At 45.5% G+C, this 72,089-nt stretch overlaps 7 non-coding genes across 7 annotated transcripts in view; 3 read left to right on the top strand and 4 right to left on the bottom strand.

The window, feature by feature from the left end:
- Window positions 1-18,885: 18,885 nt before the first annotated feature.
- Window positions 18,886-18,958, bottom strand: trnaf-gaa (transfer RNA phenylalanine (anticodon GAA)). Its single transcript has one exon. It is a non-coding gene; the product is annotated as a tRNA-Phe (tRNA).
- A 5,157-nt stretch (window positions 18,959-24,115) lies between these two features.
- trnaf-gaa (transfer RNA phenylalanine (anticodon GAA)) lies at window positions 24,116-24,188 on the bottom strand. Its single transcript has one exon. It is a non-coding gene; the product is annotated as a tRNA-Phe (tRNA).
- Window positions 24,189-29,358: 5,170 nt separating this feature from the next.
- On the bottom strand, window positions 29,359-29,431 carry trnaf-gaa (transfer RNA phenylalanine (anticodon GAA)). Its single transcript has one exon. It is a non-coding gene; the product is annotated as a tRNA-Phe (tRNA).
- An 8,891-nt stretch (window positions 29,432-38,322) lies between these two features.
- On the bottom strand, window positions 38,323-38,395 carry trnaf-gaa (transfer RNA phenylalanine (anticodon GAA)). Its single transcript has one exon. It is a non-coding gene; the product is annotated as a tRNA-Phe (tRNA).
- Window positions 38,396-44,745: 6,350 nt separating this feature from the next.
- trnar-ucu (transfer RNA arginine (anticodon UCU)) lies at window positions 44,746-44,836 on the top strand. The gene is given in 2 exon segments: window positions 44,746-44,782; window positions 44,801-44,836. It is a non-coding gene; the product is annotated as a tRNA-Arg (tRNA).
- A 23,381-nt stretch (window positions 44,837-68,217) lies between these two features.
- Window positions 68,218-68,300, top strand: trnal-uaa (transfer RNA leucine (anticodon UAA)). Its single transcript has one exon. It is a non-coding gene; the product is annotated as a tRNA-Leu (tRNA).
- Window positions 68,301-72,038: 3,738 nt separating this feature from the next.
- Window positions 72,039-72,089, top strand: part of trnal-cag (transfer RNA leucine (anticodon CAG)) — an 83-nt gene continuing 32 nt past the window's right edge. Inside the window, exon 1 of the tRNA in view lies at window positions 72,039-72,089. This exon is cut by the window's right edge and continues 32 nt beyond it. This is a non-coding gene — a tRNA (tRNA-Leu).

The following is a 72,089-nucleotide window of genomic DNA, read 5'->3' as shown; positions in this document are numbered from 1 at the left end:
CATCTTTTCACATTTAATCACAATAATATCCACAGTCAGGAGCTCAAAATGTTGAAAAACCGAATAGCAAGAGCAAAATTAAGAAATGTAAGTAATTATCGATTAGCTGATCAGCTTTCACTGTGTTACCTGGTAGTCTACTGTTTTATATTCAATGCTGTCTCCACTGTGGCCAGGGAATGATTTCTTCTCAAAGGCTGAACATTAACAAAACTGCTTGTAATTTAAAATCTTTTAAAAGTAATTCCATGGAGCGAATGGGGCAAAGTCAAATAACTGCACCAATTATAGGAGAGCTGGTTGGTGATGACGTGGTTGTGTCTGCAGTGTGCAGGACCAGACTCTTTCTATAGATTCACAATGAATGTTCCATCTTTATTTATAACAGTAAAACTGATAGTGGACAATGGCTATTCTGGTTGCAGCAACCTGAAGCTTTAACTCACTAACACCCTACTTTAGGGTAATTTAGAAAGCACAACATGCAGCTCTGTCAGTTAGTATGTTTGTTTGTTAACCCACAATTTGATGGTTCAAGCACATAAATGGATGAGGCTTTATTAACTTAAACTCTTCTACATCTGTTATATAACTCTTGCTGTTGATTTTTCAAAGATAAGGTTCATCAAGTCTTTCTTTGTGAAATCCATGCTGACTGTTTTATTATTTTTCATTTCCATCTGTATTTTCTACTTTGAAGGATTACAGGATATTATCATTTTTTTAATTCATTCATGGGAGGTGGGTGTCGCTGGCTAGGCCAGCATTTATTATCCATCCCTAATTGCCTTGAGAAGGTGGTGCTGAGCTGCCTTCTTGAACCACTGCAGTCCATGTGCTGCTGTTATGAAGAGAGTTCCAGGATTTTGACCCAGCAACAGTGAAGGAACGGTGATACAGTTACAATTCAGGATGGTGTGTGGCTTGGAGGGGAACTTGCAGGTTGTGGTGTTCCCATGCATCTGCTGCCCTTGTCCTTCTAGGTGATAAAGGTCGCGGGTTTGGAAGGTGCTGTCTCAGGAGCCTTGGCACATTGCTGCAGTGCATCTTGTGGATGGTACACACTGCTGCCACTGTGTGCCTTTGATGGAGGGCATGAATGTTGTAAATGGGGTGCCAATCAAGCGGGCTGCTTTGTCCTGTTGTGTTTCTTGAGTATTGTTGGAGCTGCACCCAGCCAGACAAGTGGAGAGTATTCCATCATACCCCTGACTAATGTCCAGGCTTTGGGGAGTCAGGAGGTGAGTTACTTGCCGCAGGATCCCAAGTCTCTGACCTGCTCTTGTAGCCATAATATTTATATGGCTACTGCAGTTCAGTTTCTGCTCAATGGTAACCCCCAGGTTGTTGAGAGTGGGGGATTCAGCGATGGTAATGCCATTGAATGTCAAAGGGAGATGGTTAGATTCTCTCTTGTTTGGGATGGTCATTGTCTGGCAGTTGTGTGGTGAGAATCTTATACATCTTTATTGTAGGGTACTCTATTGTACTGTTGAGTGACTACACTTTAAAAGTCCTTCCTTCATTGGCTGTAAAAGGGTTTGCAATGTCCTGTGGTCGTGAAATGCAAGTCTTGCTTTTTACATTGTTATCAGTGTCATTGTGATCAAAAGATAGGATTCATGAGCACAACGTTTAAATCAATTTTGATTAAAATAATGTAAAAGCATCTATATTTTTGCACTGTACTTAATAATCTCCATCTTCCTATCCTTACCAAGTACAATGTCTTTGACCCTGAAATTGATTCCACAATCGCAGTCCCTCAGACAATTTCAGCTCAGTTCTGATGAAAGGTCACAGATCTGAAAAGTTAACTCTGTCTCTCTCTCCACAGATGCTGCCAGACCTGCTGAGTATTTCCAGCATTTTCTGTTTTTATTTCAGATTTCCAGTATCAGCAGTATTTTGCTTCTGTGTTACTTTGAAAGTTAAAACTGACCCACCTGTCTACAATTCACACTGGGGTCTCCCATGAAATGATTCTGCATAATGTTGATGTAATGAATACAGACTCCGAGCACAGAGCTTCCTGTGGGGAATTGGGGATATGAAAACCAGCAGACTCTGCAGGAATTTCCACTGGGAGCACAAATTCACAAAATCTACCTTTTATATATCGATTCATTTTGATTGTCCTTCTGGAAAATTATTTTGAAGCAATTTAAACATCAACCCACAGCTCCATGACTGGGTCAATTATGAGGTCATCCTCTGACAGGTCATGTGACAGCTGGAGCCACAAGACATCAGAACCAGATTTGTGACTGGATTAAAACCCGGAATCCTGTCCCAATGGCTTTTAAAATAAAGCTGTTGCTGTTTGAAAACACAGCAGTTAAACTTTCTGCCTGACCATGAGGGGAGCGAGGGAGAAATTTACAAAACTAAATCCTTTTACAAAATAGTTCAAAAACCATTCACTGAAAAATCATGTGAGGATTCATCTGCAGTAGAGAAACAAGCAGAATACAGAAAGTACAGAGGAGAGCTGAAAAAGGAAATGAGATCAGCAAGAGAATGTATGAGAAAAGATTAGCAGGTCACATAACTGGGAACACTGAAGTCTTTTACCAACATATGGACAGTCAATGAAAGGGTGGGTCAATTAGGAGATCCTGTGGAGGCAGAGGGTGTGGCTGAGGTACTAATTAAGTACATTTCATCTGTCATCACAAAACAAACGGCTGCTGCAAATGTCACAGTAAAGGAGGAGGAAGTGGAGAATTTGGAGGGGATGAAAATAGATAAAGAGGAGACAATTACAAGGTTTGCAGTGCTCACAGTAGAAAAGTCACCCGGTCTGGATGGGCTGCATCCTGGGTTGCTGAGGGAAGTCAGGGTGGAAATAGCAGAGACTCGAACCACAATCTTTCAATCCTCCTTGAATATGGGAATGATGCCAGAGGACTGGAGGATGGAGGTAAGCTTGGGTAGTTTGATCTCAGTTTAACTTGACCATTTTTATCATGTATCCATTGTCATAACTAACAACGTTAAGAAAGCCATTTTATAATGAACACATGACCAAAGGAACCATTTTGTGTTCAGTACTAACGTTTATATCCTGTATAATTAATGAGTAGCTACCCATCCTGAAACAGATGATTGTAAAAGTAATGAACCTTGATTGAGTTATAATTAATGAATCAATAAACATTTTAGAGAGAATGGGTTTTCATTTAAAGTTAGTTCAATCTAATTACTGTGAGTTTCTGTGTCTGTGTGGGAAAGGACAGTTTCAGCTCAATGTATTCAAACAATGGACCTTTCTCGGACCCCTGATAAAACCCATGGTATGGTACATCGTGACATTCAAGAGTCTAGATTTAATGAACAGGAAACTTGTTTCAGATCAGATTGGGAGACAGTGTGAAACCACTCCATTGTACTCATGTCTGAGATTCTGAGGACAGGTGACTGTTAGTGGAAGACATTATTAAGAACCAATTAAATGTACCTAGCAACAGCTAGGACCAATTATTATTTTACATGGTGGTGTGATGGCCATCCAGGGGTTAAAAGTAGGGATCTTGTAAGGTTTCAGTGTGCAGGAACACTAGAAGATCTCAGGGGTAAAGACTCAGATCATCAACCAAGTTCTCCATCTGACGAGGGATCTAGACTGGACAAAGAGGACCGTGACACTCTGAGACCAAGCTCGACCAGTCCCCAGAGCTGTAAAGTTATATTCCCCAAGTTTGTTAAGTATAATTTTACTTTCAATTATTAAGTACTATTTTACTCTCAATAAAAGTTCTGGACTTATTAATCAAGTATCCTGTTGCTTTAATTGGTTAAAGTCATTCCCAAAGTGATTGTCTACAATAGACTTTCCAGAATTAAAAGATAAGTCTGCAAGGGTTGTGAATATTACAGCCCTGTTTAAAAAGAGAGATAAATCCAGGAACTACAGACCAATTAGTCTAATGTCGGTGGTGGGGAAACTTTTAGAGACAATTATCCAGGAGGAAATTAACTGTCACTTGATAGAACATGGGCTGATAAATGACAGCCAGTACAGATTGGTTAACAGAAGATTGTGTCTGAAATAATTAATGAATTAATTTCTTTGATGAAGTTTCAGAGAGAGTTGACGAGGGTGGTGAGGTTAATGGTACGTGTCTGGACGTCAAAATTGTGTTTGAAAAGGTACAATAAACTAGACTTGGGGCAGCACAATGGCACAGTGGTTGGCACTGCAACCTCACCGCTCTCGCAACCCAGGTTCAGTTCTGGGTACTGCCTGTGCAGAGTTTGCAAGTTCTCCCTGTGACTGTGTGTGTTTCTGCTGGGTGCTCCGGTTTCCTCCCACAAGCAAAGACTGCAGGTTGATAGGTAAATTGGCTGTTGGAAATTGCTCCTCGTGTAGGTAAGAGAATGGTGGGGATGTGGTAGGGAATATGGGATTATGGTGTAGGATTACTATAAATGGGTGGTGGTTGGTCAGCACAGACTCAGTGGGCCGGATGGCCTGTTTCAGTTTTGCATCTCTCTATGACTTGTTAACAAAATTCAAGCAGATGGGATTAAAGGGGCAGTGGCAGTGTGGATCCAAAATTGGCTGCAGGGTAAAAAGTAGGGTGAATGCTTGTTTTTCAGAATGGAGGGAGTAATACAGTAATGTCCTTGTTGTTGCAATATGTTCAATGTCAGACCCCGAGCTGTCCGAGGGATGGGGCAATTTGTGATGTTCCTGTGGTTGCAATATTTGCAGTGTCTGACCTTGATCTGTCACAGGGACGTGGCATTTATGAGGTCCCTGTGGGGTGCTGTTTGTTTGGTGTATCACACTGACCTGTCCCAGAGAGCGGGAAGGTTGTGATGTTTTTGTGGGTTGCAATATGTTCAGTGTCTGACTCTGATCTGTACCAGAGATGGGGCAGTGTGTGATATCCTTGTGCATGTCATACAGGCCCACTGGTGTGTGGTTCCATCCTGATGCCAAGAAACAGAGCCCCATCTCTGGGCAAAAAGTCTCACTTCTCAAGAGGTGTCTCGAGAAGACACAGTGGCGCAGTGGTTAGCACCGCAGCCTCACACCTCTAGTGACCCGCGTTCGATTCTGGGTACTGCCTGTGCAGAGTTTACAAGTTCTCCCTGTGACTGCGTGGGTTTCTGCCGGGTGCTCTGGTTTCTTCCCACAGCCAAAGACTTACAGGTTGACAGGTAAATTGGCCATTGTAAATTGCCTCTAGTGTAGGTAGGTGGTAGGGGAATTGAGGGGATGTGGTAGGAATATGGGATTAATGTAGGATTAGTATAAATGGGTGGTTGATGGTTGGTACAGACGCGGTGGGCTGGAAGGACCTGTTTCAGTACTGTATCTCCAAATAAATAAATAAGAAGGCTGAGGCAGTAAACCTGGACAGTAAATCCGGAGTGGAGTCCTGGGGGCGGTTACCTGTGACTTATCAGGCAGTTTTCCAGCAACTCCTACAACAGAACTGGTAACAAACAGTACTGGTTTTTCCTTTCCTTTGGACAATACGAGCAATGCTGAGAGGGGGTCCTGATGCTCAGGGTCTCCATACTGTTTGCCCAGGCCTGTGCCCCAGAGAGGACACTCCAGCTTCGTGGTTAAACATGAGCACAACCCGGGAATAAACAGTTACTGATTATAAGCTCTCATTGAATTGGTGTAGAGTATGAACGCCAGGGGTTACTTCGGACAGTGGGAGAGCTCTTAGTGTCTCATTGGATAGCTACCATTCACTCCAAGCTGGGCAGCCCCCAGTCAGTTAGGTGCTGTGAAGCCACGACCTGCTTGCTTCAATGGGTGCTTGGAGCTCGGAGAGTCATCTCTCAACAGACGGATTGATAATCTATGCACCAAGAAAAACAAACTCAACAAAGAAGACACCAGTCCTTCGCATCACAAGCTGGAATGTGAGGACCATGTGTCCTGGCCTTACCGACAACCTTCTGCAGGTTGATGACACACACAAGACAGCTGTGATCGACAAGGAACTCACAATGCTCAATGTGGACATTGCTGTGCTGCAAGAAACTAGACTCGTTCAAAGTGGATCCCTCAAAGAGAAACACTACACCTTCTTCTGGCAGGGGAAAGCCCAAGAGGCAACTCGTGAGCATGGAGTGGGTTTCACAGTAAAATACACGCCACTTCAAATGAGTGAACCACCCACAGTCGGCTCAGAGAGACTTCTTACTCTTCACTTGTCAACAAGTGTGGGCCCAGTTAATCTCATGTGCATCTATGTCCCGACACTCACCTCCACCCCAGATGTCAAGGATCAATTCTATGTGACACTTGACACTGCCATCAGTAGAATTCCCAGCACTGAGGGACTGTACCTTCTAGGAGACTTCAACACAAGCTTGGGTACTGACTACACAGCTTTGCCAATGTGCATAGAGCACCAGGCGATTGGCAAGATGAATGAAAATGGACAGAGGTTGCTGGAGCTATGCTGTCACCATGGATTCTGTGTGATGAACAGCTACTTCCAGGTCAAGCTGTGCTACAAGGTGTCCTGGAGACATCCGAGATCATGCCATTGGCACCAGCTAGACCTTATCTTCACCAGACATACCACCCTCAGCAGTGTCCTCATCACTCACAGCTATCACAGCGCTGACTGTGACACTGATCACTCCCTGGTGTGTAACAAGGTCAGGCTTCAGCCAAGGAAGCTTCATCCATCCATGATAAAAGCTCGTCTTCTGATTAACACTTGCCGAACCACTGATCCAGAAAGGACCCAGGAGTTCCTCAACATCCTCGATCAGGCTCTTTCAGACAACAATGCTCAAGGCCTCAGTGCAGTGTCAAAGTGGAATCATCTGCACACCACCATCTGTAACTCTGCACTCACTGTGTATAGGAAAAGAGATGGGAGGAATGCTGACTGGTTTGAGGCTTATTGGACTGAAATGGAGTCAGTTACTGCAACTAAGAGGAGAGCCCTCATAAACTACAAACAAGTCCCCAGCAAACAACATCTAAATGCTCTCAGAGCTGCCAGAAACAAGTCTCTGCAGACTGCTCGGCACTGCACCAATCAATACTGGTTAAAACTCTGCTGATGAATCCGGGGATGCTATGTTTGAAGGAATTAAGAAAGCAATGGGCCCAGTAGTAACTAAATCAGCACCTTTTGAAGACAAAGAGAGGGGTGATCATCACTGAACCTAACAAGCAGATGGAAAGGTGAGTGGAGCATTATCTTGAACTCTCCATAACGGAGAACATTGTCATTGAAGTAGTTCTCAGTGCCATTCCAGACTTCCCTGTCATGGAGGAACTGGACATTGAGCCCACCATAGTCCAGCTCAACAAGGGCTCAAAACATGCGTGATGCAAACATTGTCACCTTGTACAAAATTAAGGGGGATCGCAGTGACTGCAGCAATTATCGGAGCCAGCTACTCAGTTCCACTCACCTGCTCGATCCCTTTCCTCCTGCAAGTTCCTTTGCTTCAGGTATCCATCCAATTTCTTTTTCAAATCATTGATTGTCTCTACTTCCACCACACTCGTGGGTCAGGATTTACCACTCACAGCATAAAAAAATTCCACCTCACCCAAGGATGGGAAATATTTATATCTTCTATATTTAGCTTATTCCCTATCTCTACGAGAATAGAATGGCATTCAACATGAAAGGGAACCCAAAAATCTTCGAGCAGTATATAAATAATAAGCAGGTAGTCAGCGGTGAAGTGGGCCCCATTAGGGACAAAGAGGGTAATATATACTTACGTGGATGAGCTTTCCGGACGTCGATGGTGGGCACTGAGGAAATGGCTTATTACCTGCACCAGATTCCACCCCCCCCTTTACCCCCCTTCCACCCCCCCACCCCCGTCCCCTTCCCTGCTCCACCCTCTCAGCTCACCCCCTCACAACCCCGTCCCAGCCCGCCCCCCCCTCGCACCATCTTCACCCCGCACCCCCTTCCCCTGCATCCCCCCCACCCCCTCCCTCTACCCCTCCCCCTTGCATCCCCTCCTCCCACCGGCACCATCCTACACCTGTGTAGGGGCCCCAACAACCCCACTGCCTTGTGGGCGTCTCGGGAGAGACCAAGGCTAAGGGAGTAAACCCTAACAGAAAATCCGGAGCGGAACCCCGTAGGCGGTCATGTGTCACCTTTGGCATGTTTCCGGCAGTTCCTGCAGCCATACTGGTGCCAAACGTCGTGTCCTGCACTCCTTTGGACCCCACCAGAAAGGCCGAGAGGGGGGTTTTGACGACTGGGCAACTCTCAACCTCCATAAATTTGCCCAGGCATGCGCCATGGAGAGGTCACTCCATAGTTGCCTCACAGCGACTAAAACAACACGGAAGGCAGCAGTTACGGGTTATAAGTCCAGATAAATTGGCGTAGAAACTGGGCGCCACGGGTTGCCTTTGTCGGTGGGAGAGGTCATTGCACCTCACTGGACAGCTACCGCCCGCCTCAAACCGGGCAGCCCCCGGTCAATAAGGTTCTGTCCCGCCACAGTCTGCCTGCTTCAATGGGTGCTTGGAGCTCAGGGTCACTGCCCGAAAGGTGGACTGATACACCGCACCAAACAACATGAAAAAAGGAAAGAAGGTACCAGCCCTTCGCTTTGCAAGCTGGAACGTCAGAACTATGTGTCCTGGCCTGTCGGAAGACCTTACACAAATCAACGATTCTCGGAAGACCGCCATCATTAACAACGAGCTCAGTAGATTCAATGTGGACATTGCAGCACTTCAGGAGACTCGCCTCCCCGCGAGTGGCTCTCTAGCAGAGCAAGACTACACCTTCTTCTGGCAGGGCAGGGATCCTGAAGAACCAAGACAGCATGGAGTGGGCTTCGCCATCAGAAACTCCTTGCTCAGCATGATAGAGCCTCCTTCAAATGGCTCGGAACGCATACTGTCCATCCGACTGCTCACCACCTCTGGTCCAGTACACCTACTCAGCATCTATGCTCCAACACTCTGCTCCGCACCTGAAGCTAAAGACCAGTTCTATGAACAACTCCATAACATCATTAGCAGCATCCCCAACACCGAACACCTATTCCTGCTGGGGGACTTTAATGCCAGGGTTGGGGCCGACCATGACTCATGGCCCTCCTGCCTTGGGCGCTATGACGTTGGAAGGATGAATGAGAACGGGCAGAGACTGCTTGAGTTGTGTACCTATCATAACCTCTGCATCACCAACTCGTTCTTTCACACTAAACCCTGTCACCAGGTTTCATGGAGGCACCCAAGATCACGTCGTTGGCACCAGCTAGACCTCATTGTCACAAGGCGAGCCGCCTTAAACAGTGTTCAAATCACACGCAGCTTCCACAGTGCGGACTGCGACACCGACCGCTCCCTGGTGTGCAGCAAGGTTAGACTCAGACCAAAGAAGTTGCATCATTCCAAGCAGAAGGGCCACCCGCGCATCAACACGAGCAGAATTTCTCACCCACAGCTGTTACAAAAATTTCTAAATTCACTTGTAACAGCCCTTCAAAACACTCCCACAGGGGATGCTGAGACCAAGTGGGCCCACATCAGAGACGCCATCTATGAGTCAGCTTTGACCACCTACGGCAAAAGTGCGAAGAGAAATGCAGACTGGTTTCAATCTCATAATGAAGAGCTGGAACCTGTCATAGCCGCTAAGCGCATTGCACTTTTGAACTACAAGAAAGCCCCCAGCGATTTAACATCCGCAGCACTTAAAGCAGCCAGAAGTACTGCACAAAGAACAGCTAGGCGTTGCGCAAACGACTACTGGCAACACCTATGCAGTCATATTCAGCTGGCCTCAGACACCGGAAACATCAGAGGAATGTATGATGGCATGAAGAGAGCTCTTGGGCCAACCATCAAGAAGATCACCCCCCTCAAATCTAAATCGGGGGCCATAATCACTGACCAACGCAAACAGATGGACCGCTGGGTTGAGCACTACCTAGAACTGTACTCCAGGGAGAATGCTGTCACTGAGACTGCCCTCAATGCAGCTCAGCTTCTACCAGTCATGGATGAGCTGGACATACAGCCAACCAAATCGGAACTCAGTGATGCCATTGATTCCCTAGCCAGCGGAAAAGCCCCTGGGAAGGACAGCATTACCCTTGAAATAATCAAGAGTGCCAAGCCTGCTATACTCTCAGCACTACATGAACTGCTATGCCTGTGCTGGGACGAGGGAGTAGTACCCCAGGACATGCGCGATGCCAACATCATCACCCTCTATAAAAACAAAGGTGACCGCGGTGACTGCAACAACTACCGTGGAATCTCCCTGCTCAGCATAGTGGGGAAAGTCTTTGCTCGAGTCGCTCTGAACAGGCTCCAGAAGCTGGCCGAGCGCGTCTACCCTGAGGCACAGTGTGGCTTTCGTGCAGAGAGATCGACTATTGACATGCTGTTCTCCCTTCGTCAGATACAGGAGAAATGCCGTGAACAACAGATGCCCCTCTACATTGCTTTCATTGATCTCACCAAAGCCTTTGACCTCGTCAGCAGACGTGGTCTCTTCAGACTACTAGAGAAGATCGGATGTCCACCAAAGCTACTAAGTATCATCACCTCATTCCATGACAATATGAAAGGCACAATTCAACATGGTGGCTCCTCATCAGAGCCCTTTCCTATCCTGAGTGGTGTGAAACAGGGCTGTGTTCTCGCACCCACACTTTTTGGGATTTTCTTCTCCCTGCTGCTTTCACATGCGTTCAAATCCTCTGAAGAAGGAATTTTCCTCCACACAAGATCAGGGGGCAGGTTGTTCAACCTTGCCCGTCTAAGAGCGAAGTCCAAAGTACGGAAAGTCCTCATCAGAGAACTCCTCTTTGCTGACGATGCTGCTTTAACATCTCACACTGAAGAATGCCTGCAGAGTCTCATCGACAGGTTTGCGTCTGCCTGCAATGAATTTGGCCTAACCATCAGCCTCAAGAAAACGAACATCATGGGGCAGGATGTCAGAAATGCTCCATCCATCAATATTGGCGACCACGCTCTGGAAGTGGTTCAAGAGTTCACCTACCTAGGCTCAACTATCACCAGTAACCTGTCTCTAGATGCAGAAATCATCAAGCGCATGGGTAAGGCTTCCACTGCTATGTCCAGACTGGCCAAGAGAGTGTGGGAAAATGGCGCACTGACACGGAACACAAAAGTCCGAGTGTATCAGGCCTGTGTCCTCAGTACCTTGCTCTACGGCAGCGAGGCCTGGACAACCTATGCCAGCCAAGAGCGACGTCTCAATTCATTCCATCTTCGCTGCCTTCGGAGAATACTTGGCATCAGGTGGCAGGACTATATCTCCAACACAGAAGTCCTTGAAGCGGCCAACACCCCCAGCTTATACACACTACTGAGTCAGCGGCGCTTGAGATGGCTTGGCCATGTGAGCCGCATGGAAGATGGCAGGATCCCCAAAGACACATTGTACAGCGAGCTCGCCACTGGTATCAGACCCACCGGCCGTCCATGTCTCCGTTATAAAGACGTCTGCAAACGCGACATGAAATCGTGTGACATTGATCACAAGTCGTGGGAGTCAGTTGCCAGCATTCGCCAGAGCTGGCGGGCAGCCATAAAGACAGGGCTAAATTGTGGCGAGTCGAAGAGACTTAGTAGTTGGCAGGAAAAAAGACAGAGGCGCAAGGGGAGAGCCAACTGTGCAACAGCCCCAACAAACAAATTTCTCTGCAGCACCTGTGGAAGAGCCTGTCACTCCAGAATTGGCCTTTATAGCCACTCCAGGCGCTGCTTCACAAACCACTGACCACCTCCAGGCGCGTATCCATTGTCTCTCGAGATAAGGAGGCCCAAAAGAAAAGAAAAGAAAAGAATACTTAGAGCTGCAGGGCAATGTTAATCTAGTTAATAAGTACCTTGTATCAATGATCACTAAGGAAGTGGAATTTGACAAAATATCAGGAGAAGTGGAGAGTGTAGAGGCAATGGAGAGAGTACAAATTGAGAGAGGGAGGTACTGAAAAGGCTGGTTATGCTTCAGGAAGATAAATTACCTGGTCCGGATGGCTTTCATCCCAGATTGCGAAAGGAAATGTGGATGCAGATAACAGAAAGGCTTGCTATAATCTTCCAATCTTCCCTGGATACGGGGGAGGTGTCAGAGGATTAAACAGTTGCAAATGTGACACCATTATTCAAGAAAGGGTGTAAGGAGAGTCCGGCTAACTACAGGCCAGTTAGATTAACAGCAGTGGTGGGTAAGGTTTTAGAAAGAACAATCAGGGAAAAAATCAACAGTCACTTGTAGAGGTTTGAGTTAATTAAGGAGAGTGAGCATGGATTTATAAATGGGAGTTCATGCTTGACTAATCTAACTGCATTTTTTGATGAACTAACAGAGCAGGTTTATGAAGGGAATGCAGTGGATGTTGTTTATATGGATTTTAAGAAACGACACATAAAAGGGTGATTAACAACATTGAGGTTCATGGAATAGGAGGGTCAGTGTCCAATTGGATAGAAAATTGGCTTAAGGACAGAAAACAGCAAGTCGTAATAAATGATTCATTCTCAGACTGGAAGGTTGTCGACAGTGCTGTTCCCCAAGGGTCACGTTTGGAACCACTGCTTTTTACTTGCGACAGATAAATGACTTGGATCTTGGAATATAGAGTAGAATCTCAAAATATGCCGATAACACCAAACTTGGAGAAGTGGCAAACAGTGAGGATGAAATGAACCACCTGCAACAAGACAGTGATAGGCTCGCAGAATGGGCAGACAGGTGCAGATGGATTTTAATAGTGACTAGTGTGAGGTGATGCATTTTAGCAGAAGGAATAGGGAGAGGCAATATATACTTAATGGCACAGTTCTAAAGAGTGTGCAGGAATAGAGGGACCTGTTCACTGAACAATGAACAACGTGAACAATTACTTCTTGTTGTGTGCTCTCAGATTTGTCACCTTCACTGCACTGGAGTGAGGTGACATCTACTGGCAGGAAGCAAGAACTGCAATCAAGCAGCAGAAATTCCATCGTCTGTCAGGGTGAAAGAAACATTGCAATGTGAGGAAATAGTGAATGGGTTTGATTGGGTTGGTGGAGACATGATTCCACTTGTGGTGGAGTCCAAAGCAAAGGCCAGAAATATAAAATTGTCATTATTAAAAGATATGAGGAATTCATGATAAATGTATTTAGGTAGTGAGTGGGTGGAATCTAGATAAAATAGAAAGTGAGATTGGGTGGACAGAAGCAGTGTGAAAGGATGGCTCAAACAAAAGGTAAACGCCCTGAAAGGTGAGCTCGGTTTCTCTCTCCACAGATGCTGCCAGAGTTTCTGAACATTTCCAACACATTCTGTTTTTATTTCAGAATTTGCAAGAAGTTGCTTTGCTCTGAAAAAAAAATGGATGGTCGGCTTTGGCTGCCAGTGAAATTCCACAGGAGCTAAAAGGAAGTTCTGATATCAGTGGCATGTTGATCTAGGGGTATGATCCTTGCTTAGGTTGAGTGATTAATTAATGTGTGAGAGATCCTGGGTTCAAATCCTGGACAAGTCCTTCTTCTTTGGCATTTTTAGTTTAAGGTCATTGATTGGTTTCAGCCTTGCAGAAGGCGGAATTGATTTCCATATGGAGCCTGCTTGAGGACCAGAGAGCTGGATTCAAAGAGCTTGATTAACTAAATGAACAGATAGCCAAGTGGGAATATAAAGTTGTTGCAGTAATTGTGACCTGACTCCAAAAACAACAGGACTGGGTTCTGGACTGGAATGGAATGGAATTCTTCAGTGTTTCTGTTGTTTGGCTTGCATTGACTCATCGATTTTCTTGTTTTTCACTTTGTCGATGCCTTTGAATAATTGTGGATCCTTCTTCAGATTGTCATCTTTCACCAGGTAGTTCTGACCTCTGATGATGATGATCGTAATGAGCTTCAACTCACTGATAGTTTTGGAACTGAACAGATTTCCTTTGCTTGAGTCTACAACATGGAACTCAGTCTGACATGTGGACCCATGGGAGGATTTGAATGCCACCCCTGCGTTGGAGAATACAGTTGCATCCATCCAATAAGATACCGAGTAGAAGTGACAGTTCAGTCAGTCAAACATTAAACTTTTAATTTCAGGGTGGTGAGTTTGAGTGCCATTTTGTTTTTCCCTTTTTTAAGGCTTCATTAGCAGAGAGTACAAGGAGTGTTTGAAATGAAATTCAGCAAAAGTATGAGAAAGTCTCTCTTTGATTCGGGACTCATCTCTCTGCAGCATCTCGCTGTGTAAGATTGAACTTCATCTCATTTCATTCCCAGCTCGGGGTCAGTGCGGCTCAGTGGGACTTCTGGCTGTCTCCTGCTTCACAATCCATCAGTGCTGAGAAAGCAATGGGGAATATTATTCACGGCTCAGTAACCTGAGGACACCGATTTAAGGTGAATGGCAAAGGAACCAAAGGCAACATGAGGAAAAACTTCTTTTGCACAGCGAGTGGTTAAGATCTGATATGCACTGCTTGAGAGTGTGATGGAGGCTGATTCAACCATGGCTTTCAAAATGGTATAAGATAATTATCTGAAGTGGAAAAATTGCATGTTTTCATGGAATACATGAGTCTGTGGCATGAGCTGAGTTGCTCGTGCATAGAAGCAGCACAAGCACAATGAGCTGAATGGCTTCCTTTTGTTCTGTAACTATTCTATGATCTATGATTCTTTTCAGAGTGAAATCAACACTCACATGCAAGAAACTGACAGGTACACTGTAAACTTCGCATTACCAGACAAGAAATTGACAGATACAGTGTGAAACCCACAGTCACGTAGCAGCAGTTGGCAGGTAACGTGTAAAAATCTTTCTTTCATATCCCAACTGCAAGGTACAAAGGAAATTAGGTACAAACCCAGGCTCACACTTCAAAGACTGAGAGATACAAAGCAAAACACATACTCACCTACAAGTGCAGAGACGAAGACACACTCAGAGGAGGTGCAGATTAAAGACACATGCATGTAACAGAAACTAATAGGGATAGAATCAAACCCTTTCTCACTTCTCAGAAACTGATAGATATAGACAAAAGCTGATGCTCACATACAAGTTGTTGAAAGATATGTGGTGAAACTCACAGAGCAATAGCAGAAACAAACAAGAACTGAATAATACCCACAGTCACAGACCAAAAACTGAAATATACTGAGTTAAACACCACTTTCTCACACCAGAAACTCATGGCTGCAAAGTGAAGCTGACTCTATCCTCCCAGGCACTGACAGGTGCAAAAGAAAACACTCACGACGATTCCAGGTCATGAAATATACGTAATAAAACCTTTCAGCTGAAAGAATAGCATTAATGACAGGTGTGATACCCAGAATGCTCAGCGGCCTAGAATCCGCCCTATCTGTGACAGGAGCGGGGCGCGCAGGCGCGGTAGGGAGCTTTGTAAGCAGCTCGAGCTGCGGGTTCGGAGTTGGAGCGGGATATTCACAAAGTGCAAGAAGACTTTGCGGGCTCACACAGCTGGAGCAGGGCCTCAGGGCCACAATAAGATGGAACAATCCCATCTGTATCCCTGCGGATGGCGGTGGTGAAGCTTTTCCCGGTGAGGCATCCCGAAACGGCGTCCATAAATGGATAAGATTTGGGGACTTGTCAGGGAGCGTCTCTAAATGAATAAAATTTGGGTACTGGTCAGGGAGCGTCTGTAAATGGATAAGAATTGAGAACTGGGCAGGGAGCGTCTGCAAATGGATAAGAATTGGGGGACTGGGCAGGGAGCGTCTCTAAATGAATAAGATTTGGGTACTGGTCAGGAAGCGTCTGTAAATGGATAAGAATTGGGGACTGGGCAGGGAGTGTCGATAATTGAATAAGAGTTGGAGACTGGGCAGGGAGCGTTTCTAAATGAATAAGATTTGGGGACTGGGCAGGGAGCGTCGATAAATGCTTAAGAATTGGGGACTGGTTCGGGAGCGTTTTTTTATTCGTTCGTGGGATGTGGGCGTCGCTGGCTCGATCTCAGCTCGAGTAATGTGTCCAGTTCTGGGCACCAGGCTTTAGAAAGGACATCAAAGCTTCTGAGACAGTTCAGAGGAGATTTACTAGAATGATACCAGAGATGAGGGGTGTCAGTTCTCTGGACAGGCTGGTGAAGCTGGGATTGTTCTCCTCAGAGTAGAGAAGGTTAAGGGAAGATTTAATAGAGGTGTTCAGAATCATGAAGGATTTTCATAGGGTAGAGAGGGAGAAACTGTTTCCACTGTCCTGGGGGTCAGTAACCAGAGGACACAGATTTAAAATAATTGGCCAGAAATGTCAAGGGGAGGTGAGGAGAGATCTTTTTACCCAGTAACTGATTCGGATTTGGAATGAATTGTCTGACAGGGTGGTGGAAACAGATTCAATTATAACTTTCATAAAGGAATTGGACAAATATTTCAAAGTGAAATTCTCCAGGATTATGGGGAAATAGGCAGGGGGTTGGACTAATTGCATCTTTTTGTCAGAGAGTCAGCAGAGGCACAATGGGGCCGAATGGCCTCCTTCTGTGCTGCATGATTCTATGAACATAAGAACGAGGAGCCGGAGTCGGCAAGTCAGCCACTCGAGCCTGCTCTGCCGTTCAATACAATCATGGCTGATCTCATCACGGCAGTTCTTGTTTCTTGCCAGTAGATGTCACTTCACTCCAATACAGTGAAGTTTACAAATCTGAGAGAGACACAACAGGAAAGAATTGTTCACATTATAGTGAATGTGCGGGATTTAGAAATACTAGGAGTGGAGACGAGTTATTACTTGTCTGCTCGATCCCATAGCCCTGTAAAATTATTTCCTTCAAGTGCCCATTCAAATTCCTTTTGTAATCCTCGATTGTCTCCATTTCCACCGCCCTCTTGGGCAGCGAGTTACAGATCATCACCAATCAGTGCAAACTCGTTCTTGCGCACATTCCCCCTGTATCTCCTGTCCAAAACCTTCAATCTGTGTCCCCTAGTCCTTGTACCAATAGTTAACGGGAACAATGTTTCCTTGCCAATTTATTTAAAACTGTCATAGCCAAAAACACATCTATCAATTCTCCCCTCACTCTCCTTTGATGCAGGTAGAACAACCCTAGCTTTTCCAACCTAACCTTGTAACTAAAATCCTCCATCCCTGGATCCATTCTGGTGAATTTCCTCTGCATCCTCTCAAGGACGCTCACATTCTTTCTTAAGTGTGGTAAGCAAAACTGGAAGCAACACTCCAACTGGGGCCTAACCAGAGCTTTATAATGGTTCAGCATAACTTCCCTGCTTTGTACTCAATGCCTCTTTTTTTCAAGCCCAAGATCCCATATGCTTTGCTAACCACTCTCGCAATATGTCTTGCCACCTTCAAAGATTGATGCACATGAACCCCAAGTCCCTCTATTCCAACACACACTTTAGAACTGTGCCATTAAGTAAATATTGCCTCTCCCTATTCCTTATGCCAAAATACATCACCTCACACTTGTCACTATTAAATTCCATCTGCCACCTGTCTGCCCATTCTGCTAGCCTATCATTGTCCTGTTGCAGGCAGTTCATATCATCCTCACTGTTTGCCACTCCTCCAAGTTTGTTGTCATCGGGATATTTTGAGATTCGACTCAATATTCCAAGATCCAAGTCATTTATCTTTAGCAAAAAAAGCAGTGGTTCTAGCACTGACCCTTGGGGAACACCTCTGTCGACTATCCTCCAGTCTGACAAAGAATCATTTCTTTAGACTCCCTGTTTTCTGTCCTTAAACCAATTTTCTATCCAATTGGACACTGACCCTCCGATATCACGAACCTCAATTTTGTAAACCCCACTTTTATGTGGTACCTTGTCAAACGCTTCCTTAAAATCCATATAAACAACATCCACTGCATTCCCTTCATCAAGCTGCTCTGTTAGTTCATCAAAAAATGCAGTTAGATTAGTCAAGCATGAACTCCCATTTATAAATCCATGCTCACTCTACTTAATTAACTCAAACCTCTCCAAGTGACTGTTGATTTTTTACCCTGATTATTCTTTCTAAAACCTTACCCACCGCTGCTGTTAATCTAACTAGCCTGTAGTTAGCCGGACTGTCCTTACACCCTTTCTTGAATAAGGGCGTCGCATTTGCCACTGTTTACTCCTGGCACCTCCCCCGTATCCAGGGAAGATTGGAAGATTATGGCAAACTCTTCCATTATCTGCATCCGCATTTCCTTTCGCAACCTGGGATGCCAGCCATCCAGACCAGGTGATTTATCTACCCTAAGCACAGCCAGCCTTTTTAGTAGCTCCCTCTCTCAATTTGTACCCTCTCCATTGACTCTACTCTCTTCACTTCGACTGATATTTTGTCAAATTCCACTTCCTTAGTGATCACTGATACAAAGTACTCATTAAGTAGATTAACATTGCCCTGCACCTCTAAGCTTATATTATCCTTTTTGTCCCGAATAGGCCCGACTCAACCTCTTACTACCCACTTATCATTTACATGCTGCTCGAAGATTTTTGGGTTTCCTTTCATGTTGACTGCCAGTCTATTCTCATAGAAATAGAGAATAAGCAAATATAGAAGATGTAAGTATTTCCCATCCTTGATGAGGTGGAACTTTCTTATGTTGTGGGTGGTAATGACTTGGCCCACGAGTGTGGTGGAAGCAGAGACAATCGATGATTTGAAAAGGAAATTAGATGGATACTTGAAGGAAAGAAACTTGCAGGAGGAAAGGGATCGAGCTGGTGAGTGGAACTGACTAGATTGCTCCGGGGAGAGCCAGCATGGATGTGATAGGCCAAACGACCACCTTCTGTGCTGTAAATGACTCTGTGTTGTTTCTCAAATTCAATCCACTGGTGCTTGGTAAATAATTTCAAAGTAAATTGTGCAACTGGAAAATCACAACCAAGGCAAGGGACGCATAAGGAAGCAAAATTGCTGAAACCCGGGATTGAACCAGGAACCTTTAGATCTTCAGTTTAACGCTCTCCCTACTGAGCTATTTCAGCCGTACATTAACAGTGGCTTGGTGTCCTTGTTTTGGAAGAAAATACATACATTCAAGTTTTCCAAAAAATTAAAGAACACAACATGTGAGTAATATTCCCCATTGCTTTCGCAGTACTGATGGATTGTGAAGCGGGAGACAGCCAGAAGTGCCACTGAGCCGCACAGACCCCGAGCTGAGAATGAAATGAGATCAAATTCAATCTTTCATAGTGAGATGCTGCTGAGAGATAAGAGTCCTGAATCAAAGCGAGACTTGCTCATTTCAAACACTCCCTGTACTCTCTGCTCATGAAGCCTTAAAAAAGGGAAAAACAGAATGGCACTCAAACTCACAACCCTGCCATTAAAAGTCTCATATTCGACTGACATAACTGTCACTTCTACTCGGTCTCTTATTGGATGGATGCAACTCCAACGCAGGGATGGCATTCAAATCCTCCCATGGGTCCACATGTCAGACTGAGTTCCATGTTGTAGACTCAAGCAAAGGAAATCTGCTCACTTCCAAAACTATCAGCGAGTTGAAGCTGATTACAATCAACATCATCAGAGGTCAGAACTACCTGGTGAAAGGAGACACCCTGAAGAAGGATCCACAATTATTCAAAGGCATCAACAATGTGAAAAACAAGAAAATCGATGAGTCAATGCAAGCCAAACAACAGAAACACTGAAGAATTCCATTCCATTCCAGTCCAGATGTTTTTGGAGTCAGGTCACAATTCCAGCAACAACTTTATATTCCCACTTGGCTATCTGTACATTTAGTTAATTACAATTTTGTCGACAAGCTCTTTGAATCCAGTTGTCTTGTCCTCAAGCCAGCTCCGGATGGAAGTCAATTCCGCCTTCTGCAAGGCTGAAACCAATAGATAACCTTAATCTAAAAATGCCAGCAGACCAGGGCTCGTCCGGGACTTGAACCCGGGATCTCTCGCATGTTAATTAACCATACTCCCTAAGCGAGGATCATACCCCTACACCAACGAGCCGCTGACAGTGCAGGCTGTATTAGCTGCTGTGGAATTTCACTGGAACCCCCCCAGCCAATCATCCATTTTTTTCAGATCAAAGCAACATCCTGCAAATGCTGAAATAAAAACAGAAAGTGCTGGAAATGTTCAGCAGCTCTGGCAGCATCTGTGCTGTGAGAAACACAGTTAACGTTTCAGGGCACTCACCTTTTGTTTAGCCATCCTTTCAGGCTGCTTCTGTCCATCCAATCTCACTTTCTATTCTATCCACATTCTAACCATTCACTACGTTACTACATTTTTCATGAATTCCTCATTTCTTTTATTAATGACAATTTTGTATTTCTGGCCTTTGCTTCAGACACCACTACAAGTGGAATCATGTCTCCATCTACCCAATCAAACCACTTCGCTGTATCCTCACATTGCAATGTTTCTTTTACCCTGACAGACTGTGGAGTTTCTGCAGCTGGATTGCAGTTCTTGCTTCCCGCCAGTAGATGTCACCTCACTCCAATACAGTGAAGTTTACAAATCTGAGAGAGACACAACAGGAAATAATTGTTCACATTATAGTGAATGTGTGGGATTTAGAAATACTAGGAGTGGAGACGAGTTATTATTGCACTCTGCTATAACATCTTTTATAATGGACTCCAGCATTTTCCCCACGACTGATGTCAGGCTTCTTTTGGGCCCCCTTATCTCGAGAGACAATGGATACGCGCATGGAGGTGGTCAATGGTTTGTGAAGCAGCGCCTGGAGTGGCAAAAAAGGCCAATTCTGGAGTGACAGGCTCTTCCACAGGTGCTGCAGAGAAAATTGTTTGTCGGGGCTGTTGCACAGTTGGCTCTCCCCTTGCGCCTCTGTCTTTTTTCCTGCCAACTACTAAGTCTCTTCGACTCGCCACAATTTAGCCCTGTCTTTATGGCTGCCCGCCAGCTCTGGCGAATGCTGGCAACTGACTCCCACGACTTGTGATCAATGTCACACGATTTCATGTCGCGTTTGCAGACGTCTTTATAGCGGAGACATGGACGGCCGGTGGGTCTGATACCAGTGGCGAGCTCGCTGTACAATGTGTCTTTGGGGATCCTGCCATCTTCCATGCGGCTCACATGGCCAAGCCATCTCAAGCGCCGCTGACTCAGTAGTGTGTATAAGCTGGGGGTGTTGGCCGCTTCAAGGACTTCTGTGTTGGAGATATAGTCCTGCCACCTGATGCCAAGTATTCTCCGAAGGCAGCGAAGTTGGAATGAATTGAGACGTCGCTCTTGGCTGGCATACCTTGTCCAGGCCTCGCTAACCGGTATATAAATCGCTGTTTTCTTTCTGCCTCTTTTTTTAAACAGTGGAGTTACATTAACAACCGTCCAATCCATTGGAACTGTTCCAGAGTCGATAGAATTTTGAAAAAAGACCAGAAATGCATCTGCTATTTCAAGGGCCACTTCCTTAAGTACTCTGGGATGTAGATTATCAGGCCCAGGGGGATTTATCGGCCATCAATCCCATCAATTTCCCAAACATTCCCTACTTATACTGATTTCATACAGTTCCTCCTTCTCACTAGACCCTATGTTCCCCAACATTTCTGGGAGATAATTTGTATCCTCCTTTGTGAAGACAGATCCAAAGTATGTATTTAATTGGTCTGCCATTTCTTTGTTCCCCATTATAAATTCCCCCGTTTCTGACTGTAAGGGGCCCACATTTATCTTCACTAATCTTTTTCTCTACACATATCCATAGAAGCTTTTACAGTCAGTTTTTATGTTCTCTGCTAGCTTACTCTCATACTCAATTTCCCCCTTCTTAATCAATCCTTTTGTCCTCCTCTGCTAAATTCCAAACTGCTCACAATCTTCAGGTTTGCTGCTTGTTCTGGCCATTTTATATTTCTCCTCCTTGGATCTAATACTTTCCTTCATTTATTTTGTAAGCCACAGTTGAGCCACCCTTCCTGTTTTACTTTTGCACAGACAGGAATGAACAATTGTTGTAATTCATCCATGCGCTCTTTAAATGCTAGCCATTGCCTATCCACTGTCAACCCTTCAAGTAACGTTCCCCAATCTATCAAAACCAACTCCCGCCTCATACCTTCATAGTTTTCTTTGTTTAGATATAGGACCCGAGTCTCGGAATCAACTCTCTCACTCTCCATCTTAATGAAGAATTTTATCATATTATGGGCGCACTTCCCCAAGGGACCGCACACAACAAGATTGTTAACTAATCCTTTCTCATTACACAATACCCAGTCCAGGATGGCCTGTTCTCTAGAGGTGTTATACACCTCTATCAATTCTCCACTCAATCTCTTTGAGAAAGGCAGAATAATCCTGGCTTTTCCAACCTAACCTTGTAACTAAAATCCCCCATCCCTGGATCCATTCTGGTAAATCGCCTCTGCGTCCTCTCAAGGACCCTCACATTCTTTCTAAAGTCTGCTGAGCAGAACTGGAAGCAACACTCCAATTGGGGCCTAACCAGAGTTTTATAATGGTTCAGCATAACTTCCCTGCTTTTGTACTCAATGCCTCTACTTATAAAGCCCAAGATCCCATATGCTTTGCGAACCACTCTCGCAATATGACTTGCCTCCTTCAAATATTGATGCACATGAACCCCAAGTCCCTCTATTCCAGTACACTCTTTAGAACTGTGCCATTAAGTATATATTGCCTCTCCCTATTCCTTATGCCAAAATACATCACCTCACACATGTCACTATTAAATTCCATCTGCCACCTGTCTGCCCATTCTGCTAGCCTATCACTGTCCTGTTGCAGGCAGTTCATATCATCTTCACTGTTTGCCGCTCCTCCAGGTTTGGTGTCATCGTCATATTTTGAGATTCTACTCTGTATTCCAAGATCCAAGTCAATTACCTTGAGCAAAAAAAGTAGTGGTTCTAGCACTAACCCTTGGGGAACACCACTGTCGACTATCCTCCAGTCTGACAAAGAACCATTTAATAAGACTCGCTGTTTTCTGTCCTTAAACCAATTTTCTATCCAATTGGACACTGACCCTCCTTTTCCACGAACCTTAATTTTGTTAACCGCCCTTTTATGTGGTACCTTGTCAAACGCTTCCTTAAAATCAATATAAACAACATCCACTGCATTCCCTTCATCAACCTGCTCTGTTAGTTCATCAAAAAATGCAGTTAGATTAGTCAAGCATGAACTCCCTTTTATAAATCCATGCTCACTCTCCTTAATTAACTCAAACCTTTCCAAGTGACTGTTGATTTTTTACCCTGATTATTCTTTCCAAAACCTTACCCACCGCTGCTGTTAATCTAACTAGCCTGTAGTTACCCGGACTGTCCTTACACCCTTTCTTGAATAAGGGTGTCGCATTTGCCACTGTTTAATCCTCTGGCACCTCCCCCGTATCCAGGGAAGATTGGAAGATTATAGCAAGCCCTTCCGTTGTCTGCATCCGCATTTCTTTTCGCAACCTGGGATGTGAGCCATCCGGACCAGGTGATTTATCTTCCCTAAGCACAGCCAGCCTTTTTAGTACCTCCCTCTCCTAATTTGTACTCTCTCCATTGCCTCTACTCTCTTCACTTCGACTGATATTTTGTCAAATTCCACTTCCTTAGTGATCACTGATACAAAGTACTCATTAAGTAGATTAACATTGCCCTGCACCTCTCAGCTTATATTATCCTTTTTGTCCCTCATAGGCCCGACTCAACCTCTTACTACCCAGTTGTCATTTACATGCTGCTCGAAGATTTTTGGGTTTCCTTTCATGTTGACTGTCAGTCTATTCTCATAGAAATAGAGAATAAGCAAATATAGAAGATGTAAGTATTTCCCATCCTTGATGAGGTGCAATTTTTTATGCTGTGGGTAGTAATGTCTTGGCCCACGAGTGTGGTGGAAGCAGAGACAATCAATGATTTGAAAAGGAAATTAGATGGATACTTGAAGGAAAGAAACTTGCAGGAGGAAAGGGACCGAGCTGGTGAGTGGAACTGACTAGATTGCTCCGGGGAGAGCCAGCATGGACGTGATAGGCCAAACGACCACCTTCTGTGCTGTAAATGACACTGTGTTGTTTCTCAAATTCAATCCACTGGTGCTTGGTAAATAATTTCAAAGTAAATTGTGCCACCGGAAAATCAGAACCAAGGCAAGGGACGCATAAGGAAGCAAAATTGCTGAAACCCGGGATTGAACCAGGGACCTTTAGATCTTCAGTCTAACGCTCTCCCAACTGAGCTATTTCAACCCTACATAAACAGTGGCTTGGTGTCCTTGTTTTGGAAGAAAATACATACATTCAAGTTTTCCAAAAAATTAAAGAACACAACATGTGAGTAATATTCCCCATTGCTTTCGCAGTACTGATGGATTGTGAAGCGGGAGACAGCCAGAAGTGCCACTGAGCCGCACAGACCCCGAGCTGAGAATGAAATGAGATCAAATTCAATCTTTCATAGTGAGATGCTGCTGAGAGGTAAGAGTCCTGAATCAAAGCGAGACTTGCTCATTTCAAACACTCCCTGTACCAGCTGCTCATGAAGCCTGACAAAAGGGAAAAACAGAATGGCACTCAAACTCACAACCCTGCCATTAAAAGTCTCATATTCGACTGACAGAACTGTCACTTCTACTCGGTCTCTTATTGGATGGATGCAACTCCAACGCAGGGATGGCATTCAAATCCTCCCATGGGTCCACATGTCAGACTGAGTTCCATGTTGTAGACTCAAGCAAAGGAAATCTGCTCACTTCCAAAACTATCAGCGAATTGAAGCTGATTACAATCAACATCATCAGAGGTCAGAACTACCTGGTGAAAGAAGACACCCTGAAGAAGGATCCACAATTATTCAAAGGCATCGACAAAGTGAAAAACAAGAAAATCGATGAGTCAATGCAAGCCAAACAACAGAAACACTGAAGAATTCCATTCCATTCCAGTCCAGAACCCAGTCCTGTTGTTTTTGGAGTCAGGTCTCAATTACAGCAACAACTTAATATTCCCACTTGGCTTTCTGTACATTTAGTTAATTGCAATTTTGTCGACAAGCTCTTTGAATCCAGTTGTCTGGTCCTCATGCCAGCTCTGTTTGGAAGTCAATTCCACCTTCTGCAAGGCTGAAACCAATAGATAACCTTAATGTAAAAATGCCAGCAGACCAGGCTCGTCCGGGACTTGAACCCGGGATCTCTCGCATGTTAATTAACTATTCTCCCTAAGCGAGAATCATACCCCTACACCAACGAGCCACTGACAAGTCAGGGTTTATTAGCTGCTGTGGAATTTCACTGGAACCCCCCAGCCTATCATCCATTTTTTTTTCAGATCAAAGCAACATCCTGCAAATGCTGAAATAAAAACAGAAAGTGCTGGAAATGTTCAGCAGCTCTGGCAGCATCTGTGCTGTGAGAAACACAGTTAACGTTTCAGGGCACTCACCTTTTGTTTCAGCCATCCTTTCAGACTGCTTCTGTCCATCCAATCTCACTTTCTATTCTATCCACATTCTAACCATTCACTACGTTACTACATTTTTCATGAATTCCTCATTTCTTTTATTAATGACAATTTTGTATTTCTGGCCTTTGCTTCAGACACCACCACAAGTGGAATCATGTCTCCATCTACCCAATCAAACCACTTCGCTGTATCCTCACATTGCAATGTTTCTTTTACCCTGACAGACTGTGGAGTTTCTGCAGCTGGATTGCAGTTCTTGCTTCCCGCCAGTAGATGTCACCTCACTCCAATACAGTGAAGTTTACAAATCTGAGAGAGACACAACAGGAAATAATTGTTCACATTATAGTGAATGTGTGGGATTTAGAAATACTAGGAGTGGAGACGAGTTATTATTGCACTCTGCTATAACATCTTTTATAATGGACTCCAGCATTTTCCCCACGACTGATGTCAGGCTTCTTTTGGGCCCCCTTATCTCGAGAGACAATGGATACGCGCATGGAGGTGGTCAATGGTTTGTGAAGCAGCGCCTGGAGTGGCAAAAAAGGCCAATTCTGGAGTGACAGGCTCTTCCACAGGTGCTGCAGAGAAAATTGTTTGTCGGGGCTGTTGCACAGTTGGCTCTCCCCTTGCGCCTCTGTCTTTTTTCCTGCCAACTACTAAGTCTCTTCGACTCGCCACAATTTAGCCCTGTCTTTATGGCTGCCCGCCAGCTCTGGCGAATGCTGGCAACTGACTCCCACGACTTGTGATCAATGTCACACGATTTCATGTCGCGTTTGCAGACGTCTTTATAGCGGAGACATGGACGGCCGGTGGGTCTGATACCAGTGGCGAGCTCGCTGTACAATGTGTCTTTGGGGATCCTGCCATCTTCCATGCGGCTCACATGGCCAAGCCATCTCAAGCGCCGCTGACTCAGTAGTGTGTATAAGCTGGGGGTGTTGGCCGCTTCAAGGACTTCTGTGTTGGAGATATAGTCCTGCCACCTGATGCCAAGTATTCTCCGAAGGCAGCGAAGTTGGAATGAATTGAGACGTCGCTCTTGGCTGGCATACCTTGTCCAGGCCTCGCTAACCGGTATATAAATCGCTGTTTTCTTTCTGCCTCTTTTTTTAAACAGTGGAGTTACATTAACAACCGTCCAATCCATTGGAACTGTTCCAGAGTCGATAGAATTTTGAAAAAAGACCAGAAATGCATCTGCTATTTCAAGGGCCACTTCCTTAAGTACTCTGGGATGTAGATTATCAGGCCCAGGGGGATTTATCGGCCATCAATCCCATCAATTTCCCAAACATTCCCTACTTATACTGATTTCATACAGTTCCTCCTTCTCACTAGACCCTATGTTCCCCAACATTTCTGGGAGATAATTTGTATCCTCCTTTGTGAAGACAGATCCAAAGTATGTATTTAATTGGTCTGCCATTTCTTTGTTCTCCATTATAAATTCCCCCGTTTCTGACTGTAAGGGGCCCACATTTATCTTCACTAATCTTTTTCTCTACACATATCCATAGAAGCTTTTACAGTCAGTTTTTATGTTCTCTGCTAGCTTACTCTCATACTCAATTTCCCCCTTCTTAATCAATCCTTTTGTCCTCCTCTGCTAAATTCCAAACTGCTCACAATCTTTAGGTTTGCTGCTTGTTCTGGCCATTTTATATTTCTCCTCCTTGGATCTAATACTTTCCTTCATTTATTTTGTAAGCCACAGTTGAGCCACCCTTCCTGTTTTACTTTTGCACAGACAGGAATGAACAATTGTTGTAATTCATCCATGCGCTCTTTAAATGCTAGCCATTGCCTATCCACTGTCAACCCTTCAAGTAACGTTCCCCAATCTATCAAAACCAACTCCCGCCTCATACCTTCATAGTTTTCTTTGTTTAGATATAGGACCCGAGTCTCGGAATCAACTCTCTCACTCTCCATCTTAATGAAGAATTTTATCATATTATGGGCGCACTTCCCCAAGGGACCGCACACAACAAGATTGTTAACTAATCCTTTCTCATTACACAATACCCAGTCCAGGATGGCCTGTTCTCTAGAGGTGTTATACACCTCTATCAATTCTCCACTCAATCTCTTTGAGAAAGGCAGAATAATCCTGGCTTTTCCAACCTAACCTTGTAACTAAAATCCCCCATCCCTGGATCCATTCTGGTAAATCGCCTCTGCGTCCTCTCAAGGACCCTCACATTCTTTCTAAAGTCTGCTGAGCAGAACTGGAAGCAACACTCCAATTGGGGCCTAACCAGAGTTTTATAATGGTTCAGCATAACTTCCCTGCTTTTGTACTCAATGCCTCTACTTATAAAGCCCAAGATCCCATATGCTTTGCGAACCACCCTCGCAATATGACTTGCCTCCTTCAAATATTGATGCACATGAACCCCAAGTCCCTCTATTCCAGTACACTCTTTAGAACTGTGCCATTAAGTATATATTGCCTCTCCCTATTCCTTATGCCAAAATACATCACCTCACACATGTCACTATTAAATTCCATCTGCCACCTGTCTGCCCATTCTGCTAGCCTATCACTGTCCTGTTGCAGGCAGTTCATATCATCTTCACTGTTTGCCGCTCCTCCAGGTTTGGTGTCATCGTCATATTTTGAGATTCTACTCTGTATTCCAAGATCCAAGTCAATTACCTTGAGCAAAAAAAGTAGTGGTTCTAGCACTAACCCTTGGGGAACACCACTGTCGACTATCCTCCAGTCTGACAAAGAACCATTTAATAAGACTCGCTGTTTTCTGTCCTTAAACCAATTTTCTATCCAATTGGACACTGACCCTCCTTTTCCACGAACCTTAATTTTGTTAACCGCCCTTTTATGTGGTACCTTGTCAAACGCTTCCTTAAAATCAATATAAACAACATCCACTGCATTCCCTTCATCAACCTGCTCTGTTAGTTCATCAAAAAATGCAGTTAGATTAGTCAAGCATGAACTCCCTTTTATAAATCCATGCTCACTCTCCTTAATTAACTCAAACCTTTCCAAGTGACTGTTGATTTTTTACCCTGATTATTCTTTCCAAAACCTTACCCACTGCTGCTGTTAATCTAACTAGCCTGTAGTTACCCGGACTGTCCTTACACCCTTTCTTGAATAAGGGTGTCGCATTTGCCACTGTTTAATCCTCTGGCACCTCCCCCGTATCCAGGGAAGATTGGAAGATTATAGCAAGCCCTTCCGTTGTCTGCATCCGCATTTCTTTTCGCAACCTGGGATGTGAGCCATCCGGACCAGGTGATTTATCTTCCCTAAGCACAGCCAGCCTTTTTAGTACCTCCCTCTCCTAATTTGTACTCTCTCCATTGCCTCTACTCTCTTCACTTCGACTGATATTTTGTCAAATTCCACTTCCTTAGTGATCACTGATACAAAGTACTCATTAAGTAGATTAACATTGCCCTGCACCTCTCAGCTTATATTATCCTTTTTGTCCCTCATAGGCCCGACTCAACCTCTTACTACCCAGTTGTCATTTACATGCTGCTCGAAGATTTTTGGGTTTCCTTTCATGTTGACTGTCAGTCTATTCTCATAGAAATAGAGAATAAGCAAATATAGAAGATGTAAGTATTTCCCATCCTTGATGAGGTGCAATTTTTTATGCTGTGGGTAGTAATGTCTTGGCCCACGAGTGTGGTGGAAGCAGAGACAATCAATGATTTGAAAAGGAAATTAGATGGATACTTGAAGGAAAGAAACTTGCAGGAGGAAAGGGACCGAGCTGGTGAGTGGAACTGACTAGATTGCTCCGGGGAGAGCCAGCATGGACGTGATAGGCCAAACGACCACCTTCTGTGCTGTAAATGACACTGTGTTGTTTCTCAAATTCAATCCACTGGTGCTTGGTAAATAATTTCAAAGTAAATTGTGCCACCGGAAAATCAGAACCAAGGCAAGGGACGCATAAGGAAGCAAAATTGCTGAAACCCGGGATTGAACCAGGGACCTTTAGATCTTCAGTCTAACGCTCTCCCAACTGAGCTATTTCAACCCTACATAAACAGTGGCTTGGTGTCCTTGTTTTGGAAGAAAATACATACATTCAAGTTTTCCAAAAAATTAAAGAACACAACATGTGAGTAATATTCCCCATTGCTTTCGCAGTACTGATGGATTGTGAAGCGGGAGACAGCCAGAAGTGCCACTGAGCCGCACAGACCCCGAGCTGAGAATGAAATGAGATCAAATTCAATCTTTCATAGTGAGATGCTGCTGAGAGGTAAGAGTCCTGAATCAAAGCGAGACTTGCTCATTTCAAACACTCCCTGTACCAGCTGCTCATGAAGCCTGACAAAAGGGAAAAACAGAATGGCACTCAAACTCACAACCCTGCCATTAAAAGTCTCATATTCGACTGACAGAACTGTCACTTCTACTCGGTCTCTTATTGGATGGATGCAACTCCAACGCAGGGATGGCATTCAAATCCTCCCATGGGTCCACATGTCAGACTGAGTTCCATGTTGTAGACTCAAGCAAAGGAAATCTGCTCACTTCCAAAACTATCAGCGAATTGAAGCTGATTACAATCAACATCATCAGAGGTCAGAACTACCTGGTGAAAGAAGACACCCTGAAGAAGGATCCACAATTATTCAAAGGCATCGACAAAGTGAAAAACAAGAAAATCGATGAGTCAATGCAAGCCAAACAACAGAAACACTGAAGAATTCCATTCCATTCCAGTCCAGAACCCAGTCCTGTTGTTTTTGGAGTCAGGTCTCAATTACAGCAACAACTTAATATTCCCACTTGGCTTTCTGTACATTTAGTTAATTGCAATTTTGTCGACAAGCTCTTTGAATCCAGTTGTCTGGTCCTCATGCCAGCTCTGTTTGGAAGTCAATTCCACCTTCTGCAAGGCTGAAACCAATAGATAACCTTAATGTAAAAATGCCAGCAGACCAGGCTCGTCCGGGACTTGAACCCAGGATCTCTCGCATGTTAATTAACTATTCTCCCTAAGCGAGAATCATACCCCTACACCAACGAGCCACTGACAAGTCAGGGTTTATTAGCTGCTGTGGAATTTCACTGGAACCCCCCAGCCTATCATCCATTTTTTTTTCAGATCAAAGCAACATCCTGCAAATGCTGAAATAAAAACAGAAAGTGCTGGAAATGTTCAGCAGCTCTGGCAGCATTTGTGCTGTGAGAAACACAGTTAACGTTTCAGGGCACTCACCTTTTGTTTCAGCCATCCTTTCAGACTGCTTCTGTCCATCCAATCTCACTTTCTATTCTATCCACATTCTAACCATTCACTACGTTACTACATTTTTCATGAATTCCTCATTTCTTTTATTAATGACAATTTTGTATTTCTGGCCTTTGCTTCAGACACCACCACAAGTGGAATCATGTCTCCATCTACCCAATCAAACCACTTCGCTGTATCCTCACATTGCAATGTTTCTTTAACCCTGACAGACTGTGGAGTTTCTGCTGCTTGATTGCAGTTCTTGCTTCCCGCCAGTAGATGTCACCTCACACCAATACAGTGAAGTTTACAAATCTGAGAGAGACACAACAGGAAATAATTGTTCACATTATAGTGAATGTGTGGGATTTAGAAATACTAGGAGTGGAGACGAGTTATTATTGCGCTCTGCTATTACATCTTTTATAATGGACTCCAGCATTTTCCCCACGACTGATGTCAGGCTAACCGGTATGTAATTCGCTGTTTTCTTTCTGCCTCTTTTTTTAAATAGTGGAGTTACATTAACTACCGTCCAATCCATTGGAACTGTTCCAGAGTCGAGCGAAGTTTGAAAAAAGACCAGAAATGCATCTGCTATTTCAAGGGCCACTTCCTTAAGTACTCTGGGATGTAGATTATCAGGCCCTGGGGATTTATCGGCCTTCAATCCCATCAATTTCCCAAACATTCCCTACCAATACTGATTTCATACAGTTCCTAGAACAAGAACAAAGAACAAAGATAATTACAGCACAGGAACAGGCCCTTCGGCCCTCCAAGCCTGCGCCGATCCAGATACTCTCTCTAAACATGTCGCCTATTTTCTAAGGTTCTGTATCTCTTTTCTTCCTGCCCATTCATGTATCTGTCTAGATACATCTTTAAAGACTCCATCGTGCCCGCATCTACCACCTCCGCTGGCAATGCGTTCCAGGTGCCCACCACCCTCTGTGTAAAGAACTTTCCACGCATATCCCCCCTAAACTTTTCCCCTTTCACTTTGAACTCGTGTCCTCTAGTAATTGAAACCCCCACTCTGGGAAAAAGCCTCTTGCGATCCACCCTGTCGATACCTCTCATGACTTTGTACACCTCAATCAGGTCCCCCCTCAACCTCCGTCTTTCTAATGAAAATAATCCTAATCTGCTCAACCTCTCTTCATAGCTAGCGCCCTCCATACCAGGCAACATCCTGGTGAACCTCCTCTGCACCCTCTCCAAAGCATCCACATTCTTTTGATAATGTGGCGACCAGAACTGTACGCAGTATTCCAAATGTGGCCGAACCAACGTCCTATACAACTGTAACATGACCTGCCAACTCTTGTACTCAATGCCCCGTCCGATGAAGGAAAGCATGCCGTATGCCTTCTTGACCACTCTATTTACCTGCGTTGCCACCTTCAGGGAACAGTGGACCTGAACACCCAAATCTCTCTGGACATCAACTTTCCCCAGGACTTTTCCATTCACTGTATAGTTCACTCTTGAATTGGATCTTCCAAAATGCATCACCTCGCATTTGCCCTGATTGAACTCCATCTGCCATTTCTCTGCCCAACTCTCCAATCTATCTATATTCTGCTGTATTCTCTGACAGTCCCCTTCACTATCTGCTACTCCACCAATCTTAGTGTCGTCTGCAAACTTGCTAATCTGTCCAACTATACTTTCCTCCAAATCATTAATGTATATCACAAGCAACAGTGGTCCCAGCACGGATCCCTGTGGAACACCACTGGTCACACGTCTCCATTTTGAGAAACTCCCTTCTACTGCTACTCTCTGTCTCCTGTTGCCCAGCCAGTTCTTTATCCATCTAGCCAGTACACCTTGGACCCCAAGCGCCTTCACTTTCTCCATCAGCCTGCCATGGGGAACCTTATCAAACGCCTTACTGAAGTCCATGTATATGACATCGACAGCCCTTCCCTCATCAATCAACTTTGTCACTTCCTCAAAGAATTCTATTAAGTTGGTAAGACATGACCTTCCCTGCACAAAACCATGTTGCCTATCACTGATGAGCCCATTTTCTTCCAAATGGGAATAGATCCTATCCCTCAGTATCTTCTCCAGCAGCTTCCCTACCACTGACGTCAGGCTCACCGGTCTATAATTACCTGGATTATCCCTGCTACCCTTCTTAAACAAGGGGACAACATTAGCAATTCTCCAGTCCTCCGGGACCTCACCCGTGTTTAAGGATGCTGCAAAGATATCTGTTAAGGCCCCAGCTATTTCCTCTCTCGCTTCCCTCAGTAACCTGGGATAGATCCCATCCGGACCTGGGGACTTGTCCACCTTAATGCGCTTTAGAATACCCAACACTTCCTCCCTCCTTATGCCGACTTGACCTAGAGTAATCAAACATCTGTTCCTAACCTCAACATCCGTCATGTCCCTCTCCTCGGTGAATACCGATGCAAAGTACTCGTTTAGAATCTCACCCATTTTCTTTGAGTCCAAGCATAACATTCCTCCTTTGTCCTTTAGTGGGCCAATCCTTTCTCTAGTTACCCTCTTTCTCCTTATATATGAATAAAAGGCTTTGGGATTTTCCTTAACCCTGTTTGCTAAAGATATTTCATGACCTCTTTTAGCCCTCTTAATTCCTCGTTTCAGATTGGTCCTACATTCCCGATATTCTTTCAAAGCTACGTCTTGCATCAGCCGCCTAGACCTAATGTATGCTTCCTTTTTCCTCTTAGCTAGTCTCACAATTTCACCTGTCATCCATGGTTCCCTAATCTTGCCCTTTCTATCCCTCATTTTCACAGGAACATGTCTCTCCTGCGCGCTAATCAACCTCTCTTTAAAAGCCTCCCACATATCACATGTGGATTTACCTTCAAACAGCTGCTCCCAATCTACATTTCCCAGCTCCTGCCGAATTTTGGTATAGTTGGCCTTCCCCCAATTTAGCACTCTTCCTTTAGGACCACTCTCGTCTTTGTCCATGAGTATTTTAAAGCTTACGGAATTGTGATCACTATTCCCAAAGTAGTCCCCTACTGAAACTTCAACAACCTGGCCGGGCTCATTCCCCAACACCAGGTCCAGTATGGCCCCTTCCCGAGTTGGACTATTTACATACTGCTCTAGAAAACCCTCCTGGATGCTCCTTACAAATTCTGCTCCATCTGGACCTCTAACACTAAGCGAATCCCAGTCAATGTTGGGAAAATTAAAATCTCCTATCACCACCACCCTGTTGCTCCTACATCTTTCCATAATCTGTTTCCATATTTGTACCTCTATCTCACGCTCGCTGTTGGGAGGCCTGTAGTACAGCCCCAACATTGTTACCGCACCCTTCCTATTTCTGTGTTCTGTCCATATTGCCTCACTGCTCGAGTCCTCCATAGTGCCCTCCTTCAGCACAGCTGTGATATCCTCTTTGACCAGTAATGCAACTCCTCCACCCCTTATACCTCCCTCTCTATCCCGCCTGAAGCATCGATATCCTGGGATATTTAGTTGCCAATCATGCCCTTCCCTCAACCAAGTCTCAGTAATAGCAATAACATCATACTCCCAGGTACTAATCCAAGCCCTAAGTTCATCTGCCTTACCTACTACACTTCTTGCATTAAAACAAATGCACCTCAGACCACCAGTCCCTTTATATTCATCATCTGCTCCCTGCCTGCTCTTCCCCTTAGTCACACTGACTTCATTATCTAGTTCCTTACAGGCTTTTGTTACTACCTCCTTACTGTCAACTGACCTCAATTGGTTCCCATCCCCCTGCCACATTAGTTTAAACCCTCCCCAACAGCGTTAGCAAAAGTACCTCCAAGGACATTGGTTCTAGTCCGGCCCAGGTGTAGACCGTCCAATTTGTAATAGTCCCACCTCCCACAGAACCGGTCCCAATGTCCCAAAAATCTGAACCCCTCCTTGCTGCACCATCTCTCAAGCCACGCATTCATCCTGCATATTCTTTCATTTTTACTCTGACTATCACGTGGCACTGGTAGTAATCCTGAGATTACTACCTCTGAGGTCCTACTTTTTAACTTGGCTCCTAACTCCCTAAACTCTGCTTGTAGGACCTCATCCCTTTTTTACCTATATCATTAGTGCCTATGTGCACAATGACAACTGGCTGTTCACCCTCCCCTTTTAGAATGTTCTGCAGCCGATCTGAGACGTCCCTGACCCGTGCACCTGGGAGGCAACATCCCATTCGGGAGCCTCGTTTTCGACCACAGAACCTCCTATCTACTCCCCTTACAATCGAATCCCCTACGACTATCGCCCTTCCACTCTTTTTCCCGCCCTTCTGAACAGCAGAGCCAGCCACGGTGCCATGGACCTGGCTACTGCTGCCTTCCCCTGGTGAGCCATCTCCCTCAACAGTATCCAAAACGGTATACTTGTTTTGGAGGGAGATGACCGCAGGGGACTCCTGCGCTGCCTTCCTGCTCTTTCTCTGCCTTTTGGTCACCCATTCCCTTTCTCCCTCAGCAATCCTAATCTGCGGTGTGACCAATTCACTAAACGTGCTATCCACGACCTCCTCAGCATCGCGCATGCTCCAAAGTGAGTCCATCCGCTGCTCGAGAGCCGTCATGCGGTCTAACAAGAGCTGCAGCTGGACACACTTCCTGCACGTGAAGGAGTCAGGGTCATCAGCCATGTCCCTGAGCTCCCACATTGAGCAAGAGAAGCATGATACGGGTCTGAGATCTCCTGCAATTTTTAATCTTAAGTTTAAACTTAGTTAAATGAAAAAGGAACGTAAAGTTTTTACCAATCACAATAAAACCAGAGAAATCGAAAAAGCCTTACCTTATAAACACCCCACCGAGTCCTTTTTTTTTGGTTAGAGCAGGAGGGCGGGTGGGAGACACTACAAGTGTGGTGTCTCGGGTTCAGAAACCGCCCAAATATACAGTGTTTTACTTAGCCAGCAGCCCCCTGGCCTCCACCGAAAAACAAAAGGAAATTAAATTTACTTTCAAACTGACTTTCCCAGCTGCTCACTCGCTCACACTCTGCTCCCGAAAAAGCTGCTGCACTGAAAGGCTCCTTCTCCTAGACCCTTCTCCTCCTTCTCACTAGACCCTATGTTCCCCAACATTTCTGGGAGATAATTTGTATCCTCCTTTGTGAAGACAGATCCAAAGTATGTATTTAATTGGTCTGCCATTTCTTTGTTCCCCATTATAAATACCCCCGTTTCTGACTGTAAGGGGCCCACATTTGTCTTCACTAATCTTTTTCTCTACACATATCTATAGAAGCTTTTACAGTCAGTTTTTATGTTCTCTGCTAGCTTACTCTCATACTCAATTTCCCCCTTCTTAATCAATCCTTTTGTCCTCCTCTGCTAAATTCCAAACTGCTCACAATCTTCAGGTTTGCTGCTTGTTCTGGCCATTTTATATTTCTCCTCCTTGGATCTAATACTTTCCTTCATTTCTTTTGTAAGCCACAGTTGAGCCACCCTTCCTGTTTTAATTTTACACAGACAGGAATGAACAATTGTTGTAATTCATCCATGCGCTCTTTAAATGCTAGCCATTGCCTATCCACTGTCAACCCTTTAAGTAACGTTCCCCAATCGATCAAAACCAACTCCCGCCTCAGACCTTCATAGTTTCCTTTGTTTCGATTCAGGACCCGAGTCTCGGAATCAACTCTCTCACTCTCCATCTTAATGAAGAATTTTATCATATTATGGGCGCACTTCCCCAAGGGACCCCACACAACAAGATTGTTAACGAATCCTTTCTCATTACACAATACCCAGTCCAGGATGGCCTGTTCTCTAGAGGTGTTATACACCTCTATCAATTCTCCACTCAATCTCCTTTGAGAAAGGCAGAATAATCCTAGCTTTTCCAACCTAACCTTGTAACTAAAATCCCCCATCCCTGGATCCATTCTGGTAAATCGCCTCTGCGTCCTCTCAAGGACCCTCACATTCTTTCTAAAGTCTGCTGAGCAGAACTGGAAGCAACACTCCAATTGGGGCCTAACCAGTGTTTTATAATGGTTCAGCATAACTTCCCTGCTTTTGTACTCAATGCCTCTATTTATAAAGCCCAAGATCCCATATGCTTTGCGAACCACTCTCGCAATATGACTTGCCTCCTTCAAAGATTGATGCACATGAACCCCAAGTCCCTCTATTCCAGAACACTCTTTAGAACTGTGCCATTAAGTATATATTGCCTCTCCCTATTCCTTATGCCAAAATACATCACCTCACACATGTCACTATTAAATTCCATCTGCCACCTGTCTGCCCATTCTGCTAGCCTATCACTGTCCTGTTGCAGGCAGTTCATATCATCTTCACTGTTTGCCGCACCTCCAGGTTTGGTGTCATCGGCATATTTTGAGATTCTACTCTGTATTCCAAGATCCAAGTCACTTACCGTGAGCAAAAAAAGCAGTGGTTCTAGCACTGACCCTTGGGGAACACCACTGTCGACTATCCTCCAGTCTGACAAAGAACCATTTAATAAGACTCGCTGTTTTCTGTCCTTAAACCAATTTTCTATCCAATTGGACACTGACCCTCCTATACCACGAACCTCAATTTTGTTAACCGCCCTTTTATGTGGTACCTTGTCAAACGCTTCCTTAAAATCCATATAAACAACATCCACTGCATTCCCTTCATCAACCTGCTCTGTTAGTTCATCAAAAAATGCAGTTAGATTAGTCAAGCATGAACTCCCATTTATAAATCCATGCTCACTCTCCTTAATTAACTCGAACCTCTCCAAGTGACTGTTGATTTTTTACCCTGATTATTCTTTCTAAAACCTTTCCCACCGCTGCTGTTAATCTAACTGGCCTGTAGTTACCTGGACTGTCCTTACACCCTTTCTTGAATAAGGGTGTCGCATTTGCCACTGTTTAATCCTCTGGCACCTCCCCCGTATCCAGGGAAGATTGGAAGATTATGGCAAACTCTTCCATTATCTGCATCCGCATTTCCTTTCGCAACCTGGGATGCCAGCCATCCAGACCAGGTGATTTATCTTCCCTAAGCACAGCCAGCCTTTTTAGTACCACCCTCTCTCAATTTGTACCCTCTCCATTGACTCTGCTCTCTTCACTTCGACTGATATTTTGTCAAATTCCACTTCCTTAGTGATCACTGATACAAAGTACTCATTAAGTAGATTAACATTGCCCTGCACCTCTAAGCTTATATTATCCTTTTTGTCCCTAATAGGCCCGACTCAACCTCTTACTACACACTTATCATTTACATGCTGCTCGAAGATGTTTGGGTTTCCTTTCATGTTGACTGCCAGTCTATTCTCATAGAAATAGAGAATAAGCAAATATAGAAGATGTAAATATTTCCCATCCTTGATGAGTTGGAATTTTTTATGTTGTGGGTGGTAATGTCTTGGCCCACGAGTGTGGTGGAAGCAGAGACAATCAATGATTTGAAAAGGAAATTGGATGGATACTTGAAGGAAAGAAACTTGCAGGAGGAAAGGGATCGAGCTGGTGAGTGGAACTGACTAGATTGCTCCGGGGAGAGCCAGCATGGACGTGATAGGCCAAATGACCACCTTCTATGTTGTAAATGACACTGTGTTGTTTCTCAAATTCAATCCACTGGTGCTTGGGAAATAATCTCAAAGTAAATTGTGCAACTGGAAAATCAGAACCAAGGCAAGGGACGCATAAGGAAGCAAAATTGCTGAAACCCGGGATTGAACCAGGGACCTCTAGATCTTCAGTCTAACGCTCTCCAAACTGAGCTATTTCAGCCCTACATTAACAGCGGCTTGGTGTCCTTGTTTTGGAAGAAAATACATACATTCAAGTTTTCCAAAAAATTAAAGAACACAACATGTGAGTAATATTCCCCATTGCTTTCTCAGTACTGATGGATTGTGAAGCGGGAGACAGCCAGAAGTGCCACTGAGCCACACAGACCCCGAGCTGAGAATGAAATGAGATCAAATTCAATCTTTCATAGTGAGATGCTGCTGAGAGGTAAGAGTCCTGAATCAAAGCGAGACTTGCTCATTTCAAACACTCCCTGTACTCTCTGCTCATGAAGCCTTAAAAAAGGGAATAACAGAATGGCACTCAAACTCACAACCCTGCCATTAAAAGTCTCATATTCGACTGACAGAACTGTCACTTCTACTCGGTCTCTTATTAGATGGATGCAACTCCAACGCAGGGATGGCATTCAAATCCTCCCATGGGTCCACATGTCAGACTGAGTTCCATGTTGTAGACTCAAGCAAAGGAAATCTGCTCACTTCCAAAACTATCAGCGAATTGAAGCTGATTACAATCAACATCATCAGAGGTCAGAACTACCTGGTGAAAGAAGACACCCTGAAGAAGGATCCACAATTATTCAAAGGCATGGACAAAGTGAAAAACAAGAAAATCGATGATTCAATGCAAGCCAAACAACAGAAACACTGAAGAATTCCATTCCATTCCAGTCCAGAACCCAGTCCTGTTGTTTTTGGAGTCAAGTCACAATTACAGCAACAACTTTATATTCCCACTTGGCTATCTGTTCATTTAGTTTATTGCAATTTTGTCGACAAGCTCTTTGAATCCAGTTGTCTGGTCCTCATGCCAGCTCTGTTTGGAAGTCAATTCCACCTTCTGCAAAGCTGAAACCAATAGATAACCTTAATCTAAAAATGCCAGCAGGCCAGGGTTCATCTTGGATTAGAACCCTGGATTTCTTACCTGTTAATCAACCACATTCCCTAAGCGAGAATCATACCCCTAGACCAACGAGCCACTGACTAGTCAGGTTTCTTTAGCTGCTGTGGAATTTCACTGGAATCCCCCAGCCTATCATCCATTTTTTTTTCAGATCAAAGCAACATCCTGCAAATGCTGAAATAAAAACAGAAAGTGCTGGAAATGTTCAGCAGCTCTGGCAGCATCTGTGCTGTGAGAAACACAGTTAACGTTTTTGGGCACTCACCTTTTGTTGCAGCCATCCTTTCAGACTGCTTCTGTCCATCCAATCTCACTTTCTATTCTATCCACATTCTAACCATTCACTACGTTACTACATTTTTCATGAATTCCTCATTTCTTTTATTAATGACAATTTTGTATTTCTGGCTTTTGCTTCAGACACCACCACAAGTGGAATCATGTCTCCATCTACCCAATCAAACCACTTCGCTGTGTCCTCACATTGCAATGTTTCTTTAACCCTGACAGACTGTGGAGTTTCTGCTGCTTGATTGCAGTTCTTGCTTCCCGCCAGTAGATGTCACCTCACTCCAATACAGTGAAGTTTACAAATCTGAGAGAGACACAACAGGAAATAATTGTTCACATCATAGTGAATGTGTGGGATTTAGAAATACTGGGAGTGGAGACGAGTTATTATTGCACTCTGCTATTACATCTTTTATAATGGACTCCAGCATTTTCCCCACGACTGATGTCAGGCTAACCGGTATATAATTCGCTGTTTTCTTTCTGCCTCTTTTTTTAAATAGTGGAGTTACATTAACTACCGTCCAATCCATTGGAACTGTTCCAGAGTCGATAGAATTTTGAAACAAGACCAGAAATGCATCTGCTATTTCAAGGGCCACCTCCTTAAGTACTCTGGGATGCAGATTATCAGGCCTTGGGGATTTATCGGCCTTCAATCCCATCAATTTCCCAAACATTCCCTACGAATACAGATTTCATACAGTTCCTCCTTCTCATTAGACCCTATGTTCCCCAACATTTCTGGGAGGTAATTTGTCTCGTCCTTTGTGAAGACAGAACCAAAGTATGTATTTAATTGGTCTGCCATTTCTTTGTTCCCCATTATAAATTCCCCCGCTTCTGACTGTAAGGGACCCACATTTGTCTTCACTAATCTTTTTCTCGACACATATCTAGAGAAGCTTTTACAGACAGTTTTTATGTTCTCTGCTAGCTTACTCTCATACTCTATTTCCCCCTTCTTAATCAATCCTTTTGTCCTCCTCTGCTAAATTCCAAACTGCTCACAATCTTCAGGATTGCTGCTTGTTCTGGCCATTTTATATTTCTCCTCCTTGGATCTAATACTTTCCTTCATTTCTTTTGTAAGCCACAGTTGAGCCACCCTTCCTGTTTTACTTTTGCACAGACAGGAATGAACAATTGTTGTAATTCATCCATGCGCTATTTAAATGCTAGCCATTGCCTATCCACTGTCAACCCTTTAAGTAACGTTCCCCAATCTATCATAGCCAATTCCCGCCTCATACCTTCATAGTTTCCTTTGTTTAGATTCAGGACCCTAGTCTCGGAATCAACTCTCTCACTCTCCATCTTAATGAAGAATTTTATCATATTATGGGCGCACTTCCCCAAGGGACCCCACACAACAAGATTGTTAACTAATCCTTTCTCATTACACAATACCCAGTCCAGGATGGCCTGTTCTCTAGAGGTGTTATACACCTCTATCAATTCTCCACTCAATCTCCTTTGATATAGGCTGAATAATCCTAGCTTTTCCAACCTAACCTTGTAACGAAAATCCCCCATCCCTGGATCCATTCTGGTAAATCGCCTCTGCATCCTCTCAAGGACCCTCACATTCTTTCTAAAGTCTGCTGAGCAGAACTGGAAGCAACACTCCAATTGGGGCCTAACCAGAGTTTTACAATGGTTCAGCATAACTTCCCTGCTTTTGTACTCAATGCCTCTATTTATAAAGCACAAGATCCCATATGCTTTGCTAACCACTCTCGCAATATGTCTTGCCACCTTCAAAGATCGGTGCACATGAACCCCAAGTCCCTCTATTCCAGCACACTCTTTATAACTGTGCCATTAAGTATATATTGCCTCTCCCTATTCCTTATGCCAAAATACATCACCTCACACTTGTCACTATTAAATTCCATCTGCCACCTGTCTGCCCATTCTGCTAGCCTATCACTGTCCTGTTGCAGGCAGTTCATATCATCCTCACTGTTGCCCACTCCTCCAAGTTTGGTGTCATCGGCTTATTTTGAGATTCTACTCTGTATTCCAAGATCCAAGTCACTTACTTTTAGCAAAAAAAGCTGTGGTTCTGGCACTGACCCTTGGGGAACACCACTGTCGACTATCCTCCGGTCTGACCAAGAAGCATTTAATATGACTCGCTGTTTTCAGTCTTTAAAACAATTTACTATCCAAATGGACACTGACCCTCCTAATCCATGAACCCCAATTTTGTTAACCACCCTTTTATGTGGTACTTTATAAAATGCTTTCGTAATATCCATATAAACAACATCCACTGCATTCCCTTCATCAGTATTCTCAGATAGTTTATCAACAAATGCAGTTAGATTCGTCAAGCATGAACTCCCATTGATAAATCCATGCCCACTCTCCTGAATTAACTCAAACCTCTCCAAAGGACTTGATTTTTTTCCCTGACCTGTTGATCTCATGCTGATAGCAAGCTCACCATAGAGCATGTTTTTGGCAATGTGACCGTCATCCATTTGGCCCAGTCAACAGAGTCACCGCTGACTCAAAAGGGCAAACATGCTGCGGATCCCTGCACGCTGGTGTACTTCCGCATTCGGCACTCTGTCCTGCCAGGAGATGCCCAGTATCCATCTGAGGCAGTGGAGGTGGAAGCTGTTCAGCCGCTTTTTTTGGCTTGTATAAGTTGTTGATGCTTCTCTACTATAAAGGAGGGTGCTGAGAACACAAGCCTGGTACACGTGGAGCTTTGTATTTTCGGTCAGTTTGCTGTCGGTTCACACTTGTCTTCTCAACTTTGACATGACAGCTGCAGCATTGACAATCCTGGTGCTGATTTCAGCATCAAGGGACAGATTTCTGGTGATTGTTGATTGAAGGTATGTGAAGCTGTTGACAACCTCCAAAGTGAGGTTGTCGATGTTGATGGAAAGTGGAGTCTCTACGTCCTGGCCCATAACTTTGATCTTCCTGATGCTGATTGTCAGTCCAAACTCTTTGCAGGCCAGGGAGAACCGATCTACAAGCTGCTGTGACTGAACTTCATTATGGGATGTCAGCACAGCATCATCAGCAAATAGCAACTCACAGACTAGGAATTTACCCACTTTGGTCTTGGCGCACAGTCTTGCCAAGTTGAACAGCTTGTCGTCAGCTCTGATGTGCAGGTGAACACCTAGATCTGAGTAATTGAAAGTGTACAATAGCAGCATGGAGAAGAATATGCCAATGATAAAGGATGTGATAACTAGACAGTTCGAAAATGATGACATGATTCGGCAGAGTCAACATAGATTTATGAAAAGGAAAACAGGTTTGAAAAACCTGTTGAGATTTTTGAGGATGTTACCTATAGAACAGATAAAGGAGAACCAGTGGATGTGTGGTATTTGTATTTTCCTTTGGTAAGGTCCGACACAGGAGGTGAGTAAACAAAATTAGAGCACATAGGCTTGGGGATAATATACTGATATGGATTGAGAATTGGTGAACAGACCGAAAACAGAGAGCAGGAATAACGGTCCTTCTCAGGATGGCAGGCTGTTACTATTGGGGTACTGCAAGGATCAGTGTTGGAGCCACAGCTGTTAACAACCTATATAAATGATTTGGATGTGGGGATTAAATGTAATATTTCCAAGTTTGCAGATGACACAAAGCTCGGTGAAGTGTGAATTGTGAGGAGGATGCAGAGAGGCTTCCAGGGGACCTGGAGAGGCTAAGTGAATGGGCAAGAACATGGAATATAATGTGAATAAGTGTGAAGTTATCCACTTTGGTAGAATAAACAGAAAGACAGAATATTTCTTAAATGGTGAGAGGTTGGGAAGTGTCGATGTCCAAAGGGACCTGGGTGTCCTTGTTCCTGAAACACTAAAAGCTCTTGTGCAGGTGCAGCAATCAATTAGGAAGGCAAATGGTATGTTGTACCCACACGAGGGGTCATGAGTACAGGAGTAAAGATGTCTTGCTGCAATTGTATAGAGCCTTGGTGAATCCGCACTGGAGTATTGTGTACAGTTTAGTCTCCTCATCTTATGAAGGATACACTTGCCATAGAGGGGGTGAAACAGAGGGTCAACAGACTAATCTTTTTTTTGCATTTATTTCATTTCATCTCAGTTTGTTCAGTTTGCTTACCTACTGTTTTTTTTTAGGTTTGTACTTCCTGCTGTTCAATATTCAGTCCATTAACACCTAATCTGTACTAATGCTTTGTCTTTCAACACACCATTAACATATTGTTTGCCTTTGCTGCATGACCTTTTGGTCAGCTATGTGGCCTTGTCCAATCTACACCTTCTCCTTTGTTATCTCTTGCCCCACCCCCACCCCACTTGCTTATAACCTGTGACTTTTCTAATATATGTCAGTTCCGAAGATGGGTCACTGACCTGAAACGTTAACTCTGCTTCTCTTTTCACAGATGCTGCCAGACCTGCTGAGTGGTTCCAGCATTTCTTGTTTTTATGTCACCAGACTAATCCCTGGGATGGTGGGATTGTCTTATGAGGAAACTGGGCCTGTATTCCTTAAAATTTCGAAGAATGAGAGGTGATCTGATTGAAACTGACAAAATTCTTACAGGGCGTGACAGTGTGGATGTAGACAGGATGTTTGCCCTGGTTGGTGAGTCTAAAACCAAAGGACATCGTCTCAGAATAAGGAGTAGGCCATTTAAAACTGAGATGGGTGGAATTTCTTCACTCAGACGGTGGTGAATCATTGGAATACTGTGCCCCAGAGGGCTGTGGCAGCTCAATAATTGAGCATGTTCAAGACAGAAATTGATAGAAATCTTGATACTCATGACATCCAGGGATATGGGGATAGCATGGGAAAGGGGCTTTGAGGTAGGTGATCAGCCATGATCGAATTGAATGACAGAGCAGGCTCGACGGGCTGTTTAGCTTACTCCTATGTTCCTCTATTCCTAAGAGAGTTGGCGCCAGCGCGCAGCCCTGCTTTACCCCACTGCTGATCTTGAAAGCGTCTGATGTTGCTCCATTGTAACTGATGGAACTGTGCATGTTCTCGTGGAAAGAAGAGATGATGCCCAAGAGGTCAGGAGGGCAGCCTCTGTTCCATTGCAGTTTGAAGAGGCCGTCTCTGCTGACAAGATCAAAGGCCTTAGTGATGTCAACAAAAATGTGTGAGGCTCAGTGGCGCAATGGATAGCGTGTTGGACTTCTAAATAATGATTACGACGATATTCAAAGATTGTGGGTTCAAGTCCCACCAGAGTCAGATTTTGGACCAGAAACAGAGGAGCACAACGGAACAACAAATGGAGAAATACGCCAAAAGCACAGACTCGGAGACCGAGAGAGAGAGGAGCACGGCAGGAGCAGAGCAGGGGGAAAAAAAATCGAGGAGTGACGTCATAATGGAGAGTGAGAGCAGGGAAACAGAGAGCCGCTGGGGTGAGGACACAGGATTTGGTTCTTTCTTCGGTGCAGTGGAAGGAGCTGTTTGGTGAGGATCTGGTAAGCTGTGACATCACAGGCAAGCAGATAGTTGATTGGTTTGGAAGAACCGACCTGCTTGATGCGCATCTGGTAAGTGATTAAGATCCATTTTAGTCCTAACGTTTAAAATAGTAAACAAACTAGTGGTAAGTTTAATAAAATATGCAATAAAATTAATAATTGAATAAAATATTTAAGTAGTTAATTGAAACACGTTAAGGTTGACAGGACAGGTGATGTGTCACAGCTGCAGCATGTGGGAGTTCCTGGATGCCAGTGTGATCCAGGGCAAACACGTCTGCAGTAAGTGTTTGCGGCTCAAAGAGGGAGAAAAAAGGAATGTAGTGGTAGTAGGGGACAGTATAGTAAGGTGGATTGACTCTGTTCTCTGCAGCAAAAGCAAGAGTCCAGACGGCTGTGTTGCCTGCCGGTGCCAGGATTCAGGACATCTGCTCAGGGCTGGAGCGAAACATACAATGGGAGGGGGAGGATCAAGTAGTCGTGGTCCATGTCGGTACCAGCGACATAGGCAGGACAAGGATAGAGGTTCTGCAAAGTCAGTATGAGGAACCAGGCACCAAATTAAGAAGCAGAACCTCAAAGTTAATCATCTCTGGATTATTACCTGAGCCATGTGCAAATTGGCATAGGACAAATAAGATTAGAGAAAGTAATGTGCGGCTGAAAGACTGGTGTGGTAGTAGTGGGTTCTGGTTCATGGGGCATTGGCACCAGTACTGTGGAAAGAGGTGGCTGTACCGTTGGGACGGTCTACACCTGAACCGTGCTGGTGCCGGTGTTCTAGCGAGCCACATAACGAGGGAAGTAGAGACGGTTTTAAACCGAATAGTGGGGGCAAGGGATCAAATTTGGGAAGATATGGTGAATCAAGGAGGAGAGACAAGGCAAGAGAGAAAGGTATAAATATGGGAAATGATAAACAGACTGTGTCAGGAAGGGACAGAATGTACGAATCGAAGAGTAAATCGACAGATAAGGCTAGAGGTGACAAAAATAATAAAAGGACAAAACTATATGCTCCGATTCTGAATGCATGGAGCATTTGAAACAAAACAGATGAACTGGGAGCACAAATAGAATAAATAAGTACGATCTGATAGTCATTACAGAGACATGGCTGCAGGGCGACATAGATTGGGATGTGAATATTGGAGGTGACATGGCATTTTGGAAGGACAGGAAGCTAGGAAAAGGTGGCGGGGTAGCTCTGTTAATTAATGATGGTATTAGCGTAATAGAGAGGGATGACCTGAGTTCTGGAGATCAGGATGCAGAAGCAGTTTGGGTACAAATGAGAAATCATGAAGGCAAGAAGTCACTTGTGGGAGTGGTGTACAGGCCACCTAACATTAACCACACTGTCGGATGGGATATAAAGGAAGAAATAATGGCAGCTTGTCAGAAAGGTACTGTGATAATTATGGGGGATTTTAATCTACATATAGATTGGAAAATTCAGATGGGCAGAGGTAGCCTAGATGAGGAGTACATAGAATGTTTTGGGGATAATTTCTTGGAACAATACATTCTGGAGCCAAACAGAGAGCAGGCTATACTAGACCTGGCATTGTGCAACGAGATAGGATTAATTAATGACCTCATAGTTAAGGTGCCCCTAGGTAGTAGCGATTATAATATGATTGAATTTTACATTCAGTTTGAGGGAGAGGAGAGTGGGTCCCAGACTAGTATTTTAAATTTAAATAAGGGCAATTATAAGGTCATGAAAGCAGAGCTAGCTAAAGTGAACTGGCAAATTAGGTTAAGGGATAAGTCAATAGAGATGCAGTGGCAGACATTTAAGGGGATATTTCAGAATACACAGAATAGATACATTTCAACGAGAAAGAAAAGTTCCAAAGGTGGGACTCACCATCCATGGTTCACGAAAACAGTTAAAGATACTATCAAACTTAAAGAAAAAGCCTATAATTGTGCAAAGGTTTGGAGGCAGGTCAGAAGATTGGACAGAATATAAAAAAAACAGCAAAGAATTACTAAAAGATTGCTAAGGAAGGTCAAATTAGAGTATGAGAGAAAGCTCGCAAGGAATTTCAAGACAACTAGTAAGAGTTTCGATAGATATTTTAAAAAGAAAAGAGTTAACAAAGCGACTGTTGGTCCAATAGAAAGTGTGTCTGGGGAATTAATAATGGATAATTAAGAGATGGCAGATGAATTGAACAGATACTTTGCATCGGTCTTCACTATTGAGTATACAAATAACATCCCAGTATTAGCTGTAAGTCAGGAAATGGAAGGGATGGAGGAACTCAAGAAAATTACAATCACCAGGGAAGTGGTACGAAACAAATTGTTGGAGCTGCGGGTTGACAAGTCGCCAGGTCCTGAATTGGCTAGTGAGATAGTTGATGCGCTGGTTTTAATATTCCAAAATTCCCTAGATTCGAGAAGGTTCCGTTAGATTGGAAAAGAGTGAATGTAACTCATTTATTCCAAAAGGGAGGGAGACAGAAAGCAGGAAACGACAGGCCAGTTAGCTTAACATTTGTCTTAGGGAAAATGTTTGGAGCTATTACAGAGGATGTTATAGCAGGGCATTTAGAAAAAATTAAGGTAATCAGGCAGAGTCAACATGGTTTTTTGAAAGGGAAATCATGTTTAACCAATTTATTGGAGTTCTTTGAGGGAGTTACATGTGCTGTGGATAAAGGGGAACCAGTGAATGTATTGTATTTCGATTTCCAGAAGGATAAGGTGCCATATCAAAGGTTATTGCAGAAAATAGAAGCTCATGGTGTCGGGGGTAACATATTGGCATGGATAGAAGATTGGCTAGCTGACAGGAAACAGAGAGTCAGCATAAATGGGTCATTTTCTGGTTGGCAAGAAGTAACGAGTGGTGTGCCACAGGGATCTGTGCTGGGGCCTCAACTTTTTACAATTTATATAAATGACTTAGATGAAGGGACCGAAGGTATTGTTGCTAAATTTGCTGATCACAAAGATAGGTAGGAAAGTAGGTTGTGAAGAGGACATAAGGGGGCTACAAAGGGATATAGATAGGTTAAGTGATAGGGCAAAGACTTGGCAAATGGAGTATAATGTGGGAAAGTCGGAAATTGTCCACTATGGCAGGAAGAATAAAAAAGCATATTATCTAAATGGTGAGAGATTGCAGAGCTCTGAGATGCAGAGGGATCTGGGTGACCGAGGGCATGAATTGCAAAAGGTTAGTATGCAGGTCCAGCACGTCATTAGGAAAGCTAATAGAATGTTATCATTTATCACCATGGGAATTGAATACAATAGTAGGGAGGTTATGCTTCAGCATTACAGGACATTGGTGAGACCTCTTCTGCAGTACTGAGTACTGTACTGGTCTCCTTATTTGCGGAAGGATGTAAATGCATTGGAGGTAGTACAGAGAATGTTTACGAGACTAATACATGGAATGGGTGGGCTGTCTTACGAGGAAAGATTGGACAAGCTAGGCTTGTCTCCGCCAGAGTTTAGAAGAGAAAGAGGCGACATGATTTGTTATTTAATTTATTAATTAACAAATTAGCTATCCTCCAGTCTTCCGGTACCTCACCCGTGGCTAACGATGATACAAAAATCTCTGCCAGCGCCCCAGCAATCTCCTCCCTTGCTTCCCATAGCATCCTAGGATACATCTGATCAGGCCCTGGGGATTTATCCACCTTAATGCGCTTCAAAACCTCCAACACCTCCTCCTTTGTGATGTTGATATGCTGCAGGATATCGCTGTTCCCTCCCTTGAACTCACTAGCTTCCATGACCTTCTCCACGGTAAATACAGACGAGAAATATTCATTTAAGACCTCGCCCATTTCGCGTGGCTTCACACATAGATTGCCACACTGATCCTTAAGGGGACCTACTCTCTCCCTAGCTACCCTTTTACTCTTAATACACTTATAGAATATTTTAGGATTCTCCTTTATCTTATCTGCCAGGGAAATCTCATGGCCCCTTTTCGCCCTCCTAATTTCCTTCTTAAGTATACTCCTATATCCCCTATACTTCTCGAGGGACTCGCTCGATCCCAGCTGCCTATACCTGACGTATGCCTCCTTCTTTGTCCTGACCAGACCCTCAATATCCCTCGTCAACCAAGGTTCCCTAAACTTGCCAGCCTTGCCCTTCCATCTATCAGGAACATGCTGGCCCTGAACTCTTCCTATCTCACTTTTAAAAGCCTCCCACTTGCCAGACGTCCCTTTACCTGTAAACAGCCTCTCCCATTCAACTTTTGAGAGTTCCTGTCTGATGCCATGGAAATTAGCCTTCCCCCAAGTTAGGACTTCAACCTGAGGACCAGTCCTATTCTTTTTCATAACTATCTTGAAGCTAATAGAGTTATGGTCACTGGTCCCAAAGTGCTCCCCCACTGCCATATCAACCACCTGCCCATCCTCATTTCCTGAGAGGAGATCGAGTGTAGCCCCTTCTCTAGTCGGGCCATCCACGTACTGCTTCAGAAAACTATCCTGGACTCACTTAACAAATTCTTCCCCATCTGATCCCTCAGCACTAAGGCAGTCCCAGTCAATATTAGGGAAGTTAAAATCACCTACTATTACAACCCTATAATTCCTATACCTATCTGTGATTTCCCTACATATATGCTCCTCCACTTCCCTCTGACTATTGGGGGGCCTATAGTATAATCCCATCAAAGGGATCACCCTTTCATTATTTCTAAGTTCTACCAGTGTGGCCTCGCTGGACATTCACCCCGGGATATCCTCTCTAAGTACTGCCGTGATGTCCTCCCTAATCAATAGTGCAACTCCCCCTCCTCTCTTACCTCCACCTCTGTCACGCCGGAAGGATCGGTACCGCGGAACATTGAGCTGCCAGTCCTGCCCATCCCTCAACCACGTTTCCGTAATAGCTACAATACCACAATCCCATGTACCGATCCATGCTCTGAGTTCATCTGCCTTACCTGTAAGGATACTTGCATTAAAGTAAATGCAGTTTAGCTCACCAGACCTTCCACGCTCCCTGTCCTGCCCCTTCCTGGCCTTCCTACTGGACTTGCTTGCTTTAACCTCTCCATTTGCCTCAACTATCTCATCGGAGAGACTACTACTTTGGGTCCCACCCCCGCTGCAAGACTAGTTTAAACCCTCCAGTGTATTACTATAAAATCTCCCTGCAAGGATATTGGTCCCCTTCCAGTTCAGATGCAACCCGTCCCTCTTGGACAGGTCACCTCTGCACCAGAAGAGATCCCAATGATCCAAGTACCTGAAGCCCTCCCGCCTTCGCCAGTCTTCAGCAAAGCATTCATTTGCCTAATCCTCCTATTCCTACCCGCACTAGCACGTGTCACAGGGAGTAATCCTGAGATTACAACCCTAGAGGTCCTGCTCTTTAACCTTCTGCCTAACTCCCTATATTCACTTTGCAGAACCTCATCTCTCTTCCTGCCTATGTCGTTCGTACCAATATGGACCACGATCTCTGGCTGCACACCCTCCCCTTTCAAAATTTCCGGCAGCTGCTCCGAAACATCCTTGACCCTAGTATTAGGGAGGCAACATACCATCCTGGAGTCTCGTTTGCGGCCACAGAAACGCCTATCTGCACCCCTTATGATAGAATCCCCTATCACAATAGCTCTTCCACCCCTTTTCCTCCCCTGCTGTGCAGCAGAGCCCTCCGTGGTGGCACGGACCGCGGTGTTGCTCTTTTCCCCTGGGAGGTCATCCCCCCAACAGTAACCAAAGCAGTATCTCTGTTTGAGAGAGGGATGGCCACAGGGGACTCCTGCACTACCTGCCTGCTCCTACTATTCCATCTGGTGGTCACCCATCCCTTTTCTGCCTGTGCATCCATTACCTGCGGTGCGACCACCTCACTAAACATGCTATCCATGATGCCCTCAGCTTCGTGGACGCTCCACAGTGAAAACACCCGCAGGTCCAGCTCCATAATGCGAGTAGCCAGTAGCTGCAGCTGGATACACTTCCTACACACATGGTCGTCATGGAGACTGGGAGGGTTCCTGAATCCCCACATAGCGCAGGAGGAGCATATCACGGGGCTGAGCTCTCCTGCCATGACTTACCCTTAGATTAATTAGTTACTCCCTTAATTAAAAAATACTAATGACACTAGGGGCCTTGTTCTACCCACTACAATCTCAAGTCCTTCATAAGCGACACTGAATTAAAAAAACACTTTAGTAGTACTCATCTTCTCAGCAGAGGTTTTTTTTTCAAGTAAAAAAACTTTGCCCTTTTCTTTAAGTTATTTAAATACACTAACAGCAGTGACTCACCAACCAATCACCTTGCAGCTCTCCTCTGACATCACAGTTGGCTTCTTTTTTTTCAAAACTCCAGCACACTGGAAGAGCTCCACTCCACTCCTGGAAGGGAAGAGACTGGGCCTCGATCCTCGGATTGGATTTATAGGCTCCGCTCTCAACGTTCTCCTCATATCGGTCCATATAGGTCTGCTCCGCTCCACTCCTCTCCGCTCCCGGAAGGTAATTCACCAGCTTTTGCAGAAAAGTAGGTCTTAAGCTGTTGCAGTACCTGTCAGAAAGATAGTCTAAGCTATTCTGAAGTCATCTTCCAATGTTATCTACATGGAAGCAGGATTTTAAAGGATAAGATGTAGTTTTTAAAAGTCACTTCAATCTTCCTCAAGAGTCTTTACAAAGAAGCCAAGTAAATCTTGATAAAAAGTCATATACATTTAGAGATCTTTTAAAAGCACTTCAATCTTGTTAATAAAAAGTAAGATGTAAATTTAAGAAATCTGATCAGGCGATGCTAAAAAGTTACATCTAATTAAGAAATAAAATACAACATTTAAAATGTCTGAATTCCCTCTGAAAGTTGACCACTGCTGCTGCCGGTGTCTTCCTGGAATAGTGGAGCTGTTGTGTCAACAGAAAGGTCTTTCCCGAGCAGCCTGTTGGTACCGGCTTTAATCCAACCCAGGTAAAAATCAGGGTACATTGTGGGCAATGAGCCCAAATTGCTGAACTACAGGTCCCTGTCACTTTAAAGAGTGGGCTGGTGCGATTATGATCAGAGGCTCCTTCTAAGCACATTTCTCACCACCACAACTTCCAGATGCTGGTGTTAGTGTGTGCATGTACCAGCAGTTGCAGTGCTGTTCAGACCCTCAATAGCAGTGAAAGTCTCAGAATTCACCGCTTTTGGGGCTGTAAAATCCAGGCCAATATCTCACAGTCCTGTTAGATTTGCTCTCCCTCTGTACAAAATCAAACTCCACACATTGTCTTTCACTCACTCCTGTTTCCAGCCCTGATGGAGCAGAAATCCCCTCTCAAAGGTACACAATCCAGTTGATTTCTGATCAAATACCTCCTTCCTCATTCAATAGAGGAAACAGAGACATGAACAGGAGTCAGGTGCAAGAAAGTTTCACCAACAGAGCAAAGAAAACACCAACAAAAGTCACACCTACTTTCCAAATCATTTCATTGGAATATTCTTTCACTTGTTTTCTCGGATGACTGCAATAAATCTGAAAATGAGCACCATGAGGTTTGTGTTCACTGGTCACTTGTTCTCCTGTGTTTGTCTGTCAGGTTTGTAATTCAGTTTGTATTGGATATTGAAGAGAATCTCTTTTCAAGATGATTGCACATCGTACTGTGTTTAAAGCAACCAACTTGTAAAATGGCAGAAAATGAATGTTTCAATACCTGTGTGACCAGATTCTTCCAATGCTTTTCAACAGCTAGATTGATGATGCTTGCAATCTGTATCCTGTGGAGAATGGGAGAGGAGAACAAAAACATGGTGCATGAACAGGACAGACTGTGTAAAATGGGAGCACAGAAATACTGCCACCTCATTGAAAGTTAATGAGATTTATTCTAAGTCAGAACCTGTCCACAATGAACAAGTGAATACATTAATTGTCCACTTTCAATCTAAATGGGACTGAGGTTCCAACAGAGAAGTTTTCTGGAAAATACCTGCTGCAGTTTTAAAATTGATGAACTGGAACATCTTATACTAACTTTCAAATAACTGTAGTGATTGTATAGTTCTCATAGTGGAGAGAAGGAGTTGTTTATAAATATAAGCAGAAAGACACATTTGTGGATTGGTGAATGAGCTTTATCTTTCTGAAATGTATTTGTCCATTGGTTGCAGGTCACTGGAAATTCTTTTTTACATTTCAATTGTAGCAGCAGCAGTTAGCAGCAAAATGTCTGATTAATTAGAGTAGTGGGTCTGGGAAACACTTAAACAGCCGAGACCCTGTAAAACAGAACTCCAAGTAATAGTTTAAATAAGGCACTGAACTGTCAGGAAAAAAACCCGACACGAACCTGACAGAACCACATTGGACCCGAGCCCTACCCGGCCCGAGTATCTCCATTTATTCCCGCGCCCGAACCGACCCGAGCCTTACCCGACCACCGGAATGTTCACTTTACCGACTTCCCGATTCCGAATCTACAGGAAGCTGCAGCATGAGCGCAATGACGTCATAGAGATGCTCACTTGCTCACTGAGCAGACTCAGAGTTTCCCTCCTTGATGACCCGGACTCCCAGCTTAGGTTGGCTTTTCAACTTTTGACACTTATTAAACTCAAATTCCCAGCAGAGTTAAATGTAATACTTACTGTGTGTGTCCGACACGGACTCAGCCCGACCTGGACCCAGCCCGACCCGAACCTAGCCCGACCTGACCCGAGCCCGAAAGCCAGACCCGGAAGAGCGACCCAACACGACCCGGACCCGACACAGGTCGTCGGGTCCCGTTGGGTTCAGGTCGGGTGGCAGGCCTTTTCAGAGCGGAGGTCAGATGAGGATTGAATTAATTTCAATCACTGAATCTAAACAAGAAGTAAATCTGCCAGGAATGGAAGACTTTGCTTTATCTGTGAGCTTGTGGCGCAACGGTAGTGCGTCTGACTCCAGATCAGAAAGTTGTGTGTTCAAATCATGTCAGGCTCACTTATATTTTACAGCAGCTCAAGTTCCTGGATTTTCTATCAGAAGAGAGTTCGTTCTCTTGGAATGTTCGTGCATGGTATAATTTCAAGATCAACTTTAATAGATTAAAGACCTGATTTCTGGTTCCGTTCCATTTCCATGCTCAATTCTTATTTCACACTGTTTTACATCAGAACAATGTTTCAGGGATGTAATGTGTCCATTGTTTGGACAATCGCTCTGTCACCCAGCGTGAGAAACAAAACACAAACCGCACAGCGTGCGGCGCAAACCCATACCTGGCTCTGTCTATAGGCCGCTTAGTTCAGTTGGTTAGGACGCAGTGTTGATAACAACAAGGCTGTGGATTTGATCCCCATGTGCGCTGTCACATGGTCAGTCATTAATTTGACACATTTTTGTAACACTTAAAATCCAACTTTTAGATGCAAACAAGTTTACATCAAATGTCAAAGGGAATTTATTTTGAATAACATCCATTGCATCTTTGTCACTGGTCTGGAGTAACACAGAATTATTTCCAATTATCTTCCATTTGCTGATAAACATTGAACTCGTGGCCTGTTCTCGTTAATGGTCACGAGCAGCAAAAACAGACAGAGCAAGTCTGACCGCCCAGAGATGTGGAAAAGGCTTCAGTTTGGGACATGTGCAGCAAATCAAATGTTCACCCGGCCCCGAAAGATTCAAAAACTGGGGAAAAGGACACAAGGAGATAGAGAATAAGCAAAAGCAGACAATGTAAACATTTCCCATCCTTGATATCTCTCTATTCCAATATAACCTTCAGAGTTGGGTAAATAATTTCAGTGTAAATTGTGCAGCTCAAGAGTCAAAACCAAAGGGCGATGCAGAATAAAGGAGAACTGCCAAAACCCCAGATTGAACCAGGCATCTTCAGTCTAACACACTCCCAACTGAGCTATTTCAGTCTCACAGGCTTGGGATGATAAGTGGCAAGTAACATTCGCACCACACAAGTGCCAGGCAATGACCATCTCCAACAAGAGAGAATCTAACTATCTCCCCTTGACATTCAATAGCATTACAATCACTGAATCCCCCACCATCAACATCATGGAAGTTACCATGGAGAGCCATACAAATAACTTGACTAGACGAGCAGGTCAGAGGCTTGGAATCCTGAGATGAGTAATTACAGTGCAGCTGTTGGCTCCACCCCAGGGGCTGAATTTGTTCTGTAAACCATGAAGCAGCTTCCTCTCAAATCCCAGGTTTATCAATAAATCCTCTTACAAAAGCCCCAAAGTGTGATATATTCCTCTCACTCATCCATGACTCCTGACTCCCCAAAGCCTGTCCACCATCTGCAATTCACAAGTCAAGAGTGTGATGGAATACTCTCCACTTGCCTGGATGGGTGCAATTCCAACTCAAGAATCTCAACACCGTCCAGGACAAAGCAGCCCACTTGATTGGCACCCCATCTACAAACATTCACTCCCTCCACCATCGGCACACAGTGGCAGCAGTGTGTACCGTCTACAAGATGCACTGCAGCAATGCACCAAGACTCCTTCGACAGCACCTTCCAAACCAGCGACCTTTACCACCGAGAAGGACAAGGGCAGCAAATGCACGGGATACCACCACCTGCAAGGTCCCCTCCAAGCCACACACCATCCTGACTTGGAACTATTTCGCCGTTCCTTCACTGTCGCTGGGTCAAAATCCTGGAACTCCCTTTCTCACAGCACTGTGGGTGTACCTACCCCACATGGACTGCAGCGGTTCAAGAAGGCAGTTCACCACCACCTTCTCATGGGCAATTAGGGATGGGCAATAAATGCTGGCCTAGCCAGCGATGCCCACATCGCATGAATGAATGAATAAAAATGTGAAGTATCCCTTGTGTCATTCCTTTGGTAGAAAATATAACACTGGTGGAATTGCCCCTCCCAATCACACCTCACTTCATAGAACATAGAAAATGGAGAAAATTTATGGCACAGAATGAGACCATTTAGCAATCGTGTCTGTGCCAGCTGAAAAAGAGTGATCCAGCCCAATCCCACTTTCCAGGTCTTGGGAATGGGATCTGAACAGATCTCAGAGCTCACATTATGTGAATGTTCTGTTGAAGTGTTGGTGAGCTGATATACCAGGGGAGATTCACACTGTTGGACACAGTGTGAAATACATTCAAGTATTTATAAAACATTACAACATGTGAGTAATATTCCCCATTGATTTCTCAGCACTGATGGATTGTGAAGTGGGAGACAGCCAGAAGTCCCAGTGATCCACACTGGCCCTGAGCTGAGAATGAAATGAGAAAAAGTTCAATCTTCAGCAGCGAGATGCTGCAGAGAGGTAAGAGTCCTGAATCAAGGACAGACTTTCTCATACTGCTGTTGAATCTCATTTCAAACACTCCTTGAACTCTCTGCAGAGGAATTCAGAGCTGGAGAATGCCTGTAAAATCAGCCTAAAAAGGAAATAGAAAACACCCACCGTGGGCTCAAACTCAAAAACTTGAGATTCAGAGTTTCATGCTTTCATCGAATGAGCTCACCAGGCCTGAGACAGTGTCCCCGTCCTGTCTGTTATTGGACGGTGCAGCTGTTGGCTCCACCCCAGGGGCTGAATTTGTTCTGTAAACCATGAACCAGCTTCCTCTCAAATCCCAGGTTTATCAGTAAATCCTCTTACAAAAGCCCCAAAGTGTGATATATTCCTCTCACTCATCCAGAATAAAAGTTACATCTTTTGCTCTTTTTACCTTCCAAACATTGACTTCTATTTTATTCAGCGTTTATTTCTCTCTCCTTTTTATGTTGTGCATTTCCTAATAAACATTTCATTTCAATTATTTATGAGGGATGAAATGAACAGAAAAGATTTTCTGCAATGGTACCGGGGTGTGGGACAGAGTGAGTGGTTCGGATCTGGAATACACTGCCTGAGAGTGTGCTGGAGGCAGATTCAATCGTGGCTTTCAGAAGGGAATTGGATAAACACCTGAATAGAGAAAATTTGCAGGGCTACAATGAAAGGGCAGAGGAGTGGAATTAGCTGATCTGCTCTTGCAAAGAGCTGTCATGGACATGATGGACTGAATGGTCTCCTTCTGTACTGTAACCATTTGATTCCTTGATTCTAACTCTGTCAAAGTTGTTATGAACTTGCTCTGCTCCAAGGAGAACAACCCCAGCTTTTCCAGTCTCTGCACATAACTGAAGTTATGAAGAACCATGGGGAACCCACTGTAAACCTTCCTCCAGACAGAAATACAACTGTTCGCCACCACACTGTGACCCAGCTGTTCACATGATTTGGATGCGGGGACCAAATGTAGTATTTCCAAGTTTGCAGATGACACAAAACTAGGTGGGAATGTGTGTTGTGAGGAAGTTGCAAAGTGGCTTCAAGGGAATTTGGACAGACTTAGTGAGTGGACAAGAAAGTGGCACATGAAATATAATGTGTAAAAATGTGAGGTTATCCACTTTGGTAGGAGAAACAGATGTGCAGATTATTTGTTAAATGGTAAGAGTGTGAATGTACAAAGGGGCCTGGGTGTCCTTGTCAATAAGTGACTGAAAGCTAACATGCAGGTGCAGCAAGCAATTAGGAAGGCTAATGATATGTTAGCCTCTATCGCAAGAGGATTTGAGTACAGGAGTAGTGAAGTCTTGCTTCATTTGTGTATAACCTTGGTTGGATTGCACTTTGGAATACTGTGTGAAGTTTTGTTCCCCTTACCTTCGGAAGGATATCATTGCCATAGAGGGAGTGCAACGAAGGTTCACCAGACTTGTTCCCGGGATGGCGGGACTGTCAAATGAAGAGAGATTGGGGAAACTGGGCCTGTATTCTCTAGAGTTTTGAAGAATGAGAGGTGATCTCATTGAAACTTACAAAATATTTAAAGGGATAGACAGGTAGATGAAGCTAAGATGTTTCCCCCGGTTGAGGAGTCTAGAACCAGGGGACACAATTTCAACGTAAGGGGAAAGCCACTTAGGACAGAGATGAGGAGAAATTTCTTTACTCAGTGGGTTGTGAATCTTTGGAATTCTCTACCTCAGAGGGCTGTGGAAGCTCAGTCATTGAGTATGTTTAAAGGAGAGATTGACAGATTTCTAAACACAAATGACATCGGGGAAATGGAGATAGTGTGGGAAAAAGGCATTGAAGTGGACGACCAGTCATCATTATATTGAATGGCAGGGTGGGCTCGACGGGCTGAATGGCCTACTCCTGCTCCTATGTTCCTATCAGTCTGCAAACATCATATGCATGCTGTCATTGTCCGTTTTATTCCATGGGCTTCAGTTTTACTGGCAGTCTAGTATGTGACATCATCAAGAAGGTTTTCAATAAGTTAAATAAGGAGAAATTGTTTCCAGTGGCAAAAGGGTCAGGAACCAGAGGATGTATTTATCAGGTGATTGAGAAAAGAACCAGAGGCGAAATGAGGAATGATTTTTTATACAGTGATGTGTTGTGATCTGGAATGCACTGTCTGATCAGGACTTGAAAGCAGATTCAGTCGTAACTTTGAAAATCGATAGGGATAAATACTGGAAGGAAAAATGTACAGATTACAGGAGACAGCACTGACACAATGGACCAAATGGTCTCCTTCTTTGGGTATCATTCTATGGTTTTATGAACATAATGTTGATACAATTCGCTGAGTTGGAAGGGAAGGGAAGTGAACCCAGATTCCGGGTATTCTAAACACCAGACCCAAACCAAATGAACAAGCCCGTTGTTTAATCTCTGTTTTTCACACCAGCTTCTCCTCGCTCTTTTTGTGTTTCCAGCCTGGTCTGTTCCTCTGACCTTCATTCCTGACACTCTGTTGAGAATGGCCAACTCACTGCACCTCTCACTCACACCGTCACTCCACCCCTTCACCCACTTCCAAACCTCTCTGTTCAACAGTACCTCACATCTGCTCCTCTGCTCCATTAATATAACAGGAAAACATTTTCAAACAGACATCTCCAGACAGTGAACGTTCCAGTAAGACAAGGTAAAGAGCAGATTCATTCACTTTAAACACAGAGAGAGCAGCTCTCCCTGTTCAGTCTAAGGAGCAGCTGTAGTTTCACTCCCATTAGTCTTAGAGACATGGGCCAGAATTTTAAGGGACCGTTGGAGACGGGAATGGAGGCCGCAGAGGGGGAGGGGGGTGTATAAAATAGGGATGGAAGACGTTGGACCGGATTTTTCTGTCGGCGGCTGACATGGAGGGCAGACTTCGCACATCCACACGGCAAGAAGGCATTTAAAGTATTTATGAGGCCAATTGTCAGCAATTTTATTCACTGGATCCAATTGAACTAATAGCACACGGGAACCACGGGGCTTCAGAGCCTCGCCTGGTTAAAGGAGGTGACTGGGAGGTGGGAGCTGAGTGTTGTCTTCACTGGGAAGCTATCGGGTGAGGCAGCAAAACTTGGCAGCAAGGGTGGAGGGGGAAAGGGCATCGGGAAACACTGTCAGGAGTGGGGGCCAATGTGCCAGCTCTGCAGGGTGAGCCACACCAGGGTGTCATTGGGGCAGTGCCATATCATTGAGGATGACAAGTGAGGTAAATGTGGCTGGGTGTTGTTTACTGTGAAGGCCTAGCACTCAGGGAGGGGCAACCTGTCATGGGCCTCATTCGAAGCTCTCATTGGATTCGAGGCTCCCATTGAGGAGGAGGAGGAGGGGTAGAGAGGAAGGGAGGGAGGCGCAGGCACCAGCAGGGGCACCACAGCAGCTTGGGGGCCCACAGGAAGGCCAGCCTCGAACATGAGGCTGGAGAAGGAGGCAGAGGAACACGTCAGCCGAGGTTCAACTACCTGCAGATGTCCGAGTGACAGTGTCTCCGCAGACTGCACCTCTCCACGGAGGTCGTCACTGATCTCTCTGCCATGATGCAGCTGTGCCCCATGCGACTTGGTGGGCACCTGATGCCAGTGTCACTGAAGGTCACCGTGCCACTGAACTTCTTCACCACCAGATCATTGCGGGGATCCACTGGAGATATGTGTGGAATCTCACAGTCTGTAGTGAATCAGTGCATCAAGGAGGTCACCAATGTCCTGTTCAGGAGGGCCGGTGACTATGTGCACATTGATCCAAACAGTCAAGCTGAGAGAGCTATAGGATTCGGGGCCATCGCTGGATTCCACCAGGTGTAGGGTGTCATTGACTGCACCCATGTGACCATCAAGGCTCCTGCAGACCAGCCAGCAGCCTTCAACAGGAAGGGCTTCCACTTGCTCAGTGTGCAATTGGTCTGCGACCACTGCAAATGGATCCTATAGGTGTTTGCACAAATCCCGGGAAGCAGCCACAACGCCTGCATACCAAGGCACTCCCAGGTGCCAGAACCTTTCCGCGGCCCCATCCGCTTTCAGAGATGGATCCTTGGAGACAAGGGCTACCCACTGAGGACATGACTACTGACGTCTGTGAGGAACCCACGCACGGATGCAGAGGAGAGGTACAACACCTGCTGCGGGTCAACCCGAGCGACCATCAAGGAGGCCATTGGTCTCCTGAAGATGAGATTCAGGTGCCTAGATCGATCCAGTGGAGCCCTTCAGTATGTCCCGGCGAGGGTCTCGCATATCGTGGTGGTTTGCTGTGCACAGCACAATCTGGCATTACAGAGGGGTGAGGTGTTGACTAGTGAGGATATCGTGGAGTGTGGTGTCTCCTCTGATGATGAGGATGTGGAGGAGGATGCTGCCCAAGCAGTGCCAGATGAAGAACCTCAGGAACAGCAGGAAAGGGGCCATGAGATACACACAAGGGAGACATGAGACACCCTTATACATTCAAGTTTCCTTTGAGCCTTACCACCTTCTGGAACCACAGCAATAAAGTCTTAGCTTTAAGCAGCCCTGTTGTCACCTCCTTCCTTCTGTTCTGCAGCTTCCAGGTACACATCGCACAGTGACAAGGCTGAAGCTTTGTAAACTCAGGGCTTGGTCCCTCACTTCCAGCCCCTTGGGAGGAAGGGTTTAAATGAAGTCCCAAAGGGTATCAACAATAAGAAGGAGACATAGTGAGAGAACATCATTTCTATATTCCGTGTGACACCAAACACAACCCTATCCATCTGGAACGTACATTCACCCGTGAATCCCTCAGTGAATTTAGGTGCTCTTCTTAAATCTTTTCCGGGTGCTCCTACGTGGTGCTCCCCCTGCTCTGTCAACTGAGATGGAGACAGGCTGCTGACCTTGCTGCCCCATGGCTTGGGATGACATTGGTGGCCGTCCTCTTGCTGCCTGAGGCCTGGAGGGCCCCGGCACACTGAGGGCCTCCTGCACAGGTACAGGGACCCCACTCTGTCATCGAGGATGATGGAGGCAGGCACTGGCATCACTTGTGTCACTCGCAGAGGGGCTTTGGAGCTACTGTCCACACCAGGAACACCCTGAGAGGGGACCCCAGATGTAGCAGCCAGCTGCTCCTCCCCCTTATAAGACACACTTGTACCTCGCTGCTGACCTGAGAGGGACGTGAACCTGGTGAAGTGTTCAGGTGCCACGTCCCCCCTCTCACCTTGTCACCGCTGGATGGAGCTCATGGACAAAGCGATGGAGTGCAGGTCTGCGCACATCTCCGGCAGCCACTGATTGGTCGGCTGGATCTGGCTCTCCATCAGAGTCACCAATCTCTCAAGGAAGGAAGCCAGACACACCCCCATCAGAGACAGTACAGCATGCAAGGCCTGGATGGACTCCTCCATCATCCGAACTTGGGTACACATAACCTCTGGCAACTCTGCCAGATGTTGCCTGACCTCTTGCTGCAGCTGCAGTATTTCCCGTGTTGCTGGTGACACCAGAGGCACGTCATCAGCCTAGACTCAGTATGGGCCTGGCCTCCCACAGACTTCCAACTGCCAGTGGCCTCGGCTATCACAGCCTCCGTCAGCTGCCCGGGCCTGGCTGTGACGTGCTCACCAGCTTGTGTGCCCAAATCTAACAGCAAGTGGATACCCACCGAGTGAGGGGTTCTGTGCTGGTGGAGGGTGCAGGGGAATGAGGTGATGGTGCACCATCTGAGGCTCCCTCCTCCTCCTCAGAGGTGTCTGGCTGTCCCCCAGTCTCTCCAGCTCTTCGCTCTTGTCGTTCATCCTCGCCTGCATGTGAAAACATGGACATTGAAGGGTTAGGGTCTGCCCATCGTGACATTCCAACCACCCCTACTGTGCAGCTCCATTGATGCAGTGGTGAACAGATGAGCAGTATGGCTCCTTTGCAGCGGATGCTCCCTTGTGCCCCAGGAGATGTTCACTCACTCTCTTAGGTCGGTGTCCCTGTCTCTCCATCAGCTATGGAGCAGCTGCTTTGCTGCCCTGCCTGTTCCATGGCCTCCACCTCCATCGGAATGAGGACATGGAGATAAGGCATCCACTGCCAGTCTTGACATGCTCTTTCCGATTGTGGGCTGTCTTCTCCTGCAGCCACTATGATCAACAAAGTTAGTCTCCCAGCGGGGACAAACCCAATATCTCTGATGGTGATAGTCCAGCAGTCCATGATGTGGACACACATATTCCTCCTGCATGTGGCCCCTCTCGAGGGACTGTGTGAGTTTATACAATGACTGATGTGCACCTCCCACCGAGATGCAGCCAAGCCTCAGGCAGCATGTCCTGCTGCCCTTCCCCAATACACATGACTGGGTGGTCACTCCCTTTCCACCAAACACTCCCTCTCACTCTGCCATGCGCAATGTCCAAAGGGTCCAAAGTGTTTTGAGTTTGCACCTGAGCAGCCCGGATCCGGTCATTGACCCACTTTGCGCACTGGATCCATGTCTTGGGGGTGACCCCACGGCTGCTGACTTCACCTACTATCTCAAAGCAGCTTTGCTTGGTCAGGTGGACAGGTCTCCACCTCCCATCCCTGGGGAAGAGGATCTTCCACCTATCTGTTGTCACCTGGAGGCGAACCTGCAGGAAGGCATCGCCAAACCATTGGACCATGGTCACTGCAGGCTCGCATTCAGCTCCTTACCTATCAGGCAGCAGAGACAGCAGAACGGGTCCTGGGGCATCAGTGACAGCAGAAAGGGTCCTGGGCAGCAGAGGCAGCAGAACAGGTCCTGGGGCAGCAGATGCACCAGAACAGGTCCTGGGGCAGCAGAGGCAGCAGAACAGGTCCTGGGGCAGCGGAGGCAGCAGAACAGGTCCTGGGGCGGCAGATGCAGCAGAACTGGTCCTGGGGCAGCAGATGCAGCAGAACTGGTCCTGGGCAGCAGAGGCAGCAGAACAGGTCCTGGGGCAGCGGAGGCAGCAGAACTGGTCCTGGGGCAGCAGATGCAGCAGAACTGGTCCTGGGGCAGCAGATGCAGCAGAACAGGTCCTGGGGCAGCAGATGCAGCAGAACTGGTCCTGGGGCAGCAGAGGCAGCAGAACTGTTCCTGGGGCAGCAGAGGCAGCAGAACAGTTCCTGGGGCAGCAGATGCAGCAGAACTGGTCCTGGGGCAGCGGAGGCAGCAGAACAGGTCCTGGGGCAGCAGAGGCAGCAGAACAGGTCCTGGGGCAGCAGATGCAGCAGAACTGGTCCTGGGGCAGCGGAGGCAGCAGAACAGGTCCTGGGGCAGCAGATGCAGCAGAACGGGTCCTGGAGCAGCAGAGGCAGCAGAACGGGTCCTGGGGCAGCAGAACGGGTCCTGGAGCAGCAGAGGCAGCAGAACGGGTCCTGGGGCAGCAGAACGGGTCCTGGGGCAGCAGAGCCAGCAGAACGGGTCCTGGGGCAGCAGAACGGGTCCTGGAGCAGCAGAGGCAGCAGAACGGGCCCTGGGGCAGCAGAACGGGTCCTGGGGCATCACAGGCAGCAGAACAGGTCCTGGGGCAGCAGAACGGGTCCTGGAGCAGCAGAGGCAGCAGAACGGGTCCTGGGGCAGCAGAACGGGTCCTGGGGCATCAGAGGCAGCAGAACGGGTCTTGGGGCAGCAGAACGGATCCTGGGGCAGCAGATGCAGCAGAACGGGTTCTGGGACAGCAGAGGCAGCAGAATGGGTCCTGGGGCAGCAGAGGCAGCAGAACGGGTTCTGGGGCAGCAGAGGGCTCTCAGGAAGACACTCCTTTAAACCAGGCAGCAGTGAATGCAAGTCTGGCAGCCCTTTCAATATGGTGCCAGCACCTGCCGTTGTATCAGATGTCGGTGCCATCGGTGCCTCGTTCCCTACCTCTGGTCCTTGTTTACATGGGCCCCACGCCTCCCCTTCATTAATTGGTCGGCTGCGCCGTGATCGGGGTCGGTCGGCCACATTTCACTCGTGTGGTGACGACACCCACTTCCGGTGCCTCTGCCGAGAGCCACACCGTTAGATTAAAATTCAGCCCATGGGGTCAAGAGTGGAAAATCTCCCCTCTGATTCTCTCTACTTAGAATGAAGGAGACACCAAATTAAAACTGATGAAACCAGGGATTGTATCCTGGTTCTTCAATCTAGTGTTCTCCCAACTGAGCTATTCCATCCTCACTGTGAACTCATCTTCATTGGAGACAAATATAACTCCAGGCGGAATTTCCCCACCCGTTCATTGCTCACTTCAGGGGAATGGGACCCGACCAGATCGCGGAACTCAGATTATGTTAATGTTCTGCTCTTGATATCTTAATATTATCTTGCGTTTGAGCCACTTTGAATCTGGTTCACGGACAAATTCTTCCATCATCCCTTCTCCCACATTCTCTCTCTCTCATTCATTCTTTATTCCTCACAATCCAGAAAGGGTTAGGAATCAGAGCTCACCCCCAAACCCTCTGCACACAGACCTCTGTCTGTTACCCTGTTTGATCCAAGAGACCAGTCAATAAATTACACTCTTTATAAACACAGAAAGCTGCCTCAGAGTGTTGGACAGAGATAAATACACTGAAGTCTTTTGAAAAAAGTTCATCTTACGGGTTGTTACTGAGCCCACAGAGCAGGGCGGGCCCAGGCTCCAGCCCCATCCCCAGCCTGTGCTGTGTTAGCTGATGCCACCTGGTGTGATACTGAGCCACACGGAGCAGGAAAGGGCCTGGTTGTATTCATGGCCTGTGTTGTGTTAACTGATCCCACTCAGTGTGGTAGGAGCCACACAGAACAGAATGGGCCCAGGCTCCTTCCTCAGCCTGAGGGATGATAGTTCTTCTCACACGTTGTTGTCCAGAGCCCCACACAGAACAGGGAAATCTTAGGCTCCATCCCCGGCCTGTGGTATTTTACTTCATCGCACCTGGTATGGTACGGAGTCCCCAGAGCAGGAAAGATCCAGCTTCCATCTCCGGCCTGTGCTGAATTAGCTGATCTGACCTGGTTGGCACTGAACCGCAATCAGGGAAGGATGGGCCGAGGCTCCATGGCCTGTGGTGTGTTAGTTATTCTCATTTGGTGAGGTACTGAGCACCATATAGAGCAGGATGGGCCTGTGCTCAGTGAGCTGATCTCACCTTGTGTGGTTCTGAGACCCACACACAAAGCAGGACAGGCCTAGGCCTCATCCCCGGCCTGTGTTCAATTAGCAGATCTCAGTCAAAAGATTTTGATAAGGTTCCACACAAGAGGCTTCTCTATAAGATTAAAGTCCCTGGTATCAGTGGTAATATATTGATCTGGATTGGGAACTGACTGGCAGACGTAGGCAGAAAGTAGTTACAGATGGATCTGGATCTGTTTGGAGACCAGTTACCAATGGTATCTCACAGGGATCGGTGTTGGGACTGTTGCTCTTTACTATTTTTATTAATGATCTGGATGTAGGTGTAGGGGGCACCATCTGTAAATTTACAGATGATTTGAAGATCTGTGCGAGTGTTCAGACTGTAGACGATACTCGACTATTTCAGGCTGATCTTAATGTGTTGGGAGATTGGGTTCATGACTGGTAAATTATGTTTAATTTGGGTAAGTGCAGTGTTATTCATGTGGACAGGGCGAATGCTCAACATTCATACACCCTTCAGGGAAAAACATTAAAGTAGGTGGAAAAAATAAAATAATTTTGAGCAGAGATCTGGATGTTCTAGTGCACAGATCTTTAAAGGTACAGCAGCAATGCTGTGAAGTGATAGTTGGAGCAAATAGAGGGTTGGGCTGCATTCAGAGGACAATTGAGTATAAAATGAGGCATATTCTTTCATGGGATGTGAGCGACACTGGCAAGGCCAGAATTTGTTACCCATCCCTAATTGTCCTTCACAAGGTGGCGGTGAGCTCCCTTCTTGAGTTGCTGCACTCCATGTGGTGTAGGTATACCCACAGTTCTGTTTGGAAGGGTGATCCAGGATTTTGACCCAGCATCAGTGCATGAACAGCGATATATTTGCAGATCAGATGGTGTGTGACTTGGAGGGGAGCTTGCACATGGTGGTGTTTCCATGCATCTGCAGTCCTTGTCCTTCAAAGTGGTGGAGGTCTTCGGTTTGGAAGGTGCTGTCTGCGGAGCCTTGGTGAGTTGCAGCAGTGCATCTGGTAGATGGTACACACTACTGCCACTGTGCGTCAGTGGTGAAGGGAGTGAATGTTTAAGGTGGTGAATGGGGTGACAATCAAGGCGGCTGCTTTGTCCTGGACAGTGTCGAGTTTCTAGAGTATTGTTGGTGCTGCACTCATCCTGGTTTGTGCCTTGTAGATGGTTGACAAGTTTTGGAGAGTCAAAAATCACAAAATTATTGCAGTGCAGAAGGAGGCCATTCGGCCCATTGTGTCTGCATAGAATCATAGAACATAGAAAGTTTACAGCACAGGCAGGCCAAAAAACGAGCCACCCAGCTGAATCCCATTGCCCAGCATTTGGACCGTAGCCCTGCAGGTTCAGGTACTTGAGGTGCACATCCAGACACCTTTTAAATGAGTTGAGGGTTTCTGCCTCAGCTACCCTTACAGGCAGTGAATTCCAGACTCCCACAGCCCTCTGGGTGAAAAAAACCTTTCCTCATCTCCCCTCTAATTGTTCAACACATCACTTTAAATCTATGCCCCCTAGTCACTGACCTCCCTACTAAGGTAAATAGACACTTCCCATCCATTCTATCCAGACCCCTCACAATTTTGTACATTTCAATCAAATCTCCCCTCAACCTCCTCTATTCAACCCCAGCTGATCCAATCTTTCCTCATCGCTGCATTTTTCCAGAGCTGGCAACATCCTCGTAAATCTCCTCTTTAACCTCTCTAGTGCAATTACATCCTTTCTGGAATGAGGTGACCAGAACTGCACACAGAACTCAAGTTGTGGCCTAACTAATGATTGACACTGTTCCAGCATAACCTCCCTGCTCTTATATTCCATACATCGGCTAATAAAGGAAAGGATTCCATAAGCCTTCTCAACCAACTTATCAACCTGTCCTGCTACTTTCAGGGATTTGTGGACATTCACTTCAAGGTCCCTCACTTCCTCTACACCTCTCAGCATTCACCCATTAATTGTGTATTCCTTTGCTGTGTTTGACCTCACCAAAGGCATCACCTCACACTTCTCCAAGTTGAGTTCCATTTGCCACTTTTCTGCCCACCTGACCAGTCCATTTCTCCAGCTCTCCTAATGAGCATTTCACCACGTGCCTTCAGCTGAGTTACTCATCACAGAATTCCCACTATCTGATTTACTCTTGTAGCCAGAGTATGTATATGAATGGTCCAGTTAAGCTTTTGTCAATGGTAACCCCCAGGATGTTGATGGTGGGGGGATTCAGCGATGGCAATGCTGTTGATCGTCAAAGGGAGATGGTTACATTCTCTCTTGTTGGAGATGGTCATTGCCTGGTACTTATGTGGTGTGAATGTTACTTGCCACTTAGCAGCCCAAGTCTGAATGTTGTCCAGGTCTTGCTGCTTCTGGACACGGACTCCTTCAGTATCTGAGATGTCCTGAATTTGTCCTTTTATGAAACCTTGGTCAGGACTCACTTGGAATATTGTATCCAGTCTTGGTCTCCTCATATGATGGGTGATATTGAGGCTTTGGAAAGGGTACAGAGGAGAGACATTCGACGAATTCCCAGTATAAGACATCTTGGTTATCAAGTTAGACTAAAAGAGTTGGGACCCTACACCTTAGAGAAACCTAGACTGAGGGGTGATCCGATTGAGGTTCATAAATAATGAAGGGTCCAATTTAGCATGGGAGAGGAGTCATAAGTTTATATTGGAAAAGGCCAGATGGCACCCGGATCACATTAAATTTCATTTTCAGTGGTGGCCTGATGTACCAGGATGGCCGAGTGGTTAAGGCGTTGGACTTAAGATCCAATAAACATGTGTCTGCGTGGGTTCAAACCCCACTCCTGGTATCTGTGCTTACAAAATGTTATTTATTCTTTCCCTGACTTTTGCCTTGCACCATCATCTCTTCTGTCATTTAATCACTCTTGCCTTCCAACTGATCACAGCTTCCTATTATTTGATCTGCCCCAGCACCGTTCCTTGGCTCTGCGCTTGCTTATAAACTGGTAAATCTTTAACTTAATCTCCTCTGTACCCTGACAATGACCTTCTCATCCTTCCTGGATTGTGGTTCCTCACAGGATCCGCTGCCTCTCCGACTCCCCTCCAGGTAACTGAAGGCCCTGAGCCTTGGTCTCGCTTTGTACGCTAGCTGGTAGTTGATTCCTTGCAGGTCTGCCACCGCTCAGGAGAAGCTCAAGACCCAGTTCAAGCAAAGTATCAAGAGGAATGTGAACAAAGGCTCCCTGGTGCAGAGCAAGGGACAGGGCGCCTCCGGCTCCTTCAAAATCAGCAAGAAGGAAAACCCAGGGAAAAGTGGGAAAGAAGGTGAAGAAACCAGCAGCCAAGAAATCTTTAGTGAGGAAACCAGCAGACAAGAAATCTTCAGTGAAGAAACCAGCAGACAAGAAATCTTTAGTGAAGAAACCAGCAGACAAGAAAGTGACAACAAAGAAAGTAACAGCCAAGAAAACGAGCAGCAAGGTGGCGGCAACGCCAAATAATGCGGTGAAGAAAGCAACGCTTCAGAAAAAGTCTCCTGCGAAGAATGTCAAAAAAGGCAAGAGTGCGGCGGGCGGAAAGGCGCTGAAGAAAGTGCAGACATGGAAGAGCAAGGTCAAGCCGAAAGCAGCGAAGTCTCAGAAAGCAGGGTCTGGAAAGAAGTGAAAGCGCGGGAAACTTGTAAACATCTGAACACAAAGGCTCTTCTCAGAGCCACCCACATCTCTCAGGAAAGAGCTGATCCCCTGATCAAATGATCCCTGTCCAGGCCCCGCCTGCAGATTCCACATGGAAATGATTTGGAGTAAATCCAGGATCCCTGGTGACTCTCCTCCATCCAGCCCTTTCCCCACTCTCTGTCATAAAACAGAGGGGTGTCCGGCCCTCACTCTAACTGGGGATGTGTTCGGTGCAGTCTCAGTTCACAAATTCAGGGGGAGAGTTTGTAAGACAGTAACACTGGCGGAGAAACCCCACCTCACAACTCAAACCCCAACACATGAGTTTCTCCAATTCAGATGGAGTCGGGTGACAACAGGAGCTGGGATAGGCTGTGATCGGGAATGTTAGGAATGGATTTGTTCAGGGAGGAATGTACCTGGAATCTCCGAAAATAATAGTTCCTTATTTCCCCAGATGACACATTCTGCAGTGAGAATGAAAAGTCTCTTCACTGCTTCACATTTACTAATTGTTTGGTTCGAGATGAATAATGAGTCAGAGAGTAATGACAGGATCTGAAGCTTCTCTCACACCAGCCCTTGAATAACTCAGTGTGAAGTGTCCAATGTGTGAAGCTGCTGCCAGGGTTTGTCAATCTGAACAGTTTCAGCTCAGTTACTGGGGGCCTGGAATCCCCGCAGTTTGACTCTGTCTCTGATTGGTCACCCGCTTCTCAATCCAGCTCTTAACCAATAGGAGAATCACATATAAGTAAATAGAAGTTCTCATTGGCTTAGATTTTCCAATTGGAAAAATCCTGGCAATTCCAGAGCAGGAAGGAATTGAAGTGATGGAAAATTTCAATTTTCAGGCAACAATTTTAAAACCTCTCATTTTATGTTCTGTGTTACTGTATTTACCGTCACAAAATCCTGACGCGATTTTAGGAATCGTTTTCATTTGTCAATCTGTTAACTGTAAGCGGCGGGAGGAAGGTCCGGTTCAGCAATTTAAAACGGGACAAATATCAGCTTCCACTCTGTAAAAGGAACAAATTAGCGACTAACCGCCTCTCACAGGCTTCTCGGGGACTGACAGAAACGAGCGGTTTCTGATCTTTTCTCCTGAAAGAGGCGGATAATGCTGCAGGGAGCAATGAACTGCCCTTCACTTTCTGGCTGCTAATTCACCCCTGACTTTAAACAGTTCAAACAGCGACTGATGCTTCTGCCGGAAAATGAGCAGATTCACCAGAATGATCCCGGTCCATCATGGCCAAAGACATCCAGCTGGCCCGCCGCATCCGCGGGGAACGCACCTTAAACCCAGCTTCAGCAACAAGTGTAACAAGGGCTCTTTTCAGAGCCACCAAATCAGCAAAGGAAAGAGCTGCCATCTCTGTTCATCATCAAACCCATTAGATTGGAGGGGCGGCCACATGGTTTCTGTTTTGTCACATCACTTTCCCGAAAGGCCTGTCGGACTGAGAGCTGATCTGGAATTTAGAAAGCAGCATTACCGGAGACTAATTGCTGCTCAGCACAATCTCAACCCCGCTCCTGGGATCCGTTAGCTGGCATTTGGGGAAAAGAAATGGATCCCAGTTTTATTTGGAAGGCATTAATGGAGCCGGGTCCGTTCACATGAGGGTTATTTACTAACATTACCCAATGAGTTCACTAATATTTGAATCCATTGGAGATTAGTACACAGGATATGTAAGGCAGCTCGGTCACTCTGACTGAAACCGCCAGTTCCCCGGGGTTGCAGACCCTGACACTGCGGGGAGAGAATCCCCGACTCTATCCCGCCGCCGGGGGAAACAGACAGCTCTGTGTCCGGAGAATAGGGAGAGCCGGGGGGAAGGCACATATTAAAGCGCTGCAATGGACTCAGCTCCTGTGTGTGCACAACTCTCACTGATTCCGTCCTCTGGGAAAAGTGCGGTCTAAACAGATCAGGTTAGGAGAGAAACACACAGCCCGAGAATGGCCTCTTCCTTCCTGCATTTCCTCTGTTCCGGAAGCAGATTCTCATTGAGAAGCGGCGCTCAGATCACCGGGGAGAAAAAAAAAACACAATTCAAACTGTCCAAATGAAAAACAGAGAATTAACCCGGACACTTCCATTATTAAATTAATTCATCAGCTCCGAACCAGTTCCCGTTAATGTACCGGGATAATCTCGGGATTTATCAAATCGAAGGCAGTGGGATTTATTAAATTGTTGATTCTGACACCCTGTTCTTCACTTAACTAGAGGGGGAGATGTGTGAGCAGAGAAACAGAGCGAAATCCAGAGAGGGAACTGAAAACACACCTGGACAGATGTGAAACAGGTCAATCCACTGTTCCAATAACTCCATCTCTGACTTCCTCCTGACAGTAACCAGCCCTTTCACAGAGACTGTGAGTGGCTCTGAAAAGAGCCTTTGGTTTATTAGATGACATTTTGGCCGCTTTACTTTTTCTGGGAGCTCTTGAGTGCTGGTTCTCTTAGGCAGCAGCACGGCCTGGATATTAGGCAGAACCCCGCCCTGAGCGATGGTCTCCCCTCCCAGCAGCTTGTTGAGCTCCTCGTCGTTGCGGACGGCCAGCTGCAGTTGTCTGGGGATGATGCGGGTCTTCTTGTTGTCCCGGGCCGCGTAACCGGCCAGCTCGAGGATTTCAGCGGTCAGATACTCGAGCACAGCAGCCAGATCGACCGGGGCTCCGGCACCCACACGCTCAGCATAGTTAACCTTTCTCAGGAGCCTGTGAACACGGCCCACCGGGAACTGCAGTCCAGCCCGGGAGGAGTGAGACTTGGCCTTGGCCCGAGCTTTCCCGCCGGTCTTTCCTCTTGAAGACATTTCCACAATCTCACAAATACTTTCACAAAGAATGAATAATTTCCTTAGCAGTGGTAATACATCGCAGGCAGTCAGGATGGCTGAGCGGTCTAAAGCGCTGCATTCAGGTCGCAGTCTCCAC

The sequence above is a fragment of the Heterodontus francisci genome, unplaced genomic scaffold (assembly GCF_036365525.1).
Source record: "Heterodontus francisci isolate sHetFra1 unplaced genomic scaffold, sHetFra1.hap1 HAP1_SCAFFOLD_43, whole genome shotgun sequence".
Classification (NCBI taxonomy): Eukaryota; Metazoa; Chordata; class Chondrichthyes; order Heterodontiformes; family Heterodontidae; genus Heterodontus; species Heterodontus francisci.
The sequence above is the reverse complement of the archived record's forward strand: the minus strand, read 5'-3'. Positions and strand labels throughout refer to the sequence as shown.